Source organism: Triplophysa dalaica, chromosome 16 (genome assembly GCF_015846415.1).
Source record: "Triplophysa dalaica isolate WHDGS20190420 chromosome 16, ASM1584641v1, whole genome shotgun sequence".
NCBI classification, from domain to species: Eukaryota; Metazoa; Chordata; class Actinopteri; order Cypriniformes; family Nemacheilidae; genus Triplophysa; species Triplophysa dalaica.
In genome coordinates, this window is record NC_079557.1 from 20,101,796 (window position 1) to 20,173,884 (window position 72,089).

The 72,089-nt window shown below is 38.6% G+C and overlaps 2 protein-coding genes across 4 annotated transcripts in view; one reads left to right on the plus strand and one right to left on the minus strand.

Annotated features, from left to right (window-relative positions):
* Positions 1-874: 874 nt before the first annotated feature.
* arhgef9b (Cdc42 guanine nucleotide exchange factor (GEF) 9b) lies at positions 875-41,363 on the plus strand. 3 transcript variants are annotated; one of them, XM_056769570.1, is made up of 13 exons: positions 875-1,075; positions 1,840-3,391; positions 6,057-6,189; positions 13,082-13,182; positions 24,345-24,524; positions 24,922-25,119; positions 25,222-25,401; positions 25,545-25,777; positions 32,036-32,165; positions 37,481-37,612; positions 37,901-38,144; positions 38,541-38,632; positions 40,654-41,363. In XM_056769570.1, exons 2-13 carry the CDS (start codon positions 1,898-1,900, stop codon positions 40,657-40,659), a joined length of 3,123 nt encoding a protein of 1,040 aa, XP_056625548.1. In that variant the 5' UTR covers positions 875-1,075; positions 1,840-1,897; the 3' UTR covers positions 40,660-41,363. The 3 variants fall into 3 exon arrangements, with proteins under 3 accessions (XP_056625548.1, XP_056625546.1, XP_056625549.1); XM_056769568.1 differs by having other exon boundaries at positions 38,541-38,609; XM_056769571.1 differs by lacking the exon at positions 875-1,075 and having other exon boundaries at positions 2,059-2,171; positions 2,251-3,391; positions 38,541-38,609.
* Positions 41,364-69,945: 28,582 nt separating this feature from the next.
* Positions 69,946-72,089, minus strand: part of cysltr1 (cysteinyl leukotriene receptor 1) — a 2,736-nt gene continuing 592 nt past the window's right edge. The window contains exon 2 of the mRNA XM_056770039.1: positions 69,946-71,415. Within this exon, the coding sequence (XP_056626017.1) occupies positions 70,362-71,399 (1,038 nt within the window). The 5' untranslated portion in view covers positions 71,400-71,415 and the 3' untranslated portion in view covers positions 69,946-70,361. The remainder of the gene's footprint in view (positions 71,416-72,089) is intronic.

The window sequence follows — 72,089 nt, forward strand, 5'->3', positions numbered from 1 at the left end:
TTAAGCAGGGTTTATTTATCTGGGATATGAATTGTTGACAGCAGGAAAGCTGCCTGCTCATGCACAGGAAGTGTTTTGAATGTAAGGTGTGCCAGTGTTCATGTCTTTTCCCTTTTTTAAGAAGAGACGATTTATGGAATTAAAAGGCCTTTACATTTGTGTTAAGGTATATTTGATAAAAAATACGATTTTGATCATGATGTCTGTTTGCTATGAATTATGCACAGTTCCAGCTCTGTTTCACTGCGTACAGTATATTGTGTATTTTCCCTAATTCATATAATTTTAATTTAATATCAATCTATGACCTCATAGCTGTATGAGTGGCAGTGAAATGTATTTATTGCAATGGCTATTGAAGGCCTCACTCACAAGCAATGCAATTGCCTTTTCCTCACAATGGGGCAGTTCAGACAGAAGGGAAGAACGTATGAAGCAGATATTTACATATCGTCAGCCAGGCTTCCTGTCTTTGTAAGATCCACTCTTTCCTGTGTATAGCAGGAAAATGGCATGTAATTACAGTACTACCAAAACAGGACACAAAGGAAGAGTTTAAAATAGGCTCTTAGACTTTGACCTTAAGATTTGTGTATTGTGTCCATTTCCTATGTTCATAAGCTACACTAAACTGATACATAATATTTTATATAGGGAGAGCAACAAAAAGGTATCCTACATATAGTGACTAATATAGTATAAACATATAGTATAAAACTAAAAAATAATTACAGATGTGAAAATACATGTGAAAGTTTGCTTCACTGTCCATCTTTTTCGTCACAATGGAGTTGCAGACATTAGTGGACAACAAACGTAATGAGAGGAACTGGGCGTGTATGTTGTGTGTGCGTCTGTGCACTCTCTGAAGATCAAGAGTTCAGCAGCTTCACTATGCGGAGAAAAAACCTTAGTCCATTTTCATGAAATATTGTGGATTTACAATTATTCTGAAGAACAGTCAGTTCAAGTAACATTGGAGAACGAAGTTTTTGAATCCAAAGGATTTACCAGGTTTTAATTCAACATATATTTTCTTTTGAAACCCCAATTCAATCAACACCAATTCAAACGGGTAAGTTTTTTTTACATCTGAAAATGTTATATTCTTAAGAAAGAATGAGATTTAAGTTCACAGGATTCGGTCTTGATACTACATTACTGGATAAATATAATATTGTCAAGTTAATGTATATTTAAGTATCACTGTCGACAAAAGTTTTGGGCACATACTGTAAGAAACGTTATTTTTCAGAAATATAAACAATATCTCCTGCGTAGCTTTAAACGTATGGTACACATGAATGCCGTTTGAAAAATTGTTGACAGGATGTTATTCAATCATCTTGAAAAACTTGCCATCTATGCCGCTGTAGATTTTGACTGTCTTATTCGTGACTGTCTATTTATGCAATGCCAGACTGTTAAAGAACTCTTTACTTTATTTCTACTCAATGTTATTACTTGGAAATCTTAAATCGACATACTAAAGCAGAGAATTCACCATCTTAAAAAGAATGTATTTCTGAAACTTCTAACGTGCTTACGATTTTTGCACAATACTGTTTTATATATAACACAAATGTACACGTGTGTTACAGTAAAAAATATGACATACCTTAAATTCAATGTTCTTTGAAAATAAGTTTTGTTTCTACTCTCTATATTTTGATGTTTTCAAGAAAGTAGTTCGATATCTGTCCACTGTGTGTATTTAGACAAAAGGCCATCTTAACTACACAAGAATCCTCAAAAAAATTGTTATTTGTTCATATGTGTGCACACCAAGGAGTTTGTTAGATATTGTTTGAAGCTCATGCGTGTGATTTTTTTTCCAAGGACAACAATGACACATCTCAAGGTTAACACCTAACATCTTATCTTACAATGAAAAAGTATGGATAGCACTACCAGCCCCATGTCAGAATCTGACGTTACCAATGGATTTGTAAATAATGTGTTCAGTGTTTCTCTTGATGAAGAGAACCGAGCAGAGAGCTCATGGATTCCAGAGTCCATTTCCTCACAATCCATGTTTTCCTGCCAGCCTGTCAGGAGGGAAAAACAGGAACTCAATCGGCCGTCTAGGACGGCGGCCATCTGGAGGATCCTGAACCGCCGCAAGACCACTTCTGACATGGACAGGCGACCTCACTCAATGATCCTCCCAGGTGAAGCATCCTTTCTCAAGCTTTCTATCACAGACAAAGTGAGATCCATTAAGAAATTTAAGTCGCCATCTGTTTTTAGAGGCAAAGCTGGAAAGCTCTCCAGTGTCAAATTCAACAGTGAGCTGAAAGATGATGTGGATGACATACATTTGTGCAATGACTCCCCTTTTTTGGAGCACAAGAACATGTTTCGAAATAAAGCCAAGAGACATTCGTTTGCAGGAGCCACTGCAGATTTCTTCTGTTCATTTGAGGTCACAGAGCCTCCTGGAATCCCTGAGAAAACCGATCAAGTGATCAAAGACAATAGCCACCAAAATGGGTGTAAATTAGCTGAAAGAGTGACATATACAAAAAAAGGTCAACCCAGCTTCTCAAACGGCAACGATTCATCTGTGACAGATCATGAAGAATGTAACATAAAGCACAGCATCAAGATACCTCAAAGAAGAAGGTGGCTTAAAGGGGGTGAGGTTTTGAATTACCTGAGAAAAATTCCCATCAAAGGAAAGGAAAGTTCCACTTTGGCTGAGAGTAGTTTTGAATCTTTAAATACCTTAGACAAAACTATTGATTCGGATTATGGCTCAGTAAACTTTGAATTTGTGAAGGATTTGAACTCTGCACCTGAACAAACGGGACTTGATGGCAAAAGTAGCCATTTCAGAGGCTTGTTCCGGTTTTTTAACACTGTGGCTGAGACTGCAATGAAATGGAGAAACTCGTCTCATTCCTTTTCACCTCCTCAAGGCCAGCGATCCCATTTTGACTCACGAAAACCCCAGCTGTCAGGAGAGGCCATGCAGAATATGCCTTTGACAAACAGAAGTGAACACAAAGCTGATACCTCATGTCAAAGTAAATCTACATTATGTGCAGACAGGCAAAAGTCGGTCTCAACAGCCAATGACTTTGGGGTTTGTTCCCGTTTTGTGGAGCCGAAGGCCCGGAGAACATATCCAGACTTTCTAACTGACAGTAGTTCCCTGTGTAATGACTCAGATGGATCTCAGTCACAACTCAACTCAATCTCTCTAGCTACAATTGAGAACCACCCACGGAGTGAAGAACCAGAGCCAATACATGAGACAAACTCTAGCATACAAAACTTAACTATACCTTGTCAACGGAACCACTTATGTAGAAAAACCACTGATGAAGACCAAGATATTTGCACTGATACAACGACAATTCCAAAGTGCCCAGAGGACATATTTAAGGTAACAAGAGTACACATATTTTTAATTAAGGATCTTGATCATGGGCTTGATATGAAAACAGTTCTGTTCTGCGTCACTTAACCTCTATCTGTCATTCTTTCACAGAATAAGATTGTTTGTTTATGGGTCAAAACACAATACTTACCTTAATCACATGTCTATGTTTAATTTGAAACATAAGGAAATGTAACTGCTAAATTATGTGTGGACCCTATATGGAGATGCACTATATGGACAAAAGTATTGGGAACACCCTTCTAATGAACAGAGTTGACTACTTTAGTAATTTCCATGAGTACAAATCTTAATGCCGGAGCATATAATGATATTCTGAGAAGTTTTGTACTTCTAACGTTCTTCTAAACAGTTACTTGCAACAGTTTTAGAAGTGCCCTTTTAAAATCATTGGTGATGGGTGATGAGTTTTTGGCTCAAAGTCTGCATTTAAAGTCACACCATAGTTGTTCAGCTAGGTTCAAGACTTGGCTTCATGAAGACATTTCAAGTTTTTTCACACTGACTGAAAACATGGCATTGCCATGTTGAAATAGAAAAAATCCCGTCGTAAACTGTTGCTATTCAAATTCCATAGAAAATCCTTATATGCTGCGGCATATTTGTTCTCATGGAAATGACTAAAGTACTCAGATCCGTTTATCATAAGGGGGTATCCAAATACTTTCCTCCACCTTTATGATGCTAATGCACCAGCACTGTCCAGTTTACGCCAAAAAGAGGTGTTTGGACTGACACAATCGGATAATCTGGCCCTTTGTGCCATAAATTGCATATTTACCTACTCATCACATAAAGTTTATTTCCCTGTTAAATTTCAACATGGAAAACTGCTTTCTGCTTATGCTGAGGACATTAGTAGCTGTGATTAATGTAAATTAAGAAAATTTTATCATTCTTTAACTGATATTGTGTTTCGACCCATATATTAGGGGTTACGTAAATTACGTAAAATAAAACAAAATACAATTCATCTATATAAAGAAAGTAAATAGGGTTCATTTTTATTATTATTTTGTTATCAAAAACTATATGTAGGCTTATAATGTCTGTATGAAGTTGCAGACAAGCAGTTGCAGTTGAGTAAGTTTCACAAAAATACATTGGCAGACACTTCTTAAATTTAGATTCGTATATAAACAACAATATATTAATGAATAACTTATGCATATGTAAACTCAGCAGTGTTTGATGTTATGCATTAGACATGCCATCTTACTTTGTGTTAAGCAATGGTAATAGAGGTATTAAAGAATCTAAAGATAACTTTTAAGTGGCATAGGGTAAAGGCAGGAGCAGGGTTGGAGACCCCAGTCCTAAAGTATACCACAATATTTTGATTATGTGGGGGGATGTTAGATAAACTAAAACAAAACACAAGCTGGCTTTCTATTTCTTGCTTCTCCTTTTGAAATAGGATATTTCATACAAACAAACAAAGTTGTTATACATCACATCATACACTGGGGGTGTGGATTAGCACAACAAATTATATTCATTCTGATGTGCAATAAACAGGATGCAGATAGCCGCTTACTGTCACAAAATTCACCCAATTAAGTGTGATAAAATTGTGAGATAAAACTTTGTTTATGTCCTTTTCACCCCAACATGCCATTTTTTTCTTAAAGGTATACTTTGATAAAAAACTGAATGTCCCAATGTTTTACTCACCCTCAAGGCATCCTAACTGAATTTGGTTTTCTTCTTATAGAATAATGCAGTCGGAGTTATAATCTCACGTATCATTCTTCTTTCAAGCTGTAGAATAGGAGTGAATTGGTGTTGACTTTTTGAAGCTCCAAAAAATACAGCCATCGATCAAAGAACTGCTCGACACGGCTCCGTCATCTTAACAAAGGTCTCCTAAAGCGAATCGATGCGTTGTTTAAGAGAAAAATCGATATTGAGAGTGCTTTTACCGTTGATGTCTAGCTTTCGTCCTCTCGAATGCGTGTGAACCAGAGGCTTGTTTTTCCAGCAGATGACGCACGCTGCATTTTTCTTTTTGTTCCAATGGGATAGCATCTAATCTGGCGGGAGCTTTTGTCACCGCCATTTGTCCGAAAAACAAGCCTCTGGTTCATGCGCATTAGAGAGATGATGGAAGCTAGACATTAACGCTAATAGGGTTGTAAATGTTGATATTTCTCTTCAACACATCGATTTGCTTCAGAATACCTTTGTTAAGACGACATTTGTTGGATGGATGTACTTATTGGAGCTTCAAAAAGTCAACGCCTATTCACTTCCATTCTAATGCTGGAAAGTAAAATGATATATGGTATTATAACTTCTACTGCATTATTCTTCAGGAAGAAAATCTAATTCAGTTAAGATGCCTTGAGGCTGAGTAAAACACGGGGAAATTTTGATTTGGTAGGAAAGAATCCCTTTAAATATTGATTTTTATCAGCAAACTTCAACCAAAAAAATAATGAGTTATCTTGGTAGTTCAAACATCACACTTGAAGCCAACTGGAACATTTTGCTTTGTGGAGTATAATGTATATTCATTAGTTTACAATAGATTATCAGTTAAACTAACAAACTACACCTCACTGCTATCATTGAATATTAGGTCATTTGTGCTTTGTAATCAGTGTTATACAGTATGTGTCCTTGTAATCATATATTGATGTCATTTTAGGCCCACTCACGTCCTCCTGGCCAATCGCCTGCAGATCCGCCATTAAAAGTTCTGCTTCAGCGTTGTCGCTCGTTGCCGCTTCCAGGAACTCTCCCTGCTCTGGAGCCTTTGGACTTAACACTTACTCCTGCAGGTACAGTCAACCAAACAAATATACCTGAATGAGTCATAAATCCTGTAGCTCGGTGGTAAGAGCATTGCGTTAACAATGCAAGGTTTTGGGTTTGATCCTAGGGGATTGCACATACCTAAGTATAAATCTATAGGATGCCAAATGCATTAATGTAAATGTAAATTCATAGCTGATCACTCTTTGATAGTATATAGTTTTTAAGCTAACAAAGAATGTGTTCTGTATTCTTTAAATTTATCAATAGCAATGACACAAAGTTTTACTTTAAGCTCCCACACACAAAATAATTATATTAAAAGTGTTACAGTAAGAGGGTAAAGTTATTAATGTACAGTATGAAAAACATAATGTGTTTTTATTAAATCATGAAAATGAATTTGAACAAATACTAAAAACTATATTAAGCACAGTAAACGTTTATATTGTATAATTTACTGTATAACACTATAGTAATACTGTTGTGTTTTTTAACCTTACCAAAATAAAAAGTATACTCGGTAGGTTACTCAAAAAGGAAAATTATTCTATAATTCACTCAACCTCGTCCAAACCTGTATGACTTATTTTTTATTTTTTTTATTTTTTTCCGTCTTTTTTGTGTCCCACAATTATATTCAAGTTTTTTATCACATACCTGTATATATGGTGAAATAATAAATGATGAAAGATTTTTTAAGGGGGGTGAACTATCCCTTTAGAAGTACTACATTAACATTAAACATTTAAGTACAGTAGTGTGATAAACACTGGATTTTTGTTCATATTTTATTTAATATTTGCAAAAGTATAATGCTTATTCACGCATAACTAAGGTTCGTAAGCTCAGATCAAGGAGGCGTACAATTTATCCATTTGAAAAAGAAACACAAAACCAGTGTTAACTGAGCGAAAAGAAGTTGACAAAAAGATTGAATCCAATATTTGATGATAATAAGTTGGGGGAAAAACACAAAAAAGCAACAAATTAATATATTCTTCTGTGAGAGGTTGTTATGGACTTTGTGAACAAAGTCACCAAATTTCAGTCCAATCCAATAACATTAACTAGTATTTTTGGGTTAAATATTTAGTTTTTTCAGGTACAAATGACCCGAACACAACATGAGGGTTAAAGCCCTGTGTTTTGCCCCATGTGTTCTGGTGTTGTTTATGCTTTTGTGTGGCTCTGTTCAAATGTGTTTTCTCCTGTGTGCTGCTGTGGATTTGTTAAATACTGTCGAATACTTCTCGTTGGGGTGCACTTTATACACTACAGCTACATGTGACAGAACATCTGAGCAAGAAAAGTTTTTTTCAGCGGGGTTTCCTTTAAGTTTTTTCGCGTCTCCCGGTATGGATCCACCCGCCGTCCAGATCCTTTGCCTGGAGCAGATGGAGGACTTTTTAGATCTGGCGTTTAGATAGAAGTTACATACTTGTTTTTTGGCAGGGCTCCAGACTCAGACACAAAATCAGTTAAGGAGCCATTGGCTCCTATAGGGAAAAAACATGCCCCATATAACATGAACTTACATTTTGAAATCACATACTTTTAGTTATACTGCTGTGTGTACATCTTCCCTCTCATAGATTTTGCTCACATAAAGTTTTCATTCAAATTGTTTTTCCTCATAGCCAGGGCCATACTGAATCTGCAGACTTATTTGTATGGAATATCTGCCGTGAAACAGTTTTAAATCTGCTTACATTTGTACACAAATATAAATATGTGTAAATGTGTTTAAATAGTCTTCAAATGTTACCTGTCTTTAAATGCAGATGACAGCAGATTTGGTTCTGCTTATTCAAAAAAGGCAGAGAAGTGCTGTTGTTGATCTAAGACTAGGTTTAAACTCAGACCAAATTCCTTTTTTATTCATTTGAACTAACAGAAATTGTGCATGTCGACCTATATGATATGTAGGCTAGGCCTAGTGTATGAAAAAGTATAGCCTACATTTTATTGCTTATAGAGTTTAAAACAAAATGAAAGAGCTGGTTATGTTATTATGGTGATTTTTGATTTGTGCATGTTCACAACACAATGTAAAGATAACTTCAAATAAAACTTAACAAGAGAATTCACCTCTGGTTCATTATTGCTTTGAACAGATTTGAAATGATCCAATTGTGTCTTATAACAGATACGTTCTCTGAACTTCGCGATTAGTTTTCTTTTAAACGTCCCAACGTCATTGTTCGTCCACAGTGCTTACTAGTAACACTCTCACGTTGTGTGTGTATACTTGTCAATAACAAGCAGAATTCCAGGAAATTTTCAGCAGATGTACACACAATGGGCATAATTCAGGAAACGTTCGTAAATTTATTAGGAAGTTCCGAGTTATTTGCACATAAAACAGACCTTGTTGCAAACTTGCCTCCGGATTCACAAAAACTTTGTAAACCCCAGATTTTATAGTACAGTGTGTCCAATCACAAACAGGGCCGGCATAATCCCTGACCTATGGATTGCTGATACGCTGATTACGTATCTGGGAATGCCGGAATACTCTGGACTTCATTCTCTGGTTTGGCTATATTATATTGCATAAATGCATAAGAATATAATAGGCTATAGGCTTACCAATAAATAAATAAATTAAACTGTGTCCCCAAAGCGTTTTCAGCCATTTTAAATAATAATTCCTGGTGTTTTTAATAATGCTTTTGAGGCACTGCACGTTATTCTGGAGATGTGATTGCTGTGATTTAGAATATCCACAACAGTTAGCCTACTTATAACTAGTATCTTATTACAAAGAATAGTACTAAATATGGAAAAGCAGTCACCATTAATATTAACTTCTGCATTGTTTTGTATGATGGTTGGTCAATGTAGTGTTAGTCCCGCCTCTGTTCCATTGTGATTGGAAGGCTGTGTAAAAAAGGAGAGTGAGGAGCTCTGCGTTTTACTCAAAGTTAAAAGTAAATAAATCATAAAAGACAGGGCAAAAGAACTTGTGAAAAATCATTATGATACTTAGTGCTTCAAAAATGCTGTGTCATCAGTTTGTCTTAAAGAATACAGAACATTTATGAGCTCCTCTGTGATATTGACACCAAGGAACTTGAAACTGTTGACTTTCTCCAGTGGTGCTCCGTTGATTGTGATAGAATTGTGTTCTTTGTCTTTCCTCCTAAAGTCCACCACCAGTTCCTTGGTCTTACTGATGTTGAGAGAGAGGTTGTGTTCTTCACACCAACGCAGTGCTGTAGTACTTGAGTCCTGACTCGAGACATTTTTCTGTGGTCTTGGACTTGTCTTGGACCGGTTGGTATCTGCACTCGGACTTGTCTTGGACTCGGTCATTGGACTCGCCAAATGTTATAGTTGGTCTCGACCAAAACCTTTGCTGAAGCATTTATATTTGCTTTTGTTGGACTCTTGACTTTCATTAGCTTAATTCAGTTTTCTCTTAGAGTATGTTACTTTTGATACGCTTTTTTATCATTACATATATAGTATGTGGTCTTGATTTTTGAAGAGGATTCTTTTTACTGTCTATGTCTAGACCGTCTCATTTGGACTTGGTCTTGACTTGGACTCAAACCTCTTTGGCCTTGACTTGGACTCCGACCTCTTTAGACTCTGTCTTGACTCGGTCTCGACTAGTCCTGGTCTTGGACTCAACAAAGGTGGACTTGACTACAGCCCTGCACTAACGTGACAGAGTGTGCTGTTTCGTCATCGTCAGTGATCAGACATACCACTGTCGTGTCGTCTGCAAATGTTATGATGGCGTTGGAGCCATGTGTTGCCACGCAGTTGTGTTAGTACAGGGTGTACAGGAGTGGGTTGAGAATGTTGGCGCCCCAGTATTTAGGGTCAATGATGATGAAGTATTGTTGCCAATTCTGACTACTTGGTGTCTGCTAGACAGGAAGTCCAGGATCCATCTGCACAGCAAGCTGTTTAAGCCCAGCGCCCGAAGTTTCACATCTAACTTGGAGGGCACAATGGTGTTGAATGCTTTAGTCTGTAAACAGCATTCTCACATATGTGTTCTTTTTTTTGGTGGGAGAGAAAAATGCTTAGTGTATGTGCAATGAAATCATCAGTGGAGCAGTTGTTGCGGTATGCAAACTGTAGTGGTTCCAGTGAGGAGGCAGAACAGAGTAGATGAAATCTTTAATGAGCCTCTGAAAGCATTTGCTGATAATGGGGGTCAGAGCATGGGACGCCAGTCATTTAAGCAAGTAACTTTGGGTTGCTTTGGTACAGGTACAATAGTGGACGTTTGAAAGCATGTGAGCACGATGGACAGAGAAAGGAAAATTTAGAAAATATCTGTGAAGACTCCAGCTAGTTGGTATGGGCACGTTATGATGACTCTCATATGAAAGTGCAGCGCAGTTAATAACAACTAAATTTGTATAGTCGCCAGAGGCGATCTCCGCAAAAATATCACTCGCAAATTAATTTAGTAGGAGTCTAGAGCCCGTTTTTCTTGGTCCTGTGGAGTTATTTAGTTATTTTTGTGGTATACTTCGCCTTATTGTGCACTTTATATACTGCATCTACACGTGACAGTCATCCAATATTTACATTTAATTTACCCACCCCTCTCTAATCTTACCAGTCAGTCTCCTTTTTCTTGCCCGTCTAAACTCTCAAAATCACTTTCTTTCTGACCCCCTCTTTGTTGATGACGGAAATAAACCTGTTTCTAGGCACTGGTTCCAAAAACACAGTCTGTCCTAGTGAGATCCGGCATTCCAGCAGATCGTTACTCCAGTCATTCTTTCCATATAGTAGCTGCAACTTCAGATGCAAGAAAAAGTGTCTGCCCAAAATCCAAATAAATCCCTAGGTAGATGGTCTGAATAGGCAGGCGAACTCGTGAAATGTATGGCGAGCTCCCTCCAACCAGTGTCTCCACTTCTCAAGGGTTAATTTGGATCGAGCAGTTCACAGTCTCAGATGTTGTTATTCATCTCTGTTGGATTGAATTTATGGTGGAAAAGGCACATGGATATAGTGTAAACTCTTGAGACACTGGTTTGTGTGCAGTATTGACATCTATCTGTACTCTATGTAAAACGGGATGAAGTTGTGTGAATGATTTACATTTACACATTTGGCAGACGCTTTTATCCAAAGCAACTTACATTGCATTATCCTATACATTTATGCATATGTATGTGCAATCCCCTGGGATTGAACCTACAACATTGCAATGCTCTTACCACTGAGCTACTGGAAAGCTTTGTCAAAACAGATTGAGCACAAAATCTGAGATTTCTTTTTAAAGACTACTGAAAGGCAGGAAAAACGAATACATCACCGCAATTTGCTAAAATAAGTTGAACGTGGATGATTGCTACCCATTTCACATCAGACATTGTTTTTGTAAAACTATCCCATAAAAGTGTTACCTGTCATGATTCTGCCTCATCATGTGTCATGTATTTCTTGGTCTTGTGGCAGAATCATGGCAGGATCTCCTGTTTTATGTGGAGAGAAGCATTTTTGTCCTAATTGGCAATCCATATGCTCTCTCTGGTCTCGTCTCTGTCCCCGCCCTTTTCGTCTCCTTAGTTTGATTGTTAATTAGTTCATGCCATGCACCTGTTCCCTCTTGATTTGCTCCCCTTTAAATAGCACTTGAGTTCATTGTCCTGTCCTCGTTCATTGTAATTACTTGAATGTATTCCCGTGGCTCATTGTCTTCTGCACCTCATTGTCTTCTGTGCCTCAGTGCTTGTTTGCTGTTGCCGTGGATTGTTCAATGTCAAGTCTTTAAGTGTAGTTCTTGTCAAGTGTTGTTTTAGATTAGTATTAGTTAGTCCATGTCCTGTTGGTGTCATATTATCTTGTTCCCTTGTTCTGCTCTTTCTAAGATGTTTAGCAGATGTTATTACGCAGCAGATCTCGAGATCTTTAGCAGACGTATTACAGATGTTCAGACGTCTCCGAGATGTATTGCAGATGAGCAAACTATGTATTGCAGATGTCTTACACATGTAAATACAGACATCAAATAGACGTAAACCAGATGTATTGTGCTATCTGGGGTGGGTCTTTGTTTTGTGTTTGTGCACATAAATTATTTTTGGTTAGCCCCTGTGTTCGCTGCCTGCAATTGGGTTCTTCCCCATGTTTCATGACAGTTACCTACCTAGTTTCTACACCGTTATATGTTGCGTAGATGTAAAGTATCCCCAGTGTTTTCTTTCTTGCAATCAGGATTGAAAAGCCTATAAGCTCCCTGCCATGCCCAAGATAATTGCCCTGTGCAACATGTCTCATACATATATGGCTGCGCTAGGTTTACCTGTGCCCTGGTCTGGTGCTCCTCTCTGGTCACCACTTTTGCTCAATAATGTCAAGTCATGCATTATTTATAAAGCACTTTCAAAACCCTAATAATGGACAAAAGTGCGGTACATCCACAAACATAAATTGCGAAGAAAAAAAAGGTCTAAAACATGTCTTTAAAGGGATAGTTCACCCAACAATGAAAATTCTGTTATCATTTACTCACCCTAATGCAATTTCATACCTGTATAAATTACTTTGTTCTGATGAACACAGAAAAGTATTGTATATTTGGAAGAAAGTTAGCAATGGTCAGTGTTGGAACATCAATGACTACACAACTGTGCATTTTTGGGTGAACTATCCCTTTAACTTTCGTGTCTCTGAGCAACTAGTTAAAAATATAACTGAAAAAAGAACACCAATAAAGATTTCAGTAATGCAAGTATACAAATAAATTCAAATAAAAGCAACTTCAAACGAAAAAGATAAAAGCCACTTGATACACATAGACGTGTGATGACTCTCATTCAGTTTTATACATTCCTTCACTAGACTTATTATTCATATGTGATAAATCATTATTGATATATTAAGTTATTATTTAACAGGAGTGTTTGAAAGTCAATCTAGGATTGTTCTCTTTTGCAGCCAAACCAATGGCAGACGTTCTACGTGTAGGAAATGGAAGCACAAGATCCAAACAACGAAAGCTGTTCAGGCCAGGATCCGGACCACTGCATGTTAACATGGTAAAAGTTCATGACACAAAAGCTTTAATGGTTTGTTATTCTAAGGGCTTGCAATGTGGCTACTGATGAATAAAATTAAATAATAATTCATTTAATAACTTTGTCAAAAAAAATTAATACACATTTCTGGCCATACACTCTTATAAAAGGGATTCCAAATCCATTCGTAGTTCTTTGTTGTGAAAAATAGAAAGAAATTATTGTTTTTGGAACCTTTATTTTGCACTTGATTTATTTAACGCCACTGTATCAGGCTTCTCGATTGAATTGAAATTATAATTTTATCCATAATTTTTTTCCTATTCTTCTTCTTCTGTCATTGCGTCTACGGTAGTCCATAGAACAGTACATATGAATGTTATGAAATTTAGCACACTGATACAGGACAGTGTCTCATGTAACCAAATTTGGTGTTTCTAACTCAAACCCTCTAGCGCCACCTTCAGTCCAAATTTTCACATTCCTTAAGTCATAGAAACAAAACTTCCTCTGAATTCATTTTCCTTTGCACAACATGACGTAATGAAAATATTCCCGCCATTTTGAATTTTTTGAACAATTTACCTTTCCGAATTACTCCTAGAGCAATTGAACGATATTTTGTTCGAGCATTTGTATGTATCATAATTCCCAAATGCTGTTAATATGAGTGTTTATAATACAATTTATAACCAAGAATAAAAAGTGTATTGATCTCCACAGGGGCACCAATTCCATGAACAAGGCGTTGTGAGATTGATCACACGTCAGATGAGCACTCATTGACATTAACAGTAAAATTGATCCAAATCATACAATAATAAAAATTATGTCAATTAGAGGAAGTAAATCACCTGGTTTATCTGAAGGATTATATTAGATTCAGGGGTGTCTGGCAGTTGTCCTAGCAGCCTTATGTTAGCCCACCAAAGTCCAGACCCAATATAGCAAACCTTTCTCTATCATGGCAGTTAGAAAGGGGCCGGGAAATAAATCTGGGGCCCAGGAATACATACTGCTGTCCAAATGCAAAGCGCAGTAACTTCCTATTTGGTCTAAATTGAGTTAAGGTCTACAGAGATAAAATTGAAGTAACTACAACATCCAAACTAATACAAAGGCAAACCACAATAAGTGAAGTTACTGGATTCTGGTTTTGTTTCCCGGCTTTGACACCGCAGACGCTGCGGTCTGCCTTGGTAGCCGTAACACTCACTTGGAACCAACAAGCCAACCAGTTAGCCTACCATGGCACAATCCCGCAGTCAAATGATGATGGTTGAAGTGGTTAAAACGCAAATATCCAAAGACGGGTAAGGAAGATTGCAAAATATTAACTCTTAATACTAAAGTAATTTAAAACAATTAACATGTAGTAGGAAACACAAGAAGAAAGCTGAATGAACATTTAGTTTGTAGATACTGCACTCTGCTTTTGCAATAGTTGTAATGACACACACTGGGGAGATACACGATAACACCAAAAGTCACTTAGATCAGGTGTAATGAAACATAGAAACATCCACAAGAAACAAAGAACATCCATGGAACCAAAAACAGGATAAACATCCACGGGAATGGAGAGTAAGAACTTCCTTATAGTGGTCTGAGGTAAACGTCACAAGGTGTATGAAACAACTATAATAAAACAAGACCTGACAATGAACAGAACAAAACATATGCAGGTCAAAATTATAACCTGAACGTGAGTGCAAAGTAATCCAATACACAGAATCAGGAACAGCAAAGAGCTGAAAGAGAAACCAGAGAAAATTAAGGAATCCACAATGCCACACGCCAGCCAGATATAGGCAGCGCAAACGAACTGCAGCTGTAACGCTCTGATTAGACCACCAGCTGGTTACTAGGCAACCGGCACACACACATCAGACAGAGACTCAAAATGAACACACAGACCCATGAACCGAAAAGAAGCATTCCTGTGGCTCAGTGGTTAAATCATGGGACTATCCCAAGGCCCTGGGTTCAATCCAAAGGGATTGCACATAGTCAGCAAGAAAATGTAAAAAACATCAAGGAGCTGCATCTTATAGGAGTCATATGACACAGCTTAACGAATATTATGGTTTGTTTGAGTTGCAATGCAGCTGTATGTGTATGTGTATACACGATTTAAGGTTTAAAATTTTCTACATACTGTGCATGTTTGTATCTCCTCTTTGCCCGCCTCTCTGAAACGCGTGGATATTTTACAAAGTACTTTGCATTGAAAAGTGCGGTGCTATAATTGGCCAGTTAACCAGTGTGTAGTGATTGGTCGAATACTGCAAGCGTGTGACGGAAACGTAATTTTACCATATATGGAACACCAGGTTCCAAAGCAATTGTACTGACATGCGTATACATTTGGACCGTCTTAGTCAAATCATACCACGAACTGATGTAGATTTGTGTGGGTGTGGTTACACAAGGCGTTTCAGGCAGGTCTGGGTGAGCATTCGCATCTTCTGTTCCGAGACTTACATTTTTGCAATTTAACGTGTCTAATACATGCATGGGCAACTTATAACACACCAAAGACACAGAAAAACATGTGTTCGAGCCATATGACACATTTAAAATATATGTCGAGCTATAGGACCACTGATCTCCTAATTTGCATTTAACACTTACACCAGCCAGAGCCTCAGTGCACACAGTAGATCACAGCACACCGTGAGGGAAACACCACCAAATTGGAGGGGGAATTTAGCGATGCCTGATTAAACAAAAGGCCCGCAGCTCCCAAAAAAGGAATGGTATTTTTTAAACATTTACATAAGTTGTATGTTATTGTCAGGCTTTTTTATTTCTATTTTGTTAATTTAAGAAGAGTTTACTAACTTACTAAGATTTGACTAATTTTACTAAAGATTTGTAAAAAAATGTTAAGCATGTAAAGGAAATAGATCAATTTTAATGATCTTTGAAAAATAACATTTTTTAAAACTATGGCCAATTCAACACTAAAATCACTTAATTAAAATGTTTAATCTGCATTTTTGTGTACATATTCTTAATGTTTGAATAACTCTAATAGATATAATTATTTATTCGTATTTTAAAACGGGCATGTCAAAAATGACCTTATACATCATGATCCGACATACGCTAGCTATCTACATTGACCTACGTTGATACATATTTCCTCTTGAACAGCTATCACCTTCTACTATAGATTTTTTTATTTTTTATTTTCTTTCTTGGGGAAGTGACTTCATCTTTCAACTGAATTGAGAAGCAGAATGCTCTCATAAACAAGCCCTCACACAGGAAGTATCATTGTTAGATGCTGTGTGCCAAGGCTTTGTGCTATTTTCCGACCTCAGTCAGACTATACAAAATGTATTCCTACGTGACTTTTAGTGTTTCTTGTCTGCACTGCTTGTTCCTGTAAAAACGTCGGGTTTAGTGTTTTCTTTCCAGTTCACTCCAAATGACAAATCTGTCATGATTTATTGTAAAAAATACCAACAGTGATCCCAGATATTATAGGAAACAATAAAACACAGATGAATATCCCTCCACACTATGCAATGTGGTTAACATATTGGCTAGATTTATTATTTTAGATAGGTTTCATTATTGTAGTCAGAAAGTCATCATTTGAAATAATTAATGGTCTGTTACGAGTTTCTGGAATAACTGGAAGGCTGCCTACAAAATAGTATATATTTTTTTTTACCAACTTAAAAATATATGTATACATACTGTATATAATACTGTATATGAACAGTTCGGTTCCAAAATGAGAAAAACTTAAAAAAAAGGATTAATCTCTTTTATGAAACAAACTCTTCATATATACAATGCCAGCTGACAATACAAAATGTATGCCTACGTGACTTTCAGTGTTTCTTGTTTTCTCTGCTTGTTCCTGGAAAAACGGAGGGTATAGTGTCTTAACAGTTCACTCCAAACAGGCCCGTTGCCAAGGGAGAGCATGAGGTGAGCGGTTTTGTTCTGGCTCTATGGGGAGAGGAGACACATGTGAGTGAAATGGTTTGACAAGGGAAACGTTTGAAATTGAGTTGAATCCCTTATTGTGGTGGTAGCTTCAGCTCATATGTGACCTCATTGATTTATCGCAGGATGGGGAAGGGACCAATAAATCTGGGATTCAGCTTCTTGCATGGCAGTCTCAGACGAACGTGCCGGATGGAGAGCCACACTTGTTGTCCGGGTTGGACGGAAGGCGTGGGGGCTCTCCGGGCATCTGCATGCATTAGGTGTTGTCTGATGGCTCTCTGAAGGTGTTGGTGAGCTGAGTCCCAGACCCTCTCGCTCTCCTGGAACCTGTGGATAATAGAATGAACTTCAGAAAGGTCTCCTGACCAAGGGAAGATCAGGGGTTGGTGGCAGAGTGTGTACTGGAATGGTGTGAGGTTAGAAGCAGGCAGCTGGAGGGAGTTTTGTGCCTACTCTGACCATGCCAGGAACCGGTTCCAGGAGTTCTGGTGGATGTGGCAGAAGGTTATGAAGATAGCGACCTATAGCCTGTTTTTTGCTCTCATTTTGGCCGCTGCTTTGTCGTTGCGTAAGTGTATTGATTCTTATCTTATTGCATTTAGCACAGTGTTGTTGCTAGGAAGCGTTGCTTTGTTTATTACCACTGTGTCACTTGTTGAAGGTGCATTAATTCTCCTCTAGTCTTGTGCTGGTTTCGCTTGTTACTTGTGGCATATTGCATAGCATGTCCTGCTGAATTAAATTGCGTGATTCAGACAGCTTATGCCCTCTTACATCTTGAATGCTTTCCCTTCTGCCCCCTCATTATCAGATGTTCTCCGGGAGCATCGCCCCAGGCTCAGGTCTGCTGAGAGAAAGTGGTGCAAGTCTAAAGATCCTACTAACCTCTGTCTCTATCCTCTTCGTTGTCCGCTGATGTCTCCTCTGCGAGAACTCATTACTACCCCTCTAAAATCAACATCTCGTCTGACTCTAGTACTCTCTTTAAGACCTTCTTTGCTCTTCTTTTCCTGCCTGCCCCCTCACCTCCATCGGACATAACAGCTGATGATTTTTTGTCTTTCTTCATAAAGAAAATAACCACCATCAGCAGTCAGTTCTCTGCGCCGCAGCCTCTCGAACATGCCCAAACCCCCAACAAATGCTCACTCCCCTCTTTCTCCCTCTTATCTGAAGTTAATATTTCCATGGTAATATCTTTCAACCACCCGAATCCCTGCCCGCTAGATCCCATCCCCACCCATCTTCTCCAGGCCATCTGTCCCGTGGTTGTTCCTGCTCTGACAATCCAGCATGCCTGAGTGAAATTTTGCTCTGGATGAAGGACCACCACCTGCAGTTGAACTTTGCAAAAACGACGTCTTGTAGTGCCATCTCGAAAAGTGCAAAAAATCACTCTCACGTACCTTCTCTGGATCTGTTCCACATTTGTGCGATGATCTGCCGGCTGCTACAAGATCACCAGATTCTGTAGCCATCATTAAGAATTGGCGTAATACACATGTCTTTTGTCAGGGCCTGACCGATTAGTACTGACTTCAACTTATTTTCTACTCTTTCTATCAAAAAACAAAACACCTTCGCTTTGTTTACTGTGGTTGGCTATATGAGACCAGTTTTACTGCACTTATGCTTTTTGTTGTCCTTACGTCGTTCCAATTGTTGCAATTGTTTACCTCATGTCACTTTTTATAAAAGCGTCTGCTAAATGACTAAATGTAAATGCTGTGTGGGTGGTATCCAGAAGGTAGGTATCCAGGTAGGCTGAGGGTCACACCTTGGAGAGAGAAGAAAGCCTTCCATAGACACGAGATGAATTGGGGCCCTCTGTCAGATACTACATTTTCAAGAATGCCAAAGTTAAGAAATACATTATAAAACATTACCTCTGTAGTTTCCATGGCACTGGGCAGATCTTTCAGAGGGACCAGGCAACAGGCTTTGGAAAACCGATCTATGACCACCAGGATGCAAGTGCAGCCATCTGACAAAGGTTTTTTTAAGTTTGGGGTTTGGCGAGCCAACTAGGATGCTTCTTCCTCTTTACGAGATTGCTGGTGAACAACCCCCAGATGGCGGAAACTTATCAAAAAACAAATTGTGCCCATTTAGAAAGATGACAGTTTTACTGTCACTCAAAATTAATCACTCCCATTGATTTACTGTAGCCTAGCGTGTCCGTGACATATATATGTGCATTTGTGTGTTTTATTTAAATGTTATATAGATATGTTAGGACATTTTTTAAATTCCGATTTGTAGGCAACCTTTCAGTTATTAAAACACATAACAGAGTAAACAGACCAATAATTATTTCAAATGTTGTTCTGACCTTTTGACTACAATAATGATACCTATCTAAAAGAATAAATTTAACTAATATGTAAACCACACAGCACAGTGTGGAGGGAAATACCTTTGTGATATTTTTAGAGTTTCACAGGAAACAGGGAGTTAACAGTAGACGGAGGGACAGAGCTTGAACAAAAAAAAGGAAGGCCATTTTAAGGGGAAATGAACAGGGTGGTCATTATTTATACCACATGAGAAAAAAAATATTAAAAGTAAACTTACTTTTCTAACCGGTAGGCTACAGCGTTGGTTTGATTTCGCTTTCTTTATGTTGCATTATATGTTATGCAGCAGCTCACGTTAGCAGATAAGTTAACATTGGCACTTAAAACCGTTTGTGCTCGCCTTTGTAATGAGTTTTGGAGTGTCTTGCATGCAGTCATTCTTCAATTTACTGTGTTTCACCGGCAATTGGGAATGAAAATAAGATGCTTTGTAAACCGCGTGGAGACAGAATATATGTCTATGCTTACCCTTCTCCCAGAGACTTCTCTCTACCGCTTATGAGATAAGTTGCACATGTGAGTAAGCTGATATACGCCGGGTGAGACAAGAATTCTTTTGTCTTGTTATTTTTATTACAGTTTTTGTTATCATGCATTCATTTTTATTAAGTTATTGTCTTGTTTTCGTCAGTGAAAACCCGAGGTTGACTAATCATTTTGTTATAGTTTTCGTCAACGAAATTAACATTGTACATGTACAGTAAGAAGGAAGGCAATATAAAAAAATATAAAATATTTTCATTCAACAACATAAAATCAGTGGCGGCTGGAGCACAGTTTTGTTTTGGGCAGACTCCAGGGGTATTATTTCTCTTGTGTTTTTGTGGCCATCCATGTGTGGAACCATTAGGCTTATGGTAACGGATCCTGCCCACATGGGTAGCTAGCCCATGTCGGTTACGGTGCGGACTATTCCCTCCTGCCACCAGTCTCTCCAGGCTGTCACCAGGTCTTTCCCTGGTTGTAAAGTGCCCTTTCACAGCAGTCATTGGTTTTAACCAGATGGTTCACATTCACTTAATAGGACTAGGTGTTATAATCCCACTATCTCAGCACAGTTGAATTGCCCAATAGGACATTTCCGCGCCCTATGCATGACAGGGGGAAGCAGTCAAGAATATGAATAGAGGAAAGGAGGTCTGAGGTTCCACTGGGCTCGTCGGGTAGGCATCCTCTGTGTTTGGGGTATAAATGCTTATAGAAATGCATAGCATACTTACCTTTCCTTGCTATTATCGGAGAGACATCTTATGAGTTGTGTGTCCCACTTTCATCACATCCATTATCCTGGGTGAAAGATGCCTTTTGGGGAGGTGCTGCTGATAATGACCTTTGTGGTTCCCATCAATGCGACACATCGTCAGTTGTGCAACTCAGCCTCATTGGGTGTTTCGGCCCTTTATCACAAGACAACCTCAGCCCACCGCAGGTTGATCAGACCTGGGTGTGTGTCTCTTTGTTACAAGGTCATCTGGCAGCCCATGCTGTGTCCATCCGCCTAAACCACAGCCATTGGGAAATCTATACGAACGTCATACATCCAACTCGGTTGTTGACAAGTTGACCATGTCAAGCATGAGAAGCATGTTTAACATTGTAAATAAGTCAGAATGCATTAAACATCGTTGCATGCTCGCTTTAAAGAAAAAATAATGTGCTCTCCTGTGGCACAGTGGTTAGAGCATGGCACTAGCAATGCCAAGGTCACCGGTTCGATCACAGGCGATAGCACATGGTTTGAAACAAAATGTAATGCAATGTGAATCACTTTGGATAAAGTCATCTGCCAAATGCGTGAATGTAAATTTCAAAACTGATGTGCAACTGCTGTTTGTGGCTGCATTTACAAACAGGTTACGCTTATTTCGCTTTTAAAAAGAATGATTTACCACATCTTTACATAGCACACAATCGACATCATGTAAAGATATAAAAAATATTAGTGTACTCTCACAACAACTGAATCAATAAAGTTGTTTAATATCCGCCAGCCATCAATTAATAAAATCATCCTTCCATACCTCTATAAAGTAGTGGATAGTATGCTGATTTAGTTTATAAGTGCTGTCCAGAGTAAATTCATATTCTGAAGATATATCTGATGTGTAATCATGACAGATGATATGACCACCAGCTGATTGGACAGATGTGACCCAAATATCAATTCCATCCAATCACCTGCTTTTATGTTTCTTATGGCCCATTTTTTAGTTGTTCAAGGAATTTTATTTTCCGACACAACTTGTAACATTCTAAATCAGTATTTAAACACAATGTGTATTCTGCATATGATTGTAGAGATCTACACTCAGGCTGAATTTCGCAAATACAAAAGATCTCCATCAAAGATGTTCTGCATGTCTTCAATCATTTCAATGTAAAACTGGCAAGCAGTGAATTATATTCTACGATCCGACCCCAAATCTGCGCCAGCTCAGTGTATAGAGCCGCTGCTGTTTATGTTGTGATCGAGGGACATCAGTGAATGTCCTTCGTTTTTAAAGAAAAAGATCAGCTGACAAATCCTGTTGTTGCTGAGGATGAGGTGTCAGTCATGTGTACATAGTGTCTCAAAGGGAACACACATGTGAGCATCGCAGGAGCGCTTTTTGTCAACGGCTATTCTAAACAGCCTACATAGGGAACAGATCAAGAGTGTCGGTGTTTTCAACATCATGTATGCAGCGGGATCGGCAACGTTGATTTTACCGTGCGCATGTTTGACAGCAGCATACGCAATTTCTGCAGCAAGGACGTGCAAACGGTGACGGTGTTCACTGTAATCGCCATCCTTCTGCTCCTAAACGTGTTTTCTCGTCGTCTTCATGGTATCCAGCGAATCTTCCGTATAAGTGACACGCAGACTAAGTGAAACAAACTCAGATTATTTCTTGTCCTGGGGACATCCGAGACTGTTGGATATCTGCGATTTTCTTAACTGCTCTGAACATGGTAATATATATATATTTTTTACAGTTATAATAAGTGAGTATACATGTGATGTGTGTTAAAGTCAATGCTTGACATTGTGCATGTGCATGAGTATTTGATCACATATTCATAAAATGTATAATCGAAGTATATGTATGGAGTGTTTTTAATGAACTTGGGAAACACTGTACAATTACTGCCGTGGAATTCCAGGTCAATGCTCTAAATGCAGGAAGTATTATTTAATGACATTTATATATAAGAAGGCAAATTCACGACTTTGTGTGTTGCATGACGGCGCAAATAACAGTGATTTATTTATTAACCCCTCAATCCAGTGGAGACACGTCATAGTGAATCTGCCCTGTTGTGTTGCTGTGACAAGTATCACATAATAATTTGTCAAGTCAAATCTTGTGTTATCTCCGAAAATCACAGTTAAAATGAGATATATGCGCGTTCCTTGCATATGTATTCAAAGCGTCTTAGTTCATAACATAATGTAAATGGAGCAATGAATAAAACATTCACTGTATAATAAAATCATCAGTCAAAAGTCAATTATCACACCACCGCTATGAAAAGCTTTAAATCACAGTAATCATATAATAAAACCCACAAAAAAGGGTTATTTTTTATAGTCTGTGTAGTTTGATTTTTGTGTCATCTTTTATCAGGCTCTGTAGTCTTTAAATATGGTGTATATTATGCATTTGTTTAGTATGTGTGCTTATTTTTATGCTGGATGTAGGAGAGCGTCTTTAGATTGGCCTGTCATCTCATGACACAAGTTTGTTACATAACATGGTTCGCCAGACAGATGCTGGGTCTTCAGTAGACTGTAAATGCTGAGAGAAAATGCGTAAAGAATATTTAAAATATGCATTTTATTGATGTTTCAGCACAGCTTTTAATACATTAAAGCACATTGGCATGTGGCAAACATGGAAAGTATATTTTTTACATTGTATTTAAAAAGCTTTAAATCATAGTAATCATAATCACATAAGCAATTTTCCACCCAAACTGTGGTTATTTTTTGAAGAATGGGTTTATTACAAGTTTGGGTTGAAGGATTTCAGTGTTTTCAAAGTATTTTGGATGCTTGCCATTTTTTCAAGCTCTGTAGACTTTAAATATGGCGTATGTGAATGTGTGTTTATATTTGTGAATGTGTGTGTTTATGTATGTGAATGTGTGTCTTACAGTGGGTTGTGGTTAGATCTTCTATCCGGACATTTGACTCATTAATCACAAAATCAAAGTCCTGCTGTTTTTCTTGCGATGAAGGTAGCAAAATAATTAAAGGAAGGGGAGTTAACAATAATAAAAACTTTGAAACATTGGATTTTACATTTTTAAATAAAATATCAAAAGGAGAAACCATGCAAATGTATTTCTTACATCATCTTAGATCATATTTACATCTTTTTTATAATATTTTTTATGGACACAGCAACATGGCACATGGCAAAACATTTTCGAGACAAATATTTTAGTCTCACCAAAGAGCTTTATGTGTGAATGTTTTCTTCCTATTATTTGATTTCTTTATTTGGATTGACACACCGAGCAACTTTTTTGACAGTGCACTATATATTCAATACGATCTCTCCTTACATTATTTGTGTTGATGTCAATGCAAATTTATGTATTGCTATTTACACATAGAATATTTTTTCATTGTAGCAATTGTAGTAAATGTGCTCTCATACAGAATGATGGGTGTCTAGAGTAATTCCTTGTTAATGTACATGCCTGATTTTACATCAGAAAAAGTCAGACAAATACAGATTCTCTGTAGTCAAAGAACTTTGTAGTGTTAAGATTGTGGTTCTGTTACTACAAGGGTCAATATCACTTTCCAGATCATTCACTTTCTTTGTTCCTCTGTGGTGGAATGAAATGTGTCTGTTTTTTGTTTAGTTGATCAGTGGCGGTTCAGTAGTCAGTGCAGAGGCAGTATGGGATCATGTGACGATGGCTGAGCGGGAGTTGGCTTTTAAGGCAGGGGATGTCATCAAAGTCCTGGATGCCTCAAACAAAGACTGGTGGTGGGGCCTGATCGACGATAAAGAAGGCTGGTTCCCTGCCAGCTTTGTAAGGGTAAGTCTAGGCTTATTATTTTTTATTATACCAGGTCCATCACTAAATGTGTTTAAACACAAAAATTTGTATTTGGACAAACAAAACGTACACCTGATTGTATTTCCGCTATGAAAGCAATATAAACAAAGCAAATGTGCTTTGTCAAGCCAACACACTTTTCAAACTGTTAGTAAAATCTAAGATTGCATCTCTGCCTTAAAGTTTATTTTATATGATTGTGTTCATGAAATCTGGGTTACAGTGGCTGAGTGGCTTAATTTATCTATCTATTGCTGTAACCATTTTTTAATGACAGATAGAAATCTTTTATCACATAGACCTGTTATCTGGCAGTCAAAATAAAATTCTTTAACCCTGTGACAACAACGGATCAGATGATTTATTTTTTTGTCAGCTGTGGGTTAACCAGGATGATGAAGCCACAGAATCAACAGAAGGTGTCAGGGTACACAATGGACACGTTGACACAGCCAATGGAGGTCTGTGTATTAGTCAACCACTTCAGAATCGAGATCAGATGAGGGCCAATGTTATCAATGAGATCATGAGCACCGAGCGCCACTACATCAAACATCTGAAAGACATATGTGAGGTATTGCATTGCTTTCATGATATCAGATGGTTTGTAACGTTTCCTATCTTCCTTTTTTACTATAATCAAAATTAGATTTTTTAAAGCTACTTCTCTCCATAGGGCTACTTGAGGCAGTGCCGAAAGAGGGTGGACATGTTTAATGATGACCAACTGAAAGTGATTTTTGGAAATATTGAGTGCATCTACAGATTTCAAGTAGGATTTGTTAGGGACTTGGAGAAACAGTACAACGTTGAGGAACCCCATCTCAGTGAGATTGGACCGTGCTTTCTAGAACACGTGAGTACATTGACATTTGCTTCAATATCATCATAATATTATCATGGTATCTTAAGGGAGTTGCAAGTCTCTCAACTATTTCACTATTGAAACAATTGACAAAAAATTCAGTTAGATGACCTTGAACTATGTCTGCCATACAGCAAGATGGTTTCTGGATCTACTCAGAGTACTGCAACAATCATCTTGATGCCTGCATGGAACTTTCTAAGCTGATGAAGGATGGGCGGTATCAACACTTTTTTGAGGCCTGTCGCCTCCTGCTGCAGATGATTGACATTGCCATTGATGGGTTTCTACTCACTCCTGTACAGAAGATCTGCAAGTATCCACTACAGCTGGCAGAGTTACTCAAGTACACAGCACAGGAACATAGGTAACACACACAGGCTAAACCACTGGATCTGTGTGATCTTTTTAATACTCCCTACTAAACAGTGCCGCAGGGTTCATGTATTTTTGTAAGCAAAACCCTGAAGCAAGATTCTTGAGGAACGCTTCAGCATGACAGCGACATCAGCAAGTGTAACAAAATATCCAATGATGTGATGATACATCATAATGTGGGAAACATTAATGCGTGTTTCTGTGTATAACTGAACACAACACCAGAGGTGAATAGAGGTTTCCTTGTGGAGGGACTTTATGACTTTCTTTTTCCGCAGGACATAAAAAAGATTTTTGAAGAAAGTTGGTAAGCGAACAGCACTGGCCCCCTTTCACTTCTATTGTATGGACTCAAAACCAGTGCAAGTTTATGGGGGCCAGGTAACAACATTCTTTCAAATATCTTCTTTTGTGTTCTGCGACAGAAATAATGTAATACAGGTTTGAAATGACAAGAGGGTGAGTAAATGATGACATCATTTTTAATTTTTAGGTGAACTATCCACCTCAGTGTAGCCTTCATTCCCAAGGCCTCAGCCCCTGTCTCAATAGGACGTCTTCTCCTTGATTCAGATGCCCGGGGATATAAGCTGCCCTCACAGGACCTTGAGACAGAAACCAAGGTTTCCTTCACATCATCAAAGCACATAGACACCAGCGTGTGACTTTGATAATGCCAAATGGGTTGCCCTTTAAGAAAAACCCCTTGGATTTGAGCCACCACTGTAAAGGTCTCATGTGCAGCAGGCCATCACTGCTTTACAGTGAGCAACTAACTCAGTTTATCCTTTTCATGGCTGCTACATTTGGTACATTATGCCCCCAAAAGTGAACCTCAGAAAAGAGACATGAAAGTATGTGTCTTGAGATCTATCGTGACGAACCAGTCCTCGGATCTGATTTGTGTCACAATTTGTTTCAATGTCAGCATCTTGAACTTGAGTCGCATAACAGAGTGGTTCAGCTGTTGGTTCAGCTGTTGGTTCAGCTGTCTCCGGTCCAACATAGGATGTAGACTTCCATTTTTCTTTCAAACAATGAAGTAGCAGCTGTAAAACCTGCTTGTTTCTAGTGGTTAATAGCGTTATTTTATTGATCCGTTTAATATCAGCCAATCGAACTATCCGATCGCGAAAGGACCATGTAAAATGCCCTCCATAACTAAGACAGATTTAATCCCTGTCTGTCAAACCACTTCAGGAGGTGCTTTAAGACGCATTCCAGACAAAACTGGACAAGTGTAGATGCATCTTGTCAGTGCTTTAGTCCTACTAGCAAGCTAGCAGCATCTCAGCTCAAGTTCGTTGTTTTAAATATATACACACGACGATCATGCTCAAAATGAGAGAAACACGGACGCGACACTAATTCTCATCTTTCCTGAGATGAAGCACCAGGAGCCAGGGAGGTGCAGGCAGTTCTAGTGGCCAAGGAGGTGCAACCCGCACCGTAAGCCAGGGAGGTGCCTGACTTACCCGGGATCCAGGGGAACCAGACAGCGATGACTATGAATATGGTCTCCGCAGCCGTGACGTTGGAGCCATGGCCGCAGCAAGTAGGCAATCATTCCCATGGCGTAGGAGCGAAGAGAGTTCCACTTGCAGTCGATCCTCATGGCTGCGCCGCAGGGTTCCGTAACGGTTACTTCAGCCTGGTACCGCCCCCTCCAAAATAATTATAGGGGAAAGTTCTTAGATGTAACCGCCGCCCCAGGCATAGCAAGCGCATCACGGTAGACTCTGAGCAACACTCAGGGGTGAGCTCGCCTTTTTTTCGTCTGGGCGGAGCACTGGAGATGACTCGGAGTGGGACGCAACTGGACAAGTGTAAATGAATCTTGTCAGTGCTTTAGTCCTCCTAGCAAGTTAGCCTCGTCTTAGCACAAGTTCGTTGTTTTAAATATATACACACAGCGAAAATGCTCACAATAAGAGAAACACGGACATGACACTCATTGCATTGTGACATTCTCGTATTTCCCGAGATGAAGCTCGTAGAAGATGATGCTCAGCAAAGATGAACAGATGGCAACATAGCATAAATACAGCTAAAAGCATAGCTACTGCAAGGGAATTTCGGTGCTTGAAATCAGTTTGTAATTTGCATAAACTTACAGCTTGTGATTGCTTTTCATCGGCAGACACCACAGGAGCGACGTGCGTTTTTCCTGTGTTCTTTTAGACGTGACATGTTCACTGCAGAGTGTAGATTGAATTAATACTGAATAACGTTTTTGCACTTTGCGCGGGAATAGAATGTATGATTCATATCCGTTTAGTTTATGAGGCCAAGTGTAAATGGAACAGTTTTTAAAAAGGATTAGAAAGCTATTTGATCAGAGAACCCATGAAGTGACCAGGTGTACAAAAGGCCCTGTATTGTATGGCCTTCGTTTATGTACACACAATAATGTTAAACTTTTCTCGGCATCTGTGCTGTTCAGAGAGCGGCAGCGAGGCAAAGTGACATTAGTAAACATTGTTATTTAAACACAGGCTTAATATGATTTTTTTTTATAAATAGTACACCAAATAATGTTTCATTATAATTTTATATCAGAAAGTCATGTAATTAAATATTTAAATATATTTAAACAAAAATTTGTATGAAATAATTGCATTTTAAATTAATTGTTTTTTTACTAGGGGGAAGCTTCTTAGAAAATGTTGTAAACTAAGCCAGCGGAGAATTTTGGGACCCTTTTTCAGGTTCATTTTTTATAGGTGATTTTAATAATGAAATGTTTATATTATTATAGTAATGTGATAAGGCTATTTGCTATCGGAAAATATGTTACTTTAAGATATATGATTAATGCAAACATACAAACGTCTCACATAGGGTTGCCACTTTTAATACAAAAAAATAAGGGACGCATGCGGCAGCGGGGCCCACATCCCTTAGAGGGCCAAGACCACATTTCATTTCATGTTTCATTTCCGTTGTTGACGGTTTTATTCAGTTAATATTAAATAAATATATTTATATTATTTTCACAGACTGTTCTTTAGTTCTTGTAGAACACATTAAATTACAAAAAATTACACCAGCTAGGTTTTCACAGACTGGGTCACATTTTTAACATTATTTAGCAATTAATCTGAATATTTTTGATAATAATCACACTGTCATTACCATGTCTGGTTCAGGAGAGACTTGGGGTACGAAGAACTGTGCTTTGATTTTTGTGAGTTCTGTCAATGCGGGAATGCTGTTCTCTGGGGGCATGTTGTCGCACGTCTGACAGACCACAGAGAACTCTTTACGACAAACTGTGCAGTTGGCTTGATGACAATTTCCGCTAACACTCTGCAGCCGAGTATTTGTTTCCTCCCACTTTCTGCAGTATTTTTGCAGCTGCTTGCATTTAAGCTCTGAAACTTTAAGACGCAGGGTATTACCTGGAGACGCATCTGCCATTGTTTTAAATTACTCTCTGCCAAGACTGGGCGACTCTGCTCAAAAGACCCACCCTCCTCACTGGACAATTAAACAAAAGTATAAAATTAACGATTACATCGAGTATTACCCAATCAAGAGTAGGAAAGGAAGCATGTTCATTAATGCCTCAGGGATGATTTGCATGAGACGCTGCTTTAAAAAATAACAAAACCCATCCCGTATTGATTCAAAACGAGGCGCGCAATCTAGTCTCGCTCAACGATATCATGGACTGTATTTTCATTTTTTAATAAAACTTATTAATTAAACTTATTAAAACTTATAAAGTCATTTTCAATAAGAAAGCAATAATAAGACAGAACTATTAAATATACGGAGCAATTAAATACCATAACAAGCTTCTTAAGACATTGTTAACATTAACCATGAAGTCTTTTACTGCAGATAAACCTCATTCACTGTCTTTTTTATTCAGGACGAAACACTCTCTAACTCTCTGGTTGTGCCCTGCATACTGTGCACCCCAACACAGCGCCTCTGAGCTTCACTTCACTTCAGCAGATCAAAATTTAATGCTTTTATCGACATTTGTTCATTTTTTTGATCACGACTGTCATAGTTAGTTTTTTACTATGCAGAGCATTTCTTGAATATCTTTTATCTAGCATTTGGATGATATTTAGTTCACCTTGGTGTAATTTTTCCAAAGCTTCTATTAATTTCCGACCATGATGTAAATATAATGTAAGTTAGGAACTGATCTCTCTTATCTAATTGATTATCTGCTAATGGGGCCTAACGTTAATTTACACAATGAAAGTTGTACAGGAAACCTTAAACCAAGGTTTAATAGTGAGACCTACTTAAATGCGATGCTTCCTTCTCGTGCGTCTCTAAATCAGCGTAGACTCATGTGCAATTGGGCTGCGCTGCTGCCGAAGGTAAAAAAAGCTTTCTTTCAATGAGAGGTTAAATCAGATGTCAATCACCACCAGTAACAAATAAAATGTTGGGGTGGAACTCATAGTGGCCAACTGGATGTCAGACAGATCCGTGTAGGGTGGTGGCGTCACTTGCTGACCCAGGATCAGTGATTGTTAAAAGACTCTGATTTGAGGTTGCGCTTTAGAAATGTTTGGTAAATTTTTCTTTTGTGGACGCTACCACACTACTTCTTCAAAAGAAGAGCTTTGCTACTGAAAGCTATTTGATTCAGAAAACACAGACGCTAACACAACACTACTGAGAAATGTAGTTAAACTAACATAACTACTTGTAGCAACGCTACTGCCCAACACTGGTGAAATCCATAGTTTTCAAGTCCGCTTATAATACGCGACCTTGGGCTTCTTTTTGTTTTTCCGCCTCCTTTCCCCTAACAACTAAATGTATTACATCTGTCACCATTAGAATGAAATGGGAAAATGAAGGAAAAGTGTTCAGATCTGATCACGGTGCAGCAAAGATGGGGAGGGAGGAATGACCCTATTTATTAGGCTGTAAGTGAAACAAAAAAATTGTGTTGTATTGAATAAATGTATTGATCATTGCAGAATATAATTCAACAAAGTATTTATCAAATGGATATAGTTCAGTTTTACTTAATTATAAATGTGTGGCTGTTACAGCTACTTGGTCATTATATCTTCTCCTTTTCCATCTCTCCAGGCTTATACTGCTCACATGTGATCAGAGATTATACTGGATATATACTGGAAAAATAACTTATGTTTGTGTTTTTCAAACAGCGTAGTGTCAATTTAAAATGACCCAGGCTCGTTTTATAATAATAAATAATTGATAATAAATTAGACAGCTGATCATGAATAATTGAAGAATTTTGGGCTTGTTCTGGGCTTGTTTTTGGAGCTGCAGTTGCTTATTTGTCTTGCAAGAGTTGGCAACACTGGTAAAATCTAGCAGCATCTAGGGATGAGGTTGTGAATTGCAGCCAACTGATTAACTCCAACCCTCTCTTTCAAGGCACTACAGACACTGACAAAACATGTTGAATTACATGCAAGAGACCCACGGTGTATGTAGATAGAAAAGATTATTCTACGGTAATAAAAGCATAAAACGTAAAAATACTTTTTTTGAGAAATTGTTAAAAGGAGATAACATTTGAAAACACTGCTACTTATAAAACATCTGCTGGTTTAAATAATAAACGGGTTTTACATTTGTTTGATTTTAAGAACGATAAGACTGACTATGTTAAATCTAGTGCAATTTTTTTTTCTTGTAATGTGGCAGGCAGCACAAGTGCGCACTGCAAATGCTCTCCCAACGCATATGAATCATTACAACCCTAGTGTATGCATTTTCTTTTCTTCACTTATTCTGTTTCATATTACTTTTGTTTGCTTTATCATTTTTTTATTTTCTGTACAGCTGCTTTGATACAATGCAGATAGTAAATAGAGCTATAAAAATAAACTGGACTTGACAGTTTTGGGGGATGTTAAACATCATCATGCATAAAACTCTCAAATAATGCAACACGAGTACAAATCTATAAAATACATGAATTCATTCATAACTTATCAGGGAACGTGTTTCTAATAATGTGACCGTAAGAGCGATCATGTAGTCTACTTCTGGCAATTGTATTTAGGCTTCAAAATTCATAAATGTTATGTTAATTTGTTGATAATATCTAAGTATCATAGACCATAATTTTGTGATTTTTCAGAAGCCTATGGAAAAATATGTAGGCTCTTGGGCGAGGAAACCAGTGCAATGCTATATTCCGGCTTGGCCTACAAAAATACATAATCTCTTTGGCACTCTATATGCATGTTTTTTTTTTTTAAATAACTTCAATTCTATTATTTTTCAACAGTGATTACCGATATGTGGCAGCAGCACTGGCTGTCATGAGGAATGTCACCCAGCAAATCAATGAGCGCAAAAGAAGACTTGAGAACATTGACAAGATCGCTCAGTGGCAGGCCTCAGTCCTGGAATGGGAGGTTTGTTTGAAAAATATTTTTCAATGTAGTTAGTTAGGTATTAGTCTCAACCTCAGACGTCACGCCGTCATGCATACTTTTCTGGAAACACTTCAGCACGTTCGAAATTCTCCTCTGATAGGTTGAATTTCACAGGATTTCCGGGAGACGTGCATGTCGCGTTCTGGAAACAACATGAGATGGTCTGATCTAAGAAGTAAGCTGTCATGTTTGCAACGATAACAATAAGAATTCATCACGAACATCTTAATGCGTAAAAAACTTTTGTCTAGTCACCTCTGCACTCTCTCAAAGTACGGCTTAAGCATGTTAATGTGACAGAGACTTTTTCCCCCTTCTATTATATAACATAACTTCAGATCACAAGCTCAAGCTCGCTTTATATTTTCCTTTACCTGGTAAGGTCCATAATAATGAGCGTCTGGTGCAGATCTAGGATCTGGCATCAGCACTAGCATCTTATCCCCAGGAGCAAAACAACGAGATTTGGCACTACAATCAAAACATTTTTTCATTTGTTTTTGTGACATATCTAGATTTTCTTTGGCCAATTCACATGCATGGCCTCCCTCACTGTAAACATAACCACAGGCACTCCATCGTACCAATCTTTTTGCAACTCATGACAAAATGCTCATAGCATTGATCTTAAGGTCTGGTTGAACCTTTCAAGTGCTCCCTGGCTTCCCAATGGTAACAACTTGAAACCCAATGTTGGATGTGCTGCTGATCCAGAGCCTGTTTGAACACACGTGACATAAAATTCGTACCTTGGTCTGACTGGATAATGCATGCAAGACCAAACAGTGAGAAAAATATAATCAATGATTTCAGAATTACTTGTGCAGTAATTTTCTGGGATCACCTCTTTTAAAACCCTTTCTGCTCCGCGTACACTGCTTCTCTCCTGCCAAAGACGTGCCGCATGAAGAGCAAACATGTGCTTAATTCCTCAACACTATTGCAGACACACAGAGCAGATAAATGGACACACAACAGTTAACAAAATGCAGCAAATATTAAAGCATTTGTATCTGTCAGTCTGTTAACTGTTTGCTGTACGTCTCCAACCTTTGAACCAGATTTGTGATATTTACCACAACGTTTTTACCTACATTTAGCATTAGCATTAGCATTATTGATCAGCATGTAAACATTTGTGACCCTGTGAAAACCCAGGCTGAAGTCTCATAATCAAATTGATTATTAGATAACACGCAATACAAATTTATTTCAAGCATTCATTTCACTAAGATTTTGGCATTATTCAGTCAATATTGAAGATATTAAAAATTATAAAGTTACTGATTTCAACAAAAGCTAGACCACTACCTGTTGAGAGAAAGAGAGCGTTAGTTTTTTTTTTGTCTGTCAAGTATTCACAGAAGAACAAATTTGTCAGTAGTTTTTTTTTTTTTTACAAATATGAATTATCAGACTTCTATTAAGAGGGCATTCCCCTAAAGCCACAGAGTCTACAATTCATACATACTGTGGATTTCAAAATATTAAATAAATGGCCATCTAGCTATTTAACTGCAATGTCTGATCCCTCAACAGAATTAGAACATTTATCTCAACTTAAGTCTGAATTAGAGAGAAACGTATCCCAACCGGTCTCTATCAACCTCTCCTCTGGTTGTGCTGGCTTTGAAGAGGCTTCAGTTACTGCAACAAGACACAGGTGTTTATCATATCATTAACCTACTTACAAACTGCTCGTCTCCTGCCTGCCTCTCTTGTTGCAGACTTCACTGGGTCCCACCCCCCTCGTCACGCCCATCCATTATGAAAGGCACATACCCCTGATCTTTACACATGTCAGCTTGACAATTCAACTCTTGTCCTTCCGAACTTTGGTGAGAACGTCATCAATAAACCAGTTCGAACACTCCAAGAACGGCTATCTTGACTTTTTCATAATTAAGAGACTCCAAAACTGATATAGAAGAATATGATTCCTGCGTTATCCTAAGAAAAACACACTGAAGTAACATAGGCCAGAACGTTCTTGGCCATCTTAAATTAGTGGCAACATGCTCAGAAAGAGTCTCTAAAAGGAGGAACAATACAAATGTTTAAGGCTTAAATCCAAATTAGAAGTCTCTGTTGCTACACCCTTTTCACATGCTTTCAACTCAAGTTCTTTGAGGCGCCAAGCTTGATCAATCTCAAGTTTCTACTTGTTAAGTTCATGTCTTTCACGCTGAACTTGTCTCTCTTTCTCACATTCCCATTCCTCTCTCTCCCTCGGCACAACTCGTTCATGCTCTTAAGTATGCAACTCCATTTTCATAATTTGCAGTGCAACATCTGAACCACCCTCAACTGATTCAAGATACTCCACAAATGTTTTCTCTTCAACAAAGACGCACTGCTTAAACAAAGACTCAACAAGCAAAATGTGAAGTTTGCATTTATATCAGAGATCAGCGGTTCTCAATCCTGGTCCTCGCGCCCCCCCGCTATGCATATTTTGAATGCTTCTCCTACCGCTTCGGAGGTTTGTTCAATACGCCCGTAAGATCCCTGCGAAGTAAACATCACTAGATATTCTGCCATAATTCCAGTTCGAAATGGGCATAATGTTGCGCAACTCTCAAGATTACGGTTAAATAACCCTTCAATCTTCCGTAGTAGGTTTTGTCTGTGTGAAGACGCTGCAGGCAGTAGTGTTGCGCAAATTCGTGTTCTTAAGTTAAAGTCAGCCGATTTCCTGTGTGCAGGGATTAGAGAGCAATGAACACAGTTCAGGGAACACGTCAATCGGAACGCGGTTCATTCATTGAGCTCTCTTCTAATGAGCTAGAGATTTAAATCAGGTGTGTTAAACAAGAGAGAAACAAAAAAAATGTAGAGCGGGGGTGGCGCAAGGACCAGGGTTGAGAACCACTGATATAGAGTGACACGAAGACTTACATTATAATGAGCAGCTATTTTCATAAGATCAGGGCACGGTTGCAAGAAACCCCTTAAGTAAAGAAAACCCTTAGTGACAATACTGTTACAATTACAATTAAGGGTTTTCTTTTTAATGTAAAGGGTTTCTTGCAACTGGACCCAATTCTATTTATCTGAAGTAACTATGTCTTGCGTCGGCTTCGCAATAAATTATTCGTAATCAAACGTGATTGAAAACGTCTAAGGAAGGATAAAAAGCACTGTAACCTACGAGACAAAATTCACATCAAGCGACTGTGATTTAACAAAGTTACAAAGTTTCAAAGTGTAGACAGAAAAAAAATCTAACAAAGCCAGACAAATTATCATCTATATTGTTAAATCTCGTACAAGCTTCCAAATATGTTGAGGCCCAAACCAGTTCAAAAAAGCTTATTTAATATTGGTCACCAGGATTAAGAACTGCCGGCCTATGTTAATAATTTACAGCATGAGCGTATCGCGCATTAAAACACTTTCTTACAACACAACCAATCGGAGCGCATGGAAGGGAGGGATTTAGAGAAAGTGAATCTTTGAACTGCTTTGAGTTAGTGTTGTCATGGTACCACAATTTCAGCCGTCATTATACAAGTAAAATTCATCAATTCTCTGTACCTATTTCAGTACCAAGGCAAAACACCAGTACATGCTAATTGAAACACAATTTTATTAATAAAGCAATGCCATTTTGTATACATGAAGTAAACAAGTTAATTGTTTCTGAAACTGCAATGCCATAAAGGAAGATTTGTGTCGATTCATGAAGGTTTGTTTAAGATACATCTTCAAATTCATTTTGGGCTGCTTGTCGTTGAATTTGTTAATCCTGTATATGAGAACGAATCATTACGACTTAAATTTTGCAGGAGTGTCTCTAGAAGTTATATACCGAATTTCGTGCAAATCCGACAAACACTCTAGAAGGAGTTAGAAAAGTAGGTTTTCAATGTAATTCAAAGTGGCTGAAAGGAAGTTTGTTGGGCCATGACAAGTCATTTATGTCACAATACTTGTTATTAGCCATTAAATGTATGAGTAATATAGCAATATGGCAATTATTTCATATGTTCCAAGCTTTTTTATATATTGTATGATATATCTACTGACCACAAGGGGATGCTGTACTAAAAATGTTCATGTGCTCCCACTGGGAGGTCCAACATTTTATGACAAAATTTGACATGGGCGAGGCCCGCAATGGTTGAACGAGGAACATTGGGTATAATTGGACTTGGCATGCATCAAGGAAACAAACAATACTATACTCATGATTATAGAACAAAGTTTCCAAAAGCAAAAACAGCTATTTTATCTATTGACCAATGGGCGGAGCTACAATGAAACTTGATAAGTAACCTCAGGGCAAGACTGTGATGGCATATACCAACTTTTGTGTCGACATGTGAAAGTTTGCATTAAATCCATTTTGGAATGCTCACTGTCGTATTAGTTTATGTGGTACACGAGTGCATAGTCGTAATGGAACAATGGGACCATGTCAAGATACTCGTTGTTCTCCTTTAATGAAGCTTTGTTCTATTTATCAAGGGAGGTGGGAGCGTACTATTGAAGCTTATGTGGAGAAGTTTCTCTTTTACTGCCACCTTGTACATGGCAATGATGCATTGCTAAGGGACTGATTTTGGAATGATGAATATCCAGGTTAGATCCTGGCGCAGTAAATTGACTTTGTTTTTGATTTGTGGATCTGAGTTTACTGGGGGGGTAGTAGAAGCGGAAGTCTCCCCTAAAAAGTTTTTGGGAGGGGGCAACAGGGCGTGGACTCCAGTGGCCACAGAGTTCGGTTGACCAGGATTGCCACCATGCCAAACGCTGATGATTGCCCAAACACTGATGACTGCCTCGTCCAATATGGCTGCATCTGAGCTCCCAGCCGCGTCCAAAATGGCCACTTCTGAGCTCCCTGCCTCTTCCAAGATGGCTGAATTTGATTTCCCTGCCTTTTCCAAGATGTCCACCACTGGCCTTCCAGCCCTGCCTGTGCCTCCCTGGCCTGACCCTGTGTCCCTTCATGGGCCTGGACTTCCGTATAGTATAATGCAATGTAGTCGCTTCAAAGCGTCTACCAAATGCGTAAAAGTAAATGATATTTCAGTTCTTATCTAGAATTGTTTTGCTAATTTTCATCGTGACATTTGAACAATAAAGTCCTAATTTTGTCTGAAGGTCAACATGGGTTGAGATTTAAAGATATCTGTTAATGTCATTTGCATGGTTTGAACTGAAAGTGAGGTGTGAATTATAAGATTAACTTTGTAGTACCTCTGAATGTTTTATGTGTCATGGCAGAATTCTTGCCTTTGTTGCTTGGCTCCATATCTCTGCCTAAAGCGTTTCATATTTTTCTTCAGGGTGATGACATTCTGGACAAAAGCTCAGAGCTGATCTATACTGGTGAGATGTCGTGGATCTATCAGCCTTATGGCAGGAGTCAGCAACGAGTTTTCTTTCTGTTTGATCACCAGATGGTTTTGTGCAAAAAGGTGTGTTTGTGTCGTTATACCTTTTCTGTACAAAATACATTGGGCCCTCAAAAAGGACTACATTTATAGTCTGCAATATGCACATAAACCCAGTTCCTTTTTTTTATATCTTTACTGAATCTATAAAAATAATTGTTTGCTTAACGTCTTATCTACCCACACCTTAATATGTGGCCTTTTTAAGAGATTCTTAATATTGTGTTTGAATTCAGATTCATACTCAAGTTGCTTGTGTTATTGACCATGCTTTGCCACTATGAGCTATAGCAACCACTACGTTTTTTTCAGGACATCATAAGACGGGACATACTTTATTACAAAGGTCGCATTGACATGGACAGGTATGAGGTGAGAGATGCTATTGACGGACGAGACGACGACTTCAACATCAGTGTGAAACACGCATTCAAACTTCGTAATAAAGAAACTGATGAAATCCACATATTTCTGGCAAAGAAGTTAGAGGAGAAGATTCGGTGGCTAAGGGCATTTCTTGAGGAGCGCAAGATGGTTCAAGAAGATGAGAAAATGGGTAAACTTAATTGATTATGATATGTATTGCAGAAGTTTTGCGGATATAGGTAAAAATAGAATCTATACAGTGCTTTAATGTGTTATTTTAGGATATATATAATATATTAAACATATATATTTCATGAAACTAAAATATCTTGTGATATTTCAGTTCTTATCTAGAACTGTTTTGTCAATCTTTATTGTGACATTTTGACAAAAAGTCCCAATTTTGTCTGTAGGTCAAAATGTGTTAGGAACCACAGACAATTTAATGTGTGAAAGTCCTTTGCATGGTTTTAGCTGAAAGTGTGGGATGAATTAAAATATTAACTTTGCAGTAGCTCGAAATACATTTCATAAAACTTTACAACATGATTTTATTATAAAATGATATTTTGATTGTTGTTTTTAGGTTTTGAAATATCTGAATATCAGAAACGACAGGCAGCTATGACGGTGCGTAAAGTGACCAAACAGAAAGGTGAGGCATCAAGGAGATACCAGGTGAATTCAACATTTTTCTATATTTCAACTCGTCTAATCACTTTTGTTCTAGTTTAATTAGCTCACACAATCACTGATTACTCATTGTCAAGAACTAGACAACCCAGATATTGGGAAATTAACTGCTTTGGTGGATATACTGTTTGTGCAAGCAGCTTATTACGACCTATTTTCACATTTTAAAGCAACAGTGCTGTGTGGCACACACTGAAAAGTGCCTAAGCACAAAACCGCTGTCGTTATTAAAAACTTGAATTTTGAAACCTGTCTTCCCAAAACGCTGTTGTTGTGTAAATAAACAGCCAAAACACATTTTCTGTTTTTAGTTAAACGGTCTCATGTACATGGCCTCTAATTCATATGAATTCGTACAAAGTGAATTCAATTGTACAAATTCATACTAACTGGCCGCTTCATGAAATAGTTACATATTACAAATTTTGTTGAACCTTAAAAAAGCCATTTGAATAAAAAAATCCATTGTCTCTGAATTGAAGATTGTTTTAAATTACCATGCAAATATATGGTTCAAATACACTCTAAAAAGTTTAACTGTGATTTATCCATTTCAATGAAATTAAAGTAAATGTAAGTAAAAAAATAAGTAAATCTGATTAACTTGAATATTTCTATTGGAGTTCACCACAGATATTAATTGTATTTTAAAAATATAATTTGTTAATTAATTACTCTTTTCATTAAATAAACTTGTAATGTTGTCTGTCTGAAACATTTATTCTGATTGGCTGGAATGTGTACATTAAAACCATTTAATACGCAGGTAGTGCAGTCCGTTAATCAACATGTAAGGGATAATCCATGGGTACCCGGGCATTAAAGGATTTTAAAGCATGACGTGTAGGCGAAGAACCACTCGACCCGAAGCGAAAGGAAAGTTTCCTACACATAGTGCATTAAAATCCTTTAATCCCGCATATTCCATACTCATTTGCCAAGTTTAGATATAAAATAGATCCCTGTGATTGCATTTATTTGAGAGAGAGAGAGAGAGAGAGAGAGAGAGGAAGAGATATTATTATTATTCTCATGGATTTACATGGAAGTTACTTATGAATGAATGTCGCAGGCCGACTGGACTATACATCTGGCATAATGATCTGCCGAAATGAACAAATTAAAAGCGCTGAGCAGAAACTGGCGTCATGTGCTCAAGACACCAATCCGCCATTTAAAAGAAAGAAGGTGGGTTTGGCAAAAGATGTCCAGAGCCATTTTTGGCTCAGTCCTGGGCAACATTAAGACAATTTCGGTACTGTTTCAATGAGCACTGGCAGATGCGGGACAGGTGAGGGAGTGTAGAGGATTGTGGGAGATGGAGTCCAGGTAAAACACAATGGGTCCGTCATGACCTTGACAGTCCTATTGCTGTACTTTATCTCTGTGTCAGATTTAAAGGGGGTGAAGTGCTAGAACTAAAGAGCCGTAACTGACAAAATATAACCGTAAATTTCACCTCAAAAATAGCCCTGTAAACATCAATAACATCTTTAACTTGTTTTTAACTTGGCAAATGACCATGGTATAAGTGGAATAATCCACGGCTCCGCTTCGCATTAAGTCCTTCAATGCACGGCTATTTGTGGATTATCCCTTCCTTAAATAATGAATGTACATTTTTGAGAATTTAACTGTTGGATTGTTTATCTTTTTTATGTCCCACTGAAAAAAATCCCTTAAATAGTTTAAAAAGATTTTTTGAGATTTTTTAAGAAAGTTAATATAGCCGTTTATTTTGGGATATTTACTAAGCCAATGGACTTGGCAAAGCAAATTTGGTTTTGTTATAAATGTGTTTGTGTGTAATTGTGGTGCATTTATATACAAACTCTTTTCACTTCTTGTCATCTTGAGTTCATTCTCACCTCATACTTTTGGTTCTTCGTTGATTAGCCGAGCATTGCTTCTCAACTTCTCATAAGTAGATCTTCTATGTCTCATTGCATGATCTTTTATGTCTTTGTCCATTCTTAGACCTGTCCTGTTTATTTTTCTTTGAGTAGGTGTGACCAGAGCAGGTGTGTTTCTCCAACCAACCTATCAACACGCTGGACCTCCTGACACATGGATACTTCGTGCTGTTTTATGACCCACCACTATCAGATATTGTTAAATATAATCTCTCCAATCAGGACAGTCTACATTTTGGCCAAATTTAAAACACTGTTTATCTACATAAACATCCAACGTTTCTTTTATTTACAGATGACATTTAGTGACAATCATGATTTAGATGTGCTTTCTTTCAACAATAACAAACGTATGTCCTCGATGTATCATTCATATGTACAATTAATAATTTGCCATTGCTGTATTTTGCCGTTTTACTTGTGAGAGAATTTTAGAGGATTATTTTAATAATCTTGTTGACAGTACAGTTGTTCATACATTCAAAAAATATTTGCGTATGGTCCTATTGCTGTCTGTGGTAAACTGATGAAAAGATCAGTTATATGGTGATGAGTAAGAATGTACACTTTATACTCAAATAACTAAACAATCCTCAAGATAGAGTATTCTTCTTTATTGTGGTAAATTTGTCCAACTGTGGCAAATACGATCATTATTGCATATTCTACTTCATCATATTGTGTGTGAAGTAATAATCCTTAATGTTAAAACTATCCCATCACAAAATGACCCATTGTTTGACATTGCCTGAACGTATTTGTTTCACATGTCTGTTAAAGGTTAATAGATTTGTAAGAATTTGCTTCAAAATGTCTTCATTTGTATTGTACTAAATACTGTTATAAGCAAAGTAAAACCACTGTTTTTAATAGCTACTCCAAGTGCTATTACTATGGTAGTAAATGGCACATATTAAACAAATTTGCATTGCAAGTCTTTTTTATTATTGTTTAAAATGGTGTAGTACCCAAAATACTCCCAAACGTATCCCCTGTTCAGTAGTCGGTCACTGATCAGACAAGTTGGCCATTTTTTAGGACTGTCATATTTGCTAAATCCTTTTAGTGCACTGAAATGTTAGTTTTTACAATTTACATTGCATCAAAGCAGCTGTACAAGAAAAACAACATAATTTGAACACCAAAAGTAGATAACCCTTAAAAGTAATATGACATAGGGCATGTAAGGGAACAGCAGCATACCCGATGGGGGGGGGCATCGGGGCAATTGCCCCTCTGAAAGATGATTGGCCCTCAGTGTGCCCCACCCCTCTAATTGGTTGATCACAACAATTCAAACCATATTAATCGGATTTTTGTTTGTATAAGTAACACGATACATTTATCTACATTTTATTGCACACAATATGTGCATGCTGTTAGCTACAGTGAACTCTTCATTTGCAGAGAATGTGTTTTTCCATTCAGCTATGGTGCCGCAACTTTTCCATTGTTTTAATGTAAGCATGCCCTATGCTATGTAACCGGGTTATAGATAACCCATGCACATACGGTTTAGCTACTTATGACTACGCCACTCCAAGTTAAATAGGTAGGAGATCCCGAGTTCCCGCACAGCTATCCAAACAAATGAATGCAACTTAGGCAAGTATTACGATAAAACAATCACCACATTTATTAAGTTAATTCTCTTGGTGTTCAACATCAGTAGGGACTGGTTCAAAACCGGCACATACCTTAACATCCAATATAGGGGGTACAGACACTCTCAAAATAAAATAAAACGTACAACTCACTTCAAAGAAAAGAAATATCACACTCAATTAGGGCTGCAACAAACGATTATTTTGATAGTCGACTAATCTAGTGATCATTTGATCGATTAATCGACTAATCGGCTATTATTTCAATGACTAATCAGTAAGTTTTTAATGATTATTCAGCTTTTGCAACTAGTTAAAACATTGAGTTATAGATAATTTACGTAATGAATAAAATGTTAATGAACTTGAACCAACTGGTTACTCTCTTTAAGTTTGCTGATTCTGTCCATCTCGAATCACACAAATACTCTCTCTCTAGAAACTTTTAAATAAAAATAAAAATAAATAAATCAGGTACATTAAAGGCAATTTTTTTAAAATGTAAACGAATCTCTTGACACAAGCATTAAGCAGCATTCATATGAAAACAGTTCAGTTTAACTCTATCCCCGTCAGCCTTTTAAAAAAAAGTTGCCAGCCTACGCCAGCGTTTTTTACATTTTAACCAAACTTTGATGGCTCACACTACATTTCTGTAAAGAATATATGGACAAACAATATGCCCAATGAAAGAACACCGTCTCTGCTTTTAAACAAAAGAAACCGTATTCTTCAAACTTGATTTGATCTTTTTTTATCACTCCTTAGATGTGGGTAGGTTTCTTCAAAAATGCATCACTTTGACTAAAATATAATTTTGAGTTAAAATAATTAATTTTTAGTTTTTTTTGTCAAAGATTGCGCACAGATTACACTCCGAACAATCATTAAAAAACCGATAAGAAATAAACTTAGGTTCTAGGATTCTGTATTTTCCCGAAAGGTGTGTAACAGCGCCACCTGCTGTACAACAGTATAACCACTTATTGCCGTTATAACTCGTTTGGCGGGGAACCGTTTTTTTTAAATGACGAGATAAATCATCAATCATGTCGGTGAAAGAGTTATTGAAAAAGAGCAAGAAACAGAAGAAAATGTTTTAAAATAAAGTCAAGATATAAGACTCCTATCACTTAACTTCCCTCTCATATAAGGATTTTCCGCTCATGTAATACCTAATAGTGTTATAATAATCAAAACAGGCTTGACTTTTAAACTCGATCAAAGCTTTCTACTTTGCAAAACAAATAATGACATAACTGTAATTATATGATTATTGTTGTTATTATCATTACTGTTATTATTGCATTCTCTCATAAAAAGATTTACCGCTAAATTAGTTAGTTAGGTCTAGATTGAGAACACTCGCCTCTCTTCTGCTCATTCTCCGGGATGTTTCCGTTTAAAATCTCCAGCATGCAGGTTGTGCTGATGTGAAAGGCAAGTTCCGCCTTGCTTGCATTACACAACCGCATTTTGACCTTTTCAATTTGTAAATCTTTCCCAAACTTTACTTGTTCGCATTCGTTTATAATCCGCCATAATTCTCGCTGCGTGTCCTTCTACTGCGATAGCATTCGGGAAGACTGCATTACACTCTAGCGCTACAGAAACGTAGCGGTCAAATTGTGATATTGCAGCCCCTTAAATTAAGTCACGTAATCAAACAACTACTCGACAACAAGAATATTTGTCGACAATAATCGTTTCAGCCCTACACTCAAGTGTAAAACAACTCAAATGTCACTTCATTACACCCACACGTGGACTTAAGCGACTAATTCCCCCCTCTATTGGCGGCAATGGTATTACACACAGCAGATTTACTCGGACCTAGTAGTCCAACTGAGAAGGTGTTCATGGGCCCACAACGAAATTAATAAAGACAAAAACAAAATAAACAATCCAAATCTCAAAAAGAATAAAAGGATGGGAAACAGTGATCAATCCAGACCAGAAGCACTCTTCCATTCCATGTCAACTGCACCTGGAAACTCAAAGGGATCCCCCACACGTCTCATTCATTGAGTGCAGCGTATATCAGTGTTTACAGTAACAGATAGCGGGTGTTGTATCCGTCATTCAGCCCTTACGACTCACAGTCAGATGAAAACTGGGTAACCGTACTGTGATGTACCCTTCTATCAAGATCCACCGACACAGGCAGAAACGATTTACGAAATGCGCACAGAATAAACAGCACGTTCTTCCAGCGACCAGCAACCAAGAAACCGCCAACGATATGAGTAATACTCACAGGATGTGACGTATTTAAAGGCAAATCACCGTTCTTATTCTACGGGTGTCACTAGGAACAAAATACAACAGCGCCCCCCACTGACTTGGCTACAGCTAGATGGACGTGTTTGGTCATTTGCTGAAAAATTTCTTTGGAACATCGGCTGAACAGGACCTAACTGTACCACCAGTGTAGCAATTGCAAGTTAGCATTACATTATTTTAAATACGTTCATGAGCAGATCTCTTCAGAAAAGCGACTGTGTTTCCCTCATGTGAAGCATATAATATTGTAACACCCACGCAAATTTAAGGCAGAGACCGAACACCACAGGGACAAGTATGAAAGCTTTATTGCATTAAAACCATAAACACACTCCAGTACGGCACATTACCCCCCTTTAGTCAAGGCTTGCTTCAATCTCCCAACCAACGGCGATCACTGGAGACACAGAGTTCGATCTCTCACGGGGTCAGGCAGTAGTCCAGGGTTCAGACACAGAGTTCGATCTCTCACGGGGTCAGACAGTAGTCCAGGGTTCAGACACAGAGTTCGATCTCTCACGGGGTCAGACAGTAGTCCAGGGTTCAGACACAGAGTTCGATCTCTCACGGGGTCAGACAGTAGTCCAGGGTTCAGATGCACCACCACAGGGTAGGCGGCAGCACGTTGCCAGCTATAATCCCAGTTTAAGTGGCACCAACACAAGGTATGCAGTAGCACTAGCACGTTGTCAGCTATAATCCAGGTTTCAGGAGCTCTCCTAACCACTAAAGAAGGCCCTCACTGACTAGCTCTATTAACTCCCCCTCTATCTGGCTACCTATCTTCACCGCCGGAGACACTATTTATCTCGAGCGGCCGTTTAGCGTGTCACCCACACTCGAGCTCCCGAACGACAAGCAGCCTCTCCAACAGTCTTTTTATCAGCCTTTTAATCCGCATCACCTGTACACTTCAATTACCTTAGTCCCCACCCCTCATTAACTCAAAGACACCTCCACACTACCCCCCCTTAACAGAGAAGACTCGTCCCCGAGTCAAAGGGCAAGTTCATAATCCAACAATCGAGTGGGTAACTTCTTAGCCCGGGGCATCCTTCCTCCCCCAAATCCATGATCTGTTTCAGATGTCCCACCGATAGTCGACACATCTGTCTTCAGCCTAGGAGTCGTCCCCAGAACAGAAGCACCCGAGGAATCCACCTGCACACTCAGATTAGGCCACCCACCGGAACCTCCCACAACCTCTGAAGACCCTGCTCCCTCGTCAGACAGCGCCAAATCAGGATGTGGAATTAGTCCCTCCGCCTGGTCAGGAGCCAATGAAGGATCCGTAGACAGCACCGGGCCACCCATCAACTCTAATCCAAGACTCTGGACAGGTTTTTCCACCGGGCCAGCATTCAGCGCCCCATCGGGAAGCAACTCAGTGTCTTGAGACATCTCCGGGTCAAACATCCGCTCAGGATCAGACAGCAGCCCCCTCTCTTCATTTCCACCAGTCGTTCGACAACCTTCCTCTCTCTGCCACTCCGGTACCCCTGCAAATGAGTTGGAAACATATGGCTTGAGGCGATTAAAATGTACAACCCTCTCGGTGCCCTTTTCTCGAGGCGCTATCCTATACAGAACCTCTGTTACACGCTCCAGGACAACAAAAGGCCCCACGAACCGTCTCTGTAACTTTGGGCACACCCCCCGTTTACGCGCTGTATTTTTCACCCACACCAGCTCTCCTTCTGTATACCCCTGATACGAAACTTTCAAATCAAAGTTCTGTTTCTGAAGCCCTGAAGCCTTCATTTGGTGAATTTTTACTGCCTCCGCTACTGTAGACAAACTCTCTGATACTTTTACCACATAATCATTCACTGACGTGAAGCGTTCCATTTCACCCACTCCCAGCACAACATCAACTGGCAGAGCAATCTCCCTCCCAAAAAGAACCTTATATGGTGAGAATCCAGTAGTAGCGTGTGTACTGCTCCTATAAGCCATCATCACATATGGCAACAGCGTGTCCCAATTCTGCTGATTATTCTCTATAAACAAAGAAAGCATAGAAAGCAGAGTACGGTTAATCCGCTCGATCATACCATTTGACTGCGGGTGATATGATGTAGTTCTTGTCTTATACATCTGCAACAACCTGCACAACTCTGAAAATAATGTGGACTCAAAGTTTCGCCCTTGATCCGAATGGATACTACGGGAGACCCCAAACTTACACACCCACTCCCGCACCAAAACTGTAGCTATTGTCACTGCTTCTTGATTTGGCAGGGCAAACGCTTCAGTCCACTTAGAGAAGTAATCCCCGATCACCACAATGTACTTATTCTTTCCACCAGTCAAAGGTAAGGGTCCCAAAATATCAATTGCCACACGTTCAAAAGGCCGCGAAGCAATTGTAGGTTGCAAAGGGGCACGACGATTTGGGACATCCCCTTTCTGAGAAGCACACTCTGTACACTCCCTACACCACTTCCTCACATCCCCAAACCAGCCAGGCCAATAAAACCGATCTTTCACCTTTGCCTGTAATTTTTGCACACCTAAATGGCCACCGGTCATAGAATTGTGTAGCATCTTTAGCACATCTGGAATCATTGCTTCTGGAAGGACCACCTGAACCTTTGACGCCGCATCTGTATTACTCGGCGGATAACGCACAAGTCGCGCTCGTTCAAAACCAAGTTGCCCCCAAACAGGTAGAAATCCCTTCACCTCCGCACAGTTCTGGGCTTCCACACACCCTTCCTCCCCCTTCAATCGTAACTGTGCTACCACCTGCAAAATCTTATCCTTCCTCTGTGCCATGACCAGTTCATCATCGGTCTCGCTCTCTTCAGATGGAGTCACTTCACGCACAGCCCGAACAGAGGCGTTTCCCAGACCCCAGTCTTGATCACTTCCCCACTTAGCATCCAACTGGGGCAACCGTGAAAGCGCATCCGCATTAGCATGTTTCTTCCCTGGCCGGTGCACAATTTTATATTGAAAGTTAGCTAACTGTTCGATCCATCAAGCCAGCTGCCCCTCCAGACCCTGAAAATTATGCAACCACCTCAAAGAACTATGGTCCGTCCGCAACATAAATTCCTTACCCAGCAAATAATGTTTGAAGTATTTGGTGAAAACCACCAAGCTAAGCAATTCTTTCTTTGTGGTGGCATACTTGCGCTCCTGCTTCGTTAACGCTCGACTTGCATACGACACAACCCGCTCTGCCCCATCTATTTCTTGAGACAGAACGGCCCCAATGCCCACATTACTGGCATCTGTGTCTAAAATAAATGGTCTCCGCGGGTCAGAGTATGCAAGAACCGGAGATGTCACCAAAGCTGCTTTAAGCTGTACAAATGCATGCTGGCATTCATCATCCCATTTAAATTTTCGCCCCTTCTCTGTAAGACGATGTAATGGCTGTGCAATTTCCGCAAATCCTTGGATAAATCGCCGGTAATAAGATGCCAAACCCACAAAACTTCTCACCTCTGATTGATTTCTCGGTATGGGCCATTGCTCTACCACATCTATTTTTGCCGGGTCAGTTCGTACTCCATCGGCAGTTATAACATGCCCCAAATAACTAACCCATGTAGAAAACATCACACATTTAGATGGCTTAACCTTCAGATTCGCATGCCGTAATTTACCAAGTACTTCCTCAAGCCGTTGCAGATGTTCCCCAAATGTTCTCCCGAAAACAATAATGTCATCCAAGTAGACCAAACAAGTAGTCCATTGCAAATCCGCCAACACCAAATCCATAAGACGCTGGAAGGTACTAGGTGCATTACATAGTCCAAAGCTCAGTACATTAAATTCAAACAGACCCTGTCGCGTTGTAAATGCGGTCTTATCCCTATCTTTGGGATCCATCTCGACCTGCCAATACCCACTGGCCAGGTCAAGAGTGGAAAACCAGCAGGCGTGAGCAAGGCTGTCCAATGCATCATCTATTCGCGGTAAAGGATATGCATCCTTCCTCGTTACATCATTCAGCCGCCTATAATCTACACAAAATCGTAAGGTCCCATCCTTTTTACGTACCGGAACCACCGGGGCTCCCCACGGACTACACGAAGGCTGTATGATTCCATTCATCTGCATATCCCTGATATTCTCCGCCACTTCCGTTTGTAAATGCAGAGGGACCCGCCGCGGGGATACCTTAATAGGCTTTGCCTCCCCAGTATCAATCTGATGCGTTATTATTTTGGTCCTCCCTAAATCAGCATTATTTGCACTGAAAACGGACAGGTTTTTACCCAACAGCTCACGTACTGCATGCATCTCACTCTCCCCAAACCCTTTTTCCCGTAAGCCTAACCGATCTAACAGCATGTCCACCGTATTCTTAGGATTCCCACAATCCCCCCTCCCTCCTCTACCTCAGCGTCACAGAATAATGTCCCGACTTTCATTCCACGTTTTAAAATACGAGTATCCTCTGTAACATTAATAACACGAACGGGCAAAAGACCCTGTTCCACCTTACACACCACTCTAGCCACCAAAAGATCACAGTGGGCATTAAGAGAGGTAGATGGCTCCAACATGCCCTGCGAACCATCAACGACCCCCTCTACCGCCCCTGTGATTAGAACCTCACTACGAGGGGGAACAGATGTATCCACATGCACTATAACCTCGCGTACCTGTGCATCCCTAGCGTTGGCAAAAATAAGAGGTATTTGTTTCCCCATTAATCGGCAGCTCTTTTGCTCAAGGTTAATAAAAGCACCGAATTTTAACAAAAAATCTGCACCAAGCAGAATTTCCTGTGGCTCCACATCTGCCACCAGAAACTCCTAATGAGTCAAACTGACATACAGTCTGCCAACGTCCCAATATCGGCAGTTCTCCCCCACTAACCACCCTGACCACACCATCATGATGCTCAAGTCGAGCCCCTCCATCAGTAATGGTCAGCCACCTCTGCTTGGGTATTATTGAAACCTGGGCACCTGTATCAACTAAAAGCTTCACATCACACCCACCTAGTATGGCGGCCAGATAGACCCCAGGATAGCTCTGGAACGGTGAGGCCAATTGACAAAGTTGTTCCCGGGTTGGGGCAGGCATTTGGCCTAACGTGCCTGCCCCCTCCCATTTCTCGATAGATAAGGACACTCTCTCCTCAAATGCCGATTGCACCCGCATTCCCAACACCCCCCCACTAACGGCTGAGCCGGTCTACTTCCGCTCATCATTGTTACCAAGGACTCTCCGCTATCCTTCTGCAGGGGTGCATTTCTAACTAGCGGGGGAGCAACTTCCAGCCATTGCTGCACAGATTTTTTCAATGTTCGCACTTCATTACGCAGTGCATCTACGACCCCGGTCAGCACATCTACTTTAATCTCTACTTCAGGTACATGCAACCCCCACACTTTTGAATCGGGATGAACCGTACATTGTTCTAATCCCTGAATCAGCTCGAATTCTACGGCAATATTAATCGCTTCTTCTAACGTAAGGGGCTTAAAGCTACGGAGCCGCATGCGAGTTTCTCCATTCCCTACATGTGTAATAAAATGGTCTCTGGCCAGTAAATCCTGCGTATCTGCCCCTATCGCCGGATATGCTTTAACCCCCAACCTCCGAAGAGCATTACCATATTCACGCACTGTTTCATTCGGCTGCCGTTTACGTAACGAAAAACTTACTCGGTTCCATTCTGCGGTTTCACATGGTTCAAAACATTTGCCCAACGCATCTTTTAATAAAACATAACTATGCTTGGCCTCTAAAGGGAGGCCACTATAGATATCTCGAGCACGACCCGCCAATAAAAGCGCCATAAATTTAAGCTTCGTCCCATCATTCCAATTATTTACCACAGCTGCCATTTCAAACTGCTCTCTCCAATCAGACCACTCCCGTCCCATGCCAGTGAAAGTCTCTGGCATAAATATAGGGCGTGAAAAAGCTCGGTTTGCTGATGCAGCTGTGGCTTCCAACACAGGTACCGTCGCCGAAATGGCAACATTCGACGGCCTTGCTTGGCCCTTTTGGTGTCCCTCTCTGCCCTCCATTGCCTGTTGTCTAATTGTTACAAGAAAAGATCCCACCGCTGCCACCAGTGTAACACCCAGGCAAATTTAAGGCAGAGACCGAACACCACAGGGACAAGTATGAAAGCTTTATTGCATTAAAACCATAAACACACTCCAGTACGGCACATTACCCCCCTTTAGTCAAGGCTTGCTTCAATCTCCCAACCAACGGCGATCACCAGAGACACAGAGTTCGATCTCTCACGGGGTCAGGCAGTAGTCCAGGGTTCAGACACCGAGTTCGATCTCTCACGGGGTCAGACAGTAGTCCAGGGTTCAGACACAGAGTTCGATCTCTCACGGGGTCAGACAGTAGTCCAGGGTTCAGACACAGAGTTCGATCTCTCACGGGGTCAGACAGTAGTCCAGGGTTCAGATGCACCACCACAGGGTAGGCGGCAGCACTAGCACGTTGCCAGCTATAATCCCAGTTTAAGTGGCACCAGCACAAGGTATGCAGTAGCACTAGCACGTTGTCAGCTATAATCCAGGTTTCAGGAGCTCTCCTAACCACTAAAGAAGGCCCTCACTGACTAGCTCTATTAACTCCCCCTCTATCTGGCTACCTATCTTCACCGCCGGAGACACTATTTATCTCGAGCGGCCGTTTAGCGTGTCACCCACACTCGAGCTCCCGAACGACAAGCAGCCTCTCCAACAGTCTTTTTATCAGCCTTTTAATCCGCATCACCTGTACACTTCAATTACCTTAGTCCCCACCCCTCATTAACTCAAAGACACCTCCACCGTACTCCCTTACATCACAATATGATGGATTTATATAGTGTTAACTGTTTCTTTGAAGGCACTGATGAGAAATGAGGGTTCAGTCAGTGGAGGAAGAGGATTGACAGAGCTATACGATGGCTTTCCCTCACTCATCCAATTTAAGAGTATAACATGCTGGGTGTTTATGGTTTTATAAAAAAAATATGATTGGAGGTAATCATGGAGCTATTGTGACTATGTAAAACATAGCAAACATGTATTAAAGGTGAGATCGGTACAACTTTTCTATACGACAGACCTTCATGGTATTCTTAATTTTCGTGTGCACTCCTATTTGAAGTTGGGAGAACTAATGCTTATAACATTTTTAAATGTCCTTGGGGCCTCATTTATAATATGTTGGGTAGAAAAAAACAGTCCTAAATCTGTAAACAATGTCAAACGAATTTCATTAAAGCCCGATTTTTAGTTCTGCTGAGGACCTATTACGTAGCCTCTACCTATGGAAGCCCGTTTCCGCCAGGGATGGGAATTCTTTTTAGAATTAGTAAGTCATAATAATGACGCGTTTCTGTCTTTATGATCGCTCATCAATGATTTCATAGACTCGTCTCATTACCTCCGGTTAAGTTGATGTTTGAAATGATGCTGGTGATGGTAAAGTCTCTACAACAGTTCTCGCATGTGATACACGTTTGCACATCCGTGTTTACCATCCACTCGTCTCATTCGCTCCAGTTAAACGTTGTTAAAGTTAGAAAGATGGCCTGTGCGATTCTCTGCAACAGTTCTTGCGTTTAAAGTTTGCGTTTCTGTCTATATATATGCTGGTCAATGATTATATATTAAATAAAAGGCAAATATTTCTTTAATCATATAAATGTAGCCTTTTGACATTTAATGAGTAATGAATGCGCAATTAAAGTGTTCAAGTATTTATTAAACTCTTTAATCTCTTTATTAAAGGAAAACTCCGGTGAAAAATGAACCTAGGGGTAATTAACACATCATTACCGAGTAGATCGTTCTCTGGGATAGGTTTTCATAAAAATCGAATGTAAAGTTTTATCTCTAAAAAAAAGTTTATTTTTTAGCGCTAGTATATGGGGCACAGAGTAAGTACAATTAAATCGCTAGTTAATCACTAACAAGGCTCAAAATAGCCTCACACTAACAGGGTAGCATGAGGGTCCCTAGATGCAAACCGAAGCATTGAGAACTTTGTGTCACGAAACGTAATGAGATAAAGAAGAACCCAAATGCAGGCAGCGGTACGGGGTAACAAAATATCTTTATAAAACACAAAACAAAAACCCACAATGGGGTAAAATACAGGGGATTAACAAAGACAGCCAAACAGGAACAAAAAAAACTCACGTAGGGTCACAAACTGTAACAAAAACTCTCAGGAACAGAGTGCTGGGGCAGAAACGCTGGGACACAACGTATGGAATAAATCCTGGGTACAGCAGTTCAGACGAGCAAAGTTACAACTATGTACAAGAACAAACGAGCACAGGACAGAGAATACAAGGGAATTAAATAGGGAGACGAACTAAGGATAATTAACAATAGGCAGGTGTGGGTAATGAAACACTCAAGGGAAGCTAACGAGGAGACGAGAGGGGCGGGGCATAGACGAGACACGAGAAGGAGCATGACAGCCAATATCTAAGCCATGCCATGTCCTTCTCACACAAAACCCTAGACTTAGTCATGACTCCGCTGCAAGAATAAGAATAAACATGACATGACAGCGGAATCATGACACTTTGTAAGTGTACAAACAGTTTAATAAGAAGATACTTTATAAAGACAGTACATTACGCGTGTATAGACATCCGCCATCTTGAAAAACAGTCTCGACAAGTCGATCCATGCATTTCCATGTAATTAGATTTCACAAACTTAATTCCTATCGACCAGCTCACTTAGCACAGCGTTCGTGGATCGACTAAGGTAAAAAAGCTAATCTGTTTTTAGAGATAAAACTCTTTACATTCTATTTTCATGAAAACGCATCCCAGAGAACGATCTACTCGTTAATGATGAGTTAATTACCCCAAGGTTCATTTTTTACAGGAGTTGTCCTTTAATCTCTCAACTATTTATGTAAACTCTGGTCCATTAATAGGCTACTACATAAATACAACTTTGATTTTAAATAGTAAATGTATTAGTACAATTTACATTAGATTGACAATTAATAAATAATGTAAATATATACGGCAGGTATGCATGCTCGTGATGTGCCTTTACATATGGCCATGGTTTTAAAAAGAGCTAACTGTCTGGAGACGAAAGAAAGAAAAAAATGCCAACAACGCAAAGCAAAAGAAGAGGCATGTGCTTTTGTACTATTTTAAACTCTTATTTTGATTTAACCAAATTATGCAAGTACATGTTTAGAATTTCAGTATTGAACAGTGGTATGAAGTTGCTTGACGTTGACGTTCGTGAATTTAGGGGCCGTCTCCAAAGTTACATTAATACACGTTTCTAACTTCAGTTGCATTTAAAGGGAATAACTTAGAACACAAAACCAGCTCTACAATGTTTATGTAGGTGTCAACCATAATGCACACCTTTTGGTTTTTTATATTTATCACAATAACTGTCAAATCATATGTAAATATTGCTATTGGTTTTGCTGTGTATATATATATATATTTTTTTCCTGGCTCATATTAAGGTGGGGCCATCCTGATCTTGTACACATGTGTAGGCCCACTGTACTTTTAAGTGGCTTAACCAAACCCTTTACGAGCAACATATACAAGTTCTAAAAATTAGATACAAATTTCAATAATTAAAGGGAACCTCAACCCAAAAATGAAAATTCTGCCATTGTTTACTCACCCTCAAGTACTTTAACATCCCGAGGACATCTGTATTTCTCCTGAACGCAAATTAAGGTAGTTTTGAAAGCTTTATGACTCCTCCATGGATAGCAACCAACCAAATTTCAAAGCGCACAAGAGCAAATCTCATTCACATCCTGCGTTCTCTTGTGGTTCATTGAGCTATAAATGATTCACTGACATCTTATTTCGCTAGTGACTGAATAGTTTTCACTGTTCAAATTAGTCATTCGTTTTCGAGTCGTTCTGATCAAAATGTGTCTGCTGGATACTGGCGAACTCGCTGTGTGACTGACAACCGAGGAATGAGACAACTGCACAGCTTAAAACGTTACAATGATGTACAGCACATTAATTTAAGGAACCTTTTCATGAAATAGTACTTAGATGGAAAAGTAGCAAATGTTAATTTTGTGTAGATAAAAACATGCACACAAAAACAGTCAAATAAAAAGGTCAAATAGTGCCTTAATTAAAATATGATATATAAATATATCCAAGGTGATATAAAATAAATTGTTTTTGAGCTCATCATGTTTGTAATTTATTGACAAATAATTTAAATTTTTCTACTATTCAATAATATACCTAAATAATCTATATTATAGAACAATAAAACTTTTTATGTGTTTGCAAGTGATTTAGATTGAATATTTTTTATTTATTTAACAACATTTAAAAGCAGACGATTGGATTATTTCACGTTCACAAAATATTTGTTGTGCATATTATACAAAACCTCAACAGGCCAGTAAAAAATTAGCAGCATTAGTATTTTTTGTTGTCAAAAAATAATGTGATTGGGTGTCATGAAGTGGGGAAATCCTTCACTGACATAAATGTCCATTTCACCAGAAGCTCCTTAGTGTCACTTAGTGTCTTTGGAAAGTGATCCAGGCAGCAAATAGGTAAGTAGGCTACTGTACACTGTACATTGGACACTGGACTGCGAGAGCAGCCTATAAGTATGTATTAGTTGGCTCTCAACTCTCTCCCGCGGTCACATGCTGATTAATCAGTATGTCACATGCTTCTGCCTTATGCGGCCAGCGAGAAAGGCACAAATATCTGATGTTTGGCTGATATAACAATATATTTACGACAAATAAGCATTTAAACATGGCCACCGACTCACAAAGCTCTCGGCTCACCAGAAATGTTCTGGATGAGATATTTCTGTTATATATATTATATGTCTCTTTGCTGTTTATTTCTGTAAATCATTTCGACGAAAATTACTTTAAATTATCTCAAAGGGATACTTCACACAAAAATGAAAATTCTGTCATCATTTACTCAAGTTTGAGTTCTAACAATTTCTCTGTTCTGATAAACACAGAGAAAGATATTTGGATGAATGATTATAAACAGATAGATTTTGCCCCCACTGACTATATAGTAGGAAAATATGTTATACTTTTTTTTTTCATTTTTGTTCTGTTGAATACAAAATAAGTTATTTTGAAGAATATAGGACAGCAAACAGTTCTGGGGCACTTTTGACAATTTTTTCCTATTATGGTAGTCAGTTGTTGGAAATATCTGTCTAGTTATAAGCATTCTTACCAATATCTTTCTCTGTGTTTATCAGAACAAAGAAATTGTAACAAATGTATGAAATGTGCTATATGAACAAAACCTTGTTATTAGGGCGATGGCCATTATAATAAAAAAATGAACATATATGTTTACAGGATGGAGAATATCATTGAATTTTTGAGACAGAGGAATGTTCCTGAAGAAACAATAGTTACTTGAATGTGAAAAGGTGAGTGATATGTGTAAACCTAGCCTTATGAAATAGTTATGCAGTCATTCATACAGGAAACATTTACAACCATTGCAAACATCTAAAAGTTTAATTATGGTTTTAATATTATTTTCAGATTGATGTTAGTGTCATCGAACTAATGACTGATGAACAGCTAAAGAAATACTTTCCATCTTATGGTAATCTTCTTGCCTTACTGGCATTTTGCAGAAGAAAAACAAATCAACAGGAAATCTCAACTTTTTGAGCGACTGAAATCTAAGATATCACAAAAACGAAAATGTGATGATGATCCCGTAACTAGTCAACTAATGACAACAAAGAATGCTCAAAAAGTATGAGAAAGATAGAAATGGGATGGATGAATTATGATGAAGGTGAAGAAACCTTCAAGCAAGTGAGAAAAAGAAAGGGTGGTGGCACTCGGAAAGTACATGTATCAAAAGATTCCCAAAAATCTGATTTAATTCAGAAAGCAATTCTGTTTTTTGGAGATGGAATAAACACTCTGGGAGACATTACTGATTTTGAGGTTGATTTAAAGAATTACAAAGATTTGTCCGTGGATGAACACACTACAGTTGGAGAACTCTATGCAGAAACCAAACTGCCAATTCTGAGATTATACCTCACAACAAAGAAAAAAAACATTCCGGAAGATTTGACTGTGACTGGGCAGGAATTGGATATCTCTTCACCAACAGAAGAAGGTACAGGTGACCCAGATGTGGTTTACATTGGGAGCAACGCAGAATCAGAGGTGTCCTTCCTTTATTCCACAGATCTAACTTCTTCTAACCTACAGCTAAACATTTTGGAAGACAGCAACATTGTCACTCTGTTTATTGAAGACATTATAAACTTGGGGATCAAAGTTAGGATGATACATTACCTCTGTCACCTGTTAACAAAACACATCCTGAAAAAACAAAGAGGATCTTAGTAATTCCACCTGTCATGATTCCACTATCATGTCATGTTTATTCTTGTCTTGCAGCGGAGTCATGGCATAGTCCTTGGGTTTTGTGTGAGAAAGACATGTCTTTTCTTTTATATTGGGTGACATGCGCTTTCTCATGTCTTGTCTGTGTCTCCCGCCATCTCGTTTCCTTGTTACCTTCCCATTAGTGTTTCATTACCCACACCTGTCCCTTGCCAATTATCCTGTGTTTGTTTCCCTTTAAAGCATCCTCTTGTCTATTGTCTTGTGCTCTTGGATTGTTTGATGTCTGTTTTCCCTTTCCCCCTATGAGAAAGTTTTGGGAAAGTCTTGTGTCTAGTTGCTCTGTTTTTTTACCTTGACCCTGTGTCAGTAAGTCAGTTCAGCGTTTGTACTAGTGTTTATTTTCGAGTTAGTTCCCTCGTGGGTTTTGTTTTGTCCTTTGGTATTATTTTTTTGTCAATAAATTACCGTTTCAAACCCCATAACCACCGTGTCTTCCTGCACTTGGGTTCTCCTCTGGAATTCATGTCACCACCGTGGTCATGTACTCCCAGAGCTCATTGCTCATTTTTCTGATGAAAGTGTGTTAGAAAATGCCTAAAAAATTCAACATATTTCACCGGATGGAAAACTTTAGAGGGGTCATGATGAAGGAGGAGTTGTAAGAGATTGCCTTTCAGAGTTTTGGAATAAATTTTATGACCAATGCACTTTGGGCAGATCTTTCAAGGTGCCATTCCTTAGCCACAATTTTGGACAACAGCATTGGGAAAGTTTAGGTCGTATCATTGTCTTTGGATGGCAAAAGGAAAAATACCTTCCTGTGAAAATTGCTCCAGTAATCATGGAGCAGGTTGCTTCTGGATGTGTTAAAAGCAATATCATTGAAAAATTCCTGAAATATGTATCGGTGCGAGAACGAATAGTGTTTCAAGCATGGCAGTCAGACTTTAAGAGTGTTGATAAAGATGAATTACTCGAAGTCTTGGATGTCCACAGCTGTAGGAAAATGCCTACAGCGAATAACGCAGAAGTCTTACAAGAACTTGCTCGCAAAAATGTAAACCAAGTGCCTGCTTATGTCATTGAACAGTGGGCAAACATATTTGCAAATGCTGTCATCCGTATAGAAGACATTTCAAGCGTGTATGAAAACTTGCAGCCCACAGTGAGGAAAGTTTTAAGGTCTGTTTCTTTTTCCAGAAAACATGAATGCCCAGCAGAAGGAGATTCAGAGGTACTTAACCAATTATCTTAGGGAGTCCAGCACACAGGGTCTGTGCAGGTTTCTTAGATTCTGCACTGGTTCAGATCTTTTGGTGGGAAAAACCATCACTGTTAACTTCAAAGAAGTTCAAGGATTCCAAAGAAGACCCATTTCACACACATGTGGCTGTGTTTTGGAGCTGTCTGTTTGTTATGATAGCTATCCAGACTTCAGATCTGAGATGAACAAAATCATGGAATCAAATGTGTGGGTGATGGACATAATATAAAGGAAAAAACTGTAAAAAAAAAATCTGAATGTATGTGAAGTGTACTACAGATGCAAATGCATCCACACTGCCATCTTTTCATTTCTGTCATATTGTCTGTATATGTGACTCTTTAGATGCATTACTTTAGTGTTCGGATACATTTTGGATGCACTGCTCTAGCGGTTGGATACATTACTTTAGCTAGTGTTTGGATACATTTTAAGCAAATTACTCAACTGTTTGGATACATTACTCTATCTAGTGTTGTCTGTTTCTAGTGATACATTTTGATCATACTATGCTACTGTATGGGAACATTTCGATTCACTAATCTATTGTTTGGCTACATTTGGAATCAACCATCTAGTATTTGGATACATTATGATACATTGTTACGCAAAGTTCACAATGTTTTAAACTAAAGTGTTTTATTATATTTTATATATATATATATATATATAAACATTCAATGTTTAAGTTGGAAAACTGTGAAAAGTTTCAGAAAACTGAAAAGTGTATTCCCATAATGTACTTAAAGTGCTCTATTTTCGCATATTTTGTACTAAATATACAATATATTATGTTTTAGTACTTCTTAAGATAATTTTAAGAACATCTCAGTGTACTTAACTGTGCATTATTTAGACAGCATAAATATGAACAAAATGTGCTTTTAACATACTATTAAAAATTATTTTTGTTACCACTTGAAGTATACTTGTACACACTTGGGTTCAAATGTAGTACACAGTACAGTATTTGTTTGTGGAAAAAATTCTGTGCAATCAAAATGCTGAAACCAGTTCAGGCTTCTTCAGTCAGTTCATCATTTATCAACTCCCTACATTTTATGTAAACATCCAATGTTGAATAGACATCTTTTGACATATCCAGGTTGTGTTCTGCGATGAGATGAACACATACATCAAACACATCTTTGTCACAGGCATAGTCTTTGAACACACATTCTTCCAGACACACGTCAACCTCTTCGGGGCGAACAAGGGTACATGTAATCTCTCACACCATATAACTGAGGTACGGCATGCATAATAGTTGGACGGCCATTTGGAGATCGGGAATTATGAACTGGCCTTAATCTGTGAGTGTTCCACAATGATGCCACTTCATCCAGTTCCTCCTAAAAGAAGAAAACAAAACTTTGTACATAGGTGAAATGTTAACGTAACTTTAGTTACACTTTATATAAAGGTACATAAAATTCATAATTAACTTCTTGCTTATTAACATGCATATTGGTTGTATATTAGTAGCCTATGTGTAAAGCACATATTAATGCTTTATTCTGCAATGCCTTACTCTTCATCCCTTAATCCTACCCAATGCTTAAACAACCTCATAAGCAGTAACTAGGAGTTTATTGAGCCAAAAGTTGTAGTTAATAGTTAGTGAGAATTGCTCCCTATTTTAAAGTGTGATGTAATTTTTATTGTGCTACCTCGACATTATTAGAATGGTAGGCAGGAGCTTTTAATCTTATCACTAAAGCCTAATACTTGTTTAAGTAGAATTTTACAATTACTTTCTATCAATCTTTTTCAATTGTCACGTCTTCTTTAAAACATTACATTAAACTTTGTTACTATGGTAACTCTTTTTCACCATGCTAAACAGTACCCCATGGTAAGTACATTTACATTTAGACATTTAGCAGATGCTTTTATCCAAAGCGATTTACAGTGCACTTATTACAGGGACAATCCCCCTGGAGCAACATGGAGTAAAGTGTCTTGCTCAAGGACACACTGGTGGTGGCTGCTTGGATCGAACCAGCAACCTTTGATTTATCAGTTCAGTGGTTTAACCCACTAGACCACCATCTCCACATCTCCAAGTAGGCACATATAAAACTCTGGTGGCAGGAGCAACTAATCTCACATACCTACCACATATACAAGTGCCAGCTCACATATACAGAACCATACTTTGGTGGAGAAGTGTAAATGTTATGGTTTTATCCAGAAAAAATGCAGCTCCTGCATTTACTTGTGTTTATGTGTCAGTTTTACTTTGTTTAATTTTTCATCGCATTTAACCTGCTAGGCAGCTGAAGATGGAACCACATGCCCAAAATGCTATGTTTAAGCAATGACTAAACTTTAAACAATAATTATTTGTTTAAACAGACACAATTAATAAATTATAGACTTACCTGAATGAAGTTTTGAAAACAGAACTGAATCAAACATTTGTCTAGAAAGGCATAATGTCCGTCCTCTTTAAGGTTGTCAAAAAGTTCATCCAAAATTGGATGCACTGACTCCTAAGTGTGAGACACCACCTCTCAATCCGCTGATTTCCTATGCTGAGCCCAAAACTGACACATAACGAATTAGAATTATGCAGAAATTTCTGCATATCTGCCACATGAACGTTCTCAGTTCCAAGATCCAGTCTCACCCGTGCAGGGCAACCCTCTGCTTCTGTTACAGCTGTAATAAAGTATCCAGCAATGACTCGTGGATCACTATTTGTTCTGTACGATTCAAGCCAAATCATTTTTCTAGAGAATCCATCTATGCACCGACTAATACCAATCCCGTATGGCTTTAACTTGTCGTATCCATCAATGTGCCATACATAGTTTACGGTCCACGGCTGAAATACACTCGTCGGTGAAGTCTATTCCTAGACATTAGATCAACGCCATCGCCATCTAGCAACCATTAAATAATTCATACAGTCTCTCTGTCGGTGATTATTCTATTGATCCAGCATTTACAGACATCCAGCCCTGATGTCTGTAATTGTCCTTGTATAAAAGCTGCCACCTCAGCTTCAGCAGTCTTGTTCTTCCTCCTCCAAAGCTGGTGTTTGCTCAAAAGTCGCTCAAGAGTTCGATTGCTAATTGAACATTCAACACCATGAACATTCTCCAGTAGCGTAAGAATTTCACGATTTGCAAGGCCCTGTCTGAAATATTGCTCTATGTGTCTAAAATCCACGAATTACCACAATGCTGATCAAGGAGACTGCACATAAAACATAAGGACATATGATTAAAAGCACATGGCGTCATAGAAGACATGTGCATGTACAGATTAAGCCAATATTACGAGAAAGTCATAGGAGAAAGTTTCTCATAATAATGATTTAGTAAATCAAAATTTCGTCAAAAGTCATTTAAGTCATTATGACTTACTAATTCTAAAACAAAATCCCAACCCTGGCGAAAACGGGCTTCCATAATGAAATGCGTTTGAGTAAACATGACTCTATCGCAGAGATTTTTTTACCTGAGGGAGGGGTTCAAAAAGACCAGTCCCAGCGCTTGGGGTCCAGGTAGGGTCCGCGTCGAGTTGTTACATTTTTGTAGACTAAATAGGCTATTGAACAATGTAGTGATGTTGCCTTACGCACACACTACGATTTAAGCTAGTGACTCAAAATCATTACTTTCTATTCACATTACTTTAAATATTAGGAATCCAATTGCTATGGGATCAGAATTGTTACATTTTCCAAATAAATATACTAGTCCACAAATAATGTAGAATTTTGCACACACAAAAAATCACAAAAACAGAACCATAAATATATATTAGATGTTGCCAGCGTTGTCTCCCCGCCCCTTTAACCGCTCAGACATACGTTTATTGATTTTTTATTTTTTTTTACCCTCTTTGTTAAAATCTTTAGAGAAATTATTGTCTAACATTACACACTGAGTTTGCTCATTAATAATTCGTAGTCTTTTTTTACAATTTATTTGTAAACATTCCGTTTCTGAACTGATTTTTTTTATTGCAGAACCTTCATTAATTTGATGTGAAACATGTACGTAGCTATGGGTCCGTTGTTTAATATTTTTTCTGCTTTGGTCTTTTTGGCTTGTGTTTAATGTTACATCATTTCTTTTTCTTATTTTATATGGAATAATAAAAGTGTTAACTGATGAAAATAAATGAATTAATAAAATGCCCTGAGTGTTAAAAGTATCATTTGAATTAGCACTTTATCAGGTATAATAAACATGAATTCATATTCAATGGCCATTTTAGTAATCTCCACCAGTTATGTCTAAGGGTGGAGAGAAGCAAGACACAGGAATGACTCTGGGAAGATTCAATATATAGTACAATGAGGCTAAAGGCACACCTTAAAGGGATACATTACCCCCAAAAAAAATTCTTTCATCATTTACTTACCCTCAAATCTGTATAAATTACTTGCTTTTGATGAACACAGAGGAAGATAATTGTAAGAATGTTGGCAATGTTTAGTTCTAGAACATCATTGAGCGCCAAAGTACAAATAATGAAATGGTTCTAGTCAAAGGTGCCCCGAAATGTTTGTTTTCCTAAATTATTCAAATTATCTCATTTTGTGTTCATCAGAACTTTTTTTTACTATGGTAGTGGAGTCTTACCCAGAACTGACACTTGCTAACATTTTTCCAAATATGTTTCTTTGTGTTCAACATGACAAAGACATGTACACAGGTTTGAAACAACCTTCGGGTGAATAAATGATGACAGAATTTTTGGGTGAACTATCACTTCAAGATCTTAATTTTAATACGTCAGCATGATACCTCATTCTAAATATTTTTTGACTAAATGACTGACAGAGGCCAGAAATCCAGACAAGGGCCTGGTGGTCTTCACAGGTTTTGTCAGTTAAACAGTGCTCACAGCACTTGATGAAGAATGAAGGTGTATTACACACCATGAAGACTCTTTCTCTGGTCAAGTTAAGTGCTCTGGCCTGATCTTGATGCTTAGCATTGTCATGCACTCCCTGCAGGACCTGTCCTCTCAGTCTAGAGGGGACGACATACTGTCAACATTTCTTCCCAGTTAGCTGGTCTTTGCACAAACAATACACTACCATCCTTAACCTTTCCCACTGTTTAATAGTCCTTTGGCTCTTTAGCATCTCTTCTGTCCTCTCAGGTCTTCATGGCCTTGAGCCACGAGTGACATAACAAAGATTTCTTGCCAAAATGGGATCTTCTGACTATTTATCTGACTATTTATCTTCTGACTAGCTCTCTTAGCGTAAATACTGGCAGCGCACTTTGACCAGCGAGGACCAAGTTGTGCACATCCTGGGACAACCAATGATACACTTCCTCTTTTGGCCCTGCAATGCCCCCTCACCTGATTCATCAATGGTGTCAATGGCTGACACTTCATCTGATGAGAGGGAGAAACAATTGGGCCCTTGCCCTGAGGATGTAGGTAAATGGGTTATTGTCCGTCCTGACAGTGAAAGAATGGCCCTTTAGCCAATGGATGTAATTGTCCCAGACGGACCACTTTAACGTCAGAAATTCTTGGCGATGAGCAGGGTAGTTGCTTTGGGCATGTGTAAGGGCCTTGTTAGTGAAAGTTACAAGGCGGGCTCTAGTGAAATGGACTTGATGTAGAACGGAGTCCAATCTGTCCTAAGGGTTGTCAGTTGACAGAATGAATGGGCAGTTGAAATATCGTAGAATCGTTGAATCAATATATAGATTGATAAAACATTTCACAAGTATGCAAACCGAATACAGACATTGTCCATTTTCTAAACACTAAGATATATGCTCACCTCCAAAGACAGGCAACATTTCAAACTCTAGATCATGTTTCCAGAGGACCACAGTCCATTTTCTGATTATAGTACAGATAGACCAGAGCCCTCGTGTGGTTGTTTTTAGTAGACCGCCTTCAGTTGGAGAGAACCAGCTCATATGCCAGGGGTCGGCAAGTAAGTTAGGCATCATGCATTCGCTGCTAGATTGCGTGCCAGAACATAGTCAAAGGATAATTTAAAGGGGTGCTGCAACGATGTCATGCATTCTGACTTCTTTACAATGTTAAACATGCTTGTATTCTCATGCTTAACAAGGTCAACTTGTCAAAAAAACGAGTTTGTATTTTCGAATTTATAAAACTGTTTCGTAACAATTTTTCCTAGTCCCTTATTGGACAATTCTCACGGAAAAACACGCGGCACCCACGCAGCATCAAGGAGAGCAGGAGAAGGAGCTAACTGATATATGAACATCTGATAGATGAACCCATGGGCGTAAATCCCGGGGGGGGGGGGGGGCGGAGGGGACAATCAATTAAACTCGCATTCTCTATTGTCATAAATATATTTATGTTTATCTAAACTAATTGTGTAATTAGAACAAATAACAAACGCAAAAATGCGTTTTAAGTAGAGAAACTGTTGAGTTCCCCCTCCCCTGTCTCTCGCAGTGGTATGTCCCACTGCCTGCTCATCTCAAATGCACATTGCGCAACACATTCAGTCAGGTATGCGGCTCAGTTCATTAGTGGTTGTTAAACTCCAGTAAGAAGGATATTTTATTCACTTTAAATGAAGTGATTCTCTTTAATGTAGTTGATGCTGATTCATAAATTAATTAGTTGTTACAAAAAATGCTGATTACTGATGTATTTTTACATGAATCTGCTATGTTAGCAATTAAAAAGTTGCTAGTAATCGTTAGTTTGTTACAGAGGACGTCACACACTGAAACTAACACACCGAACCCGTTTCTCATGCATTGTTTTATATTTGGCGACCTGGCATGATGTGAACATTAACGGTCACAATTAACCACCGATCCTGCCATTCAGGTCCCGTGTCACACACAGCCGCGAACATACCGGTTACAATTTTGTATTGTTGTCACTATATTTAGGCTTCAACAAAAGGTGCACAACTTTCATTCAGTTGGAGAAGGTTGTTTTCTCAGCATCTATTGTGTTGGGGCGGATAAGCTAAACATTCAGTTAACTGAAACTCGGGCGATTCATCAACGAGTACAACACAGAATTGAAGCATCTGTCACTGTTACTGACTGTTTGGGTACACGAACATGAACACAGTTTGTTGACGGAGGCAGTGCACTACAGGAGAAAATAACAACCACTCATTAATGTCGATGTACGGTGACTTTGTCAGACGATATTGTTGTATTAATCAGGATAACATGTATTTAAAAAATTACTCGTTGTTAACATGTAGTATCATGGGTAGTGTGTTTTTATATTTGTTTCCTGTCTTCACAACAGAGACAAAAATATATAAATGGAAAAAAGCTTTTTTGTTCACTTGTATTACAGTATGTGACAGTTCAGTTCAGTTATAATATGACTGCAAGTCTGCTTGATACACCTATGAACCTAATGCATATTGTCGCTTTTTGTTGTAGTTAGTACAATTTTGACTGTATTATTTGTGTCCCCTTCAAAAATGACTGTAAATGTGATCAAACTAAATACTCTTCAAAGATACTACGTATGCAATACTACTCTATAGGTACTCAAGATTAATATGAGATTGGCAGAGACTGTGTGTGTTAGGGCCGCTTTAAGAAATTCAATGATGAAAATGCAACTAGAATAGCCTACTTTAAAAAATATAGTTATTATATAATTCCATATAATTACATGATAGTTATATAATTATTTAACATAGCCTATTTAACGTAACGTTAGGATGTAATAGTGCTGGGTATATGCTATTACATTGTGTCGTTTGATGTTAACATTCAAGCTAGCTAGATGGTGAGAGAAAATGGCACTATCCTGACTTAAACTGAGACATTTATTCAAAAGTTTATTATAAACTGAAAAAATTAGGCTTACTAGACAAATTTTATGTTAGAGCGGTATCTGAGTGGGATTTGGTTTACCGGTGAGCTTGAGCATAATGTGAGCGGAGGGGTTGCTTGGTCCTTGAGGGTGTAGCTGCATCTTCGAAGATCGGAGATCACATTTGACATCAAGGTTTATTGAGGTTTTATTTCAGAAATGCAACTTTTACATTGGGTGACAAAATGTCTTCTTAAGAAAAATATATATATATCTGTTTTTTAACTGAAATAAATCTATTTTAACTGAAATGAGCAAGCCCACCCGAAAAGTATCCACATCTACTTTTTTCATCTTCTGGCAGTGAGGAGAAGGCAGGAAGGAGTTTTGTAGCTGCTTGGGCTATCACTCATTGATGAAAGGCATTGTGGCTCAAAAATTCTGACCTCTTTAAGATGAAACTTAGAGTGGGGGATATTGAGTGCGGTGCGGAACCTTACCCTTTCTTCCCAAATCTGAAATAAAAATGTTGTTTTCTATTATTAGACTTTTGGATAGCCAATCTACCATTGTAGCTTTAATAATATGCAAACCAAAACATGCATACATTATCTCACAGAAGTGAATAAACCCCTCACATTTTGAAAAAAAATTATACATTTACATGTGACATCACTGAAGAAAAGACACTTTGCTACAATGTAAAGTAGTGAGTTTCCAACTTGTATAACAGTTTAAATTTGCTTTTCTCTCAAAATAACTCAACACACAGCCATTGATGTCTAAATCGGTGGCAACCAAAGTAAGGACACCCCTAAGTAAAAAATATCAAAATTGGGCCAAATTAGCCATTTCCTCTCCCCAGTGTCATGTGACTCTTTAGTGTTACAAGGTCTCAGGTGTGTATGGGGAGCAGGTGTGTTCAATTTGGTGTTATCGCTCTCACTCTCTCATACTGGTCACTGGAAGTTCAACATGGCACCTCATGGCAAAGAATTCTCAGAGGATCTGGAAAAAAAGATTTGTCTCTCTACATAAAGATGGTCTAGGTTAGGCTATAAGAAGATTGCTTAGACCCTGAAACTGAGCTGCAGCACTTTGGCCAAGACCATACAATGGTTTAACAGGACAGGTTCCAGTCAGAACAGGCCTTCGACATGGTCGAGTAAAGAAGTTGAGTGCACATGCTCAGTGTCATATCCAGAGGTTGTCTTTGGGAAACAGACAAAGAGTGCTGCCAGCATTGCTGCAGAGGTTGAAGGTGTGGGGGATCAGCCTGTCAGGGCTCAGACCATACGCTGCACACTAATTGGTGTACCATACCAATACGCTGACCATCAAATTGGTCTGCATTTGTCATCCCATTCTAAAGTTGATGCAGAAGAAAGCCAGCAAACAGTTTGCTGAAGACAAGCAGACTAAGACATGGATTACTGAAACCACGTCCTGCGGTCTGATGAGACCAAGATAAACTTATTTGTTTCAGATTGTGTCAAGTCATGTGTGGCGGCAACCAGGTGAGGAGTACAAAGACACATGTTTCTTACCAACAGTGAAGTATGGTGGTGGGAGTGTCATGGTCTGGGGCTGCATGAGTGCTGCCGGCACTGGGGAGCTACAGTTCATTGAGGGAACCATGAATGCCAACATGTACTGTGACATACTGAAGCAGAGCATGATCCCCTCTCTTCGGAGACTGAGCCGCAGGGCAGTATTCCAACATGATAACGACCCCAAAAGAAGCTGAGGGTAAAGGTGATGGACTGGCCAAGCTTATATCCAGACCTAAACCCTATTGAGTATCTGTCGGGCATCCTTGAACTGAAGGTGTCTAACAGGGATGTACTCACTTCTGTGAGATACTCTAAGTACTTGTCTAATATAAACATATTATCAAGTGGTTATTTAATAATCAAGTAAAGAGACTGTATTAAAATAAGTCCAAATAAACAAATGAAACCAAAACAAATGAGAAAAAAGACACAGATACAAACAATCTTTAAGTTTATAAACCTTAAGGGCACACAATCAGAAAAACTCACAAATTAGGTTACTGTCACTGATATGGATGATGCGCGGATCTAATAATCACACACATACCATAAAGTATGTCTTCTAAAAAAGCTGTTCTCGCGTTATGTACATTATATGTTAAAAAACACATTAACAAATGCCTACATTTCCGTGCCTCTCCATATTGGGTATATGTAAATTAATTCATCCGTAGCCTGCGGCACGTAATCTGTATTGATCAGGGATGGTATATGCCTGTCTAATTTAGCTGTATAGAGCATTAGACTGTTTATTTCTAGGTTGTGGGTTCGAGCACCACATTGGGCGTGAAGGTGCCTTCTGTTCTTAACAGAACTGCCTTCCTGCAGCTCAGTGGCTAGAGCGTGGCTAGTAAGACCAAGGTCATGGGTTCGATCCCAAGGATTGCACATATTCAGATACAAATGTCTAGTCTCATTTAATTTATGTCGCTTTGGATAAAAGCGTCTGCCAAATGCACAAATGTAAAAGGATTTTGTTGTATGCGACATTCTTCTGGCTTCTACTGCTTACATTGTGACCCATAAACATTCGCTTCGAAATTAATCTTGTCCACCATATTTATTTTTAATCTTTCATACATCCCTTCCTGGCATATTTAAGGGAAACTGGAACGCTTGTCGATGAGATCTGGTCCTTCCGTGTCCAGAATCTATCACTTACAGCTGTCATAGTAAGAGAAATCGGTTTCTCCAAGTACCCAAGGGAGTTGGGGCTTACCGATCAATTCAAAGGGTATTGATTCAAAGGGTAGATCTACATTTCGGCAAACACTCCAAAAGATCTTTGACATAACATCTTTCAAATAGTTTAATTTGTAAGTTAGCAACTGAATCAACACTATCCATAGGATCTGTTCTTTTAACAATGTTTTCAGTTCTTTTATCTAAATTAACATATTTTAATTTCTCTGAACAAGCTCTCAACTGGATAAAATCATACCTGTCCAGTAGAAAGCGATGTGTTCGTATTAATTATTCTAAGTCCACATTCTGTGAATTTCCAGCAGGGGTCCCCCAAGTCTCCATACTTGGTCCAATCCTGTTACATTGTATATAAATGATCTGCCAGAGGCATGTAAAAATTTTGATATTCAGATGTATGCAGATGATGCTGTAATCTTTGCATATTCTAAGAACTACCAAGAGATAGCATCCACACTTACATCTGCACTGGTTCACATTGATGACTGGCTTACTTAGTCATGTCTCTATCTAAACACCAAAAAGCAGTCTGTATGGCCTTTACCAAACAAAATGGCCTTTGCCACATCCTAATGTGTTCCTTAGAGGACAGGAGCTTGATATTGTTAATGATTTCAAGTATCTAGGAGTCACATATGACTCCACCCTAACATTCAAAAGTCATGTAAAAAAGGTGGCAAATAAAGTTAAATTCAATGAACAGAAATTTAAACAAGTTAGACTGTTTCTTGACACCAAAGCTGCCAAGTTGTTCTTATAATCTATGAACTTTTCACATATCGAGTATTGTTTTATAAATTGGTCATTAACTAGCACAACTACTCCTAAAAGTATTGAATCTCTTTTCAAGAAAGGTTATACACGGGCTTCTCTAATCAGGGACTGTGTGATAGCATTTAAGAGTACCACTTTTGGACAAAACACATTGTCAATAATAGGCAAAAAATCTGGAACAGTTTGCCCCTCCCAATAAGAAAGTGTCTGCATTCAACACTTTTTCAAACTCACTTAAAACAGTGGCTTCTAGAAAACCAGAGATGTATTCATTTTTAACTGTCATACAATGTATTTTCCATCATGTATTTTTTGTTTTGTTTTGTTGTTTGTTGTCAATGTATATGTCACCATTGTGTTTATGTCACCATTCATTTATAGTGAATGAATGTTGTGTTATTGTTGGCTGTCTTTATGTTAGTTTTATGCTACCTGCCTAGGGACTTCAGATGAAAAGTAGTCATTGTTACTAATTCTGGCATATTTACATGGTGTATTATTATACAATAATGTTCATGAATAGGCATGGTCCCTATCTAATAAATAAAAAAATAATAAAAAAATGATGATGATGAAAATAACTACTTCAAGACTTTATTTACAAAAAAAATGCATGGTGAAGATAACTCCTAGATGAGGAATTCAGTCATCTTCATGTTATGTAATCCATTTATCTGTAATGCAGTACTTATATATATAAATATGGTCATGTGACACATATGTCAGTGTTTTATGAAACAGTATATACAATGATGCATGCATTTACATTGATACTGTAAGTCCCACAATACCATTCAACACCAATACATATCAATAACAAGTTATTCTGTGTAAATATACAACTTTCTACAAGCAAGATAAATGAGACATTCTTTGCATATATCGTTGACAATTGCTGCAAGCTGATCATGAAATTGTAATAAGCCTTTAGAAATGTCCTTTTTATTCTTGAGGTTAACATGTCTATGATGTTTGAAATTCTCTTTTATACTGACAAATAAACATTATTCTGATTCCTTCAAGTTAGCTTGAGCCACTACAGACCTGAGGTTCACTCTCTTCCACAGGTGCAGAGCTTTGAAGACGATGGCGATTCTGGTGTGCGCCACCGATATTACCAGAGACCCTACGGAAGGTGGAAAGGCGGTGTCGAAAATTCTCTCCAGAAAAAAAGTAGAGCATTGGGTCAAAGCAACAGTTGGCAGCAGCCAGGCAGAGTGTGATAACCACAGACTTCTGCATAGAAACAATCTCTTGACAGGTGGTGTCTTTGCGGCTACTGAAGTTGAGATGTAGCGTGCGTTGAATGTGGTAAGGCATAAAACTGACTAAGAAAGCAAACATCACCACAACAATCATACGAATGGCCTTGTTGCGAGTGTACCGCTGCTTGTTAAAGGTATTAGTGTTTCTAAGTAGAGTGCGCAAGATGCCAACATAGCAAAGCAAGATAACCAAAAAGGGAATAATGAACCCCACAACCAGTGAAAAGTAGTTCAGAAAAATCAGTTTGTCTATTGTGCCATTTTCTGGAGGTTCAAAGCACTTGGTTTTGTTAGTCTTTTTATCCAAATGCTCTCCAGATAGGAGAAAGGGTGAACTGGTGGTGCAAATGAATACCCAAATGCACAAACAAACTATCCATGCCTTTTTTTCAGAGGCTAGCCTCAGGTTCTGCACAGGAAACACAATGGCCAAAAAACGGGTAAAACTCATGGCCATCATGAAGAAGATGCTGCAGTAGAGGTTCATGTATAACGCGTAGGAACTTACTCGACATAGAAAGTCTCCCATGTACCACTGCCCTTTGTTGACATAATAGAGCACCCGTAGAGGTAGCGTACTGACACACAGCAAGTCTGACACGGCCAAGTTGAGCATGTAGATGTGGAAGGCTGAGGTTTGCCGGTATGTACGAAGAAGAACATAGAGTGCAAAGCCATTGCCCATCAGCCCAAAGACTGTGATGATTGAGTACACTGTGGAATAGACTTGATTGCGGAAATCATCGATTGAGGTGCACTGTTTTCCATTGTGAAACGAATCATTTTGTAGAGCCATTCTTGCATTAATCTATCTGTAAAAAAAATATACATGAGTAATGTTACCCCTTGAGTAAAGGAATGAAAAATAAAATGTAAAGCATAATTTTCAAACTCAAACTGGATTAAAAAAGTTATTCTATGAAGATGTGAGAAAATGTTATCATTCCTTTTATAATTCTCTTTTTCAATTGTATTATTCTATAAGATACAATTGTTTTACTATTATACAATAATGAACATATTCTCGTATTTATGTTGTATTCAAATTCTCTTTATTTTTAAACGTGTAACACAACTGTGACAAAAAGCTTATAGAAGATAAGGGGAAATAAACTTCATGAACGATCATATCTCCACATTATGGGGTGAACCTTACACGCATTTCATATTTTCCATTTTTATTTGATATAATACTGTATATTTATGTTTAAAGAGTTATACAAATAAAGCTACATTACTTAGATTAATATTGGACAGGAATTGTGTGTTTTTATGCTCTATGCATGTATGCTCTATCCCTTGGGAAAATTGGTTTGTTTGTTTTCTTCTTTGTTTGTTTTATTAGAAAACACATAGTAACCACGGATTCACCATGATCCCCACAGTAACCAAAGTTTAACCATGGTCTGTGAAGTAAAACTATAGTATCCTAATAAAAATGGTAATCTGGCAAAATAAAAACTTATTATTTACTATTATAATCCAT

What these genes read in the sequence shown, in the direction of transcription:
- arhgef9b (XM_056769568.1), top strand. Translation starts at nt 1,898, where the DNA reads ATGGATAGCACTACCAGCCCCATGTCAGAATCTGACGTTACCAATGGA. An exon ending in GACCACTGCATGTTAACATG is followed by an intron (nt 13,183 to 24,344) that starts GTAAAAGTTCAT and finishes TTTTTTGTTTAG; the next exon opens with TTGATCAGTGGCGGTTCAGT. An exon ending in TCCCTGCCAGCTTTGTAAGG is followed by an intron (nt 24,525 to 24,921) that starts GTAAGTCTAGGC and finishes TTTTTTTGTCAG; the next exon opens with CTGTGGGTTAACCAGGATGA.